Below are 72,089 nucleotides of genomic sequence, written 5' to 3'. Positions count from 1 at the left end.
TTGTTCTGTAAAAAGAAGGGTGCTTTTCTCCCAGGCTAGACTTAATAATACTATAAAATTTTTTTTAAAAAAATACTTTGCTCAAAAGAGAAAATGTGGATATGTCCAAAGCAATAAAAATATCCTTCCTAATGCGGCAAAACTGCATTAACTTAATGATTTGCTAAGAAGTCTGAAAATCTCTATTGTATCACTGAAAAGGACACAGCTTTCCATGAAAATGTCCCCAGTTCCAAGTGACATATCCTGTATGAGGTCTATCAGATAAAGCAAACCCTGGTCCACAGTTCAAATTCCTTTTAAATACGTTCAAAAGCATTGAGATATAAATGACAAGTCAAATCTGAATGACCCTGAAGGGAAATTACTATTATGCATTTGTTTTGACTGTATCCTGAGTCCAATGTTGACCTTTACTTATGGTTAGATGTTACAGATATTTGTTTAAAAGTAAATGATTACAAGGCGTACTGTAACAGTCTAAGCAACTGCATTGCTGCTGACATAGGTAAAGTTACTCAGGCACAAATGTTTGTAAGTTTAAAAAAGATTTTACATTTCCTCTTCTGCCTCTTTTTTGCCTCTCTTGCCTAAGCTGACTGTGCCAAGTCTGTGCAGGAGAGAGCAATAACCATGAAATCTAATTACGAATTCATAGGTCAAGATATCTGTCTACTGAAACATCAAGTTTGTCATTCCCTGAGTCAGCTGATAAAGGACAAGCGGAGACATGGCTTTCTTATAAACAATTTTTAGGAAGATCTAAGAGACAGGGTTTATCTTCTGAAATTTTGAAAGAGATTTTTAAAATAGCAGTCCCAAATGCTTTCAATAGATCATTCACTAATACCTGATAGAAGCAGATCCAACCATTCAGGATGCTTTATTCCTGCTTCTAAGGAGGTAATATGATTATCATTAAAAGTATGGAAAAAGAAGGCACAGAAAAGATCTTTTTATGTCACTTGCCTTTAGAACAGACAGATGCTGGAGTTCAGGATATCTAACAGCTTATACAGGAAGACTGCAAACCATTTTCTCGTATATTTTTTACAAATGGCAAAAAGCAGTATCTGAGTCACAGAAGAATACAAATTTATTTCCATTGATGTGACAACCTTACATAAATAAATAACAGAAGTGCACCAGCCACAAATAATCTCATTGTTGATGACCCTCTGAATGTTGCTAGCTAATTAGCAAGCAGTGTCCAAAGTTGTTTATAAAGAACAAGCTGTTAAAAACCTTAAGAAAATAGATTTCTTGGTGAAGTGCCCACATGGCATGTTAAGAGTACTGTAATAATACCACATAGAAACTGTTGGATTAATGGATCTTAAAACTCCTACAAGAGTTATGAAATACTCTTGTACATAACAATACTCTTGTACAATAGTTACAATATATAAAAAGCTGCTATTGCACCATTCTTTACATTAAAGGTGTATATATATTAGGAGAGCTAACAAGTTGGAGATGACATAAAGCAGTTTCAGCTCCACAGGTATATCAGAAAATATATATACTTTCCTATATATAAAAAAAGAAAAAGCCCAGTCTATCTGAAAAAATAAGGAAGCCAAATGGTTTTGTTTGCTGAAAAAAAATCTGAATGTCCAAAGACGGATCACTTCTCTCAAGCACAAATGTTGTTAGAAGTGTCAGCAGAAGTCCATGAGTGAAGTGACAGAGGTCACAGATGCAGCAAACACTGCAAGTTTGTTTTATTTTCCTCCCTCCCTAGTCATCTCCCAGACAAAAAGGGCATCGTCAGAATGCCACAGCCAGCGGTAGCAGCAGCTCCTTTTTTATTGGTCAGATATAAAGCAATCGTAAAAAGCCAAATGGTCAGGCTTTTAACCCACACGCACCTTCCAGCCTTAAAATCTCTCCATGTGTTTCACATTAAGTTTAACCAAATGACACTTGCTACAAACTAGACTAATGTTCTGAGGACTTGTTTAACAGCAAAGCACCTAAATCTAGTTCTATGGGACATGATAAGTTGGGTAGTATTACTCTGCTTATACAGCATTTCAATCTTATGCATACTGCTATTAGCACTTACACATCTCTAATGTTCTTATGACAACACTTGTAAAACACTGAATACACCAGTCACATATAGTTTCCTCACTGAAGATCCTTTGAGCAATGCTGATGACAACACTTTGGGATATCTATTAGTTAAATAGCTGTTTTGCACTGAGTGGGTCCCACTGTATGCCCTCATGATAATAATATTAAGTAAATAACAACAACAACAATAATAATAATAATAGAAATATTAAATAATAGCAGCTCTGGCTTAAGTGCAAATGACCAAAACTTGTTACCAAATTAAGATAATTTGAGTAGTTTATCCAGAAGCCCAGACTGTGCCAGAATAAATTATTGTAAAACTTGAGGACATCAAGGCGTTCTGGGTTCTGCAGTACAAGGGAGACATGGACATACCAGAGAGTCCAGTGAAAGGCCACTAAAATGATTAAGGGACTGGAGCATCTCTCCTATGAGGAAAGGGTGAGAGAGCTGGAACTGTTCAGCCTGGAGAAGAGAATGTTCAGGGGGGATGTCATCAATGTATACAAATATCTGAAGGGACGGTGTAAAGAAGATGGAGATAAGCTATTTCAAGTGGTGCCCAGTGACAGGACCAGAGGCAGTGGGCACAAACTGAAACACAGAAGGCTCCATCTGAACATCGGGAAACATTTTTTCATTGTGAAGGTGACTGAGCACTGGCACAGGTTGCCCAGTGAGCTTGTAGGGTCTCCATCCTTGGAGATGTTCAAAAGCCATCTGGACACGGTCCTGGGCAAGTGGCTGTAGGTGACCCTGCTTGAGCAGGCGAGTTGGACTAGATCACCTCCAGAGGTCCCTTCCAACCTCAACCATTCTGTGATTCTATGATGCTATGATCAAAATGACTTAGTTCTTGATATGCCTATCTCTGGGGCTAAACTTGATGTTGCATATGGTCATTTGAGGAATGACAGGACTGACACCTCTTCCCTCCACGGTCAAATGACTATTCACAGATTGCAAAGGCAAAAGGGATCATTGCAATTCTCTCAGAACTGTCACACAGAGAAATGCAGAGGAAAGCCCAGCACATCAGTCTGATACCAGCAACGACTCCATGAAAACAAAACTCCTCTGGGGGCCTATTCTAGGGGAAGAAGATATAGGAAGTGTCTCAAAAGATGCTGAGAAATTCTATCCTTCATTTATTTAGCATCACTCCTTGTTTGTGACATACTCATTTTCTCTTCTGCTTTTGTTATTTCAATCAAGTATACCCTCCACTGAGTCTGAGGGTAACAGGAAGCCAAAACCAAGAGGTTTCTGCATGAGAATAACTGGGGTTTGGAGGTCCGGAGGGGAGAGAGATGGGAATCCAATTATTTCTCCTGGCCATTTTTAATCAATCCTAACAAGTCATGAGGAAAACTTCTAATCCACCCACCCTCTCACTAAAGTCTCATTGATCCCTGCTGTCGCTCAGCGTAACACCAGCATTGGGTGGAACACATCTAGTGAGACAGGGATACTGGTTTCTGAGTTAGTCACCCCAACTCCTCTTATAATCACTGGAGTGGAACAAGCACTTTTGGATTCAATTTCATCCTGAAGAAGATGTCTAAAATAAGTCAGATGAATCTTAGCCTAAAAGTACCTATTTCTTTCAACAATGAGAGCTGATGGCAACTGATGTAGACAGACATCCACATGAAGATGAATGTCAGACTGTGATACTGATTTTTGTACAGAGACACAGTCATGATCTGACCTGATGCAAGGGTTGCAGATGAAGTAGATTTTCACTGCCATTTGGAATTCTACTTTTATTGACAGGCCTCTATGTCAATATCCCTGAGAATTAGGCACCTCAGGAGGAGCATACCTTTATCCTTTAGCTCCCAAGTGGCCATCCAGAGGGGGCAGAATGGGAAAAGTAATGGTGACAGCTGTCCCTGCCTTGCTTAGTCTGCTACAGGACATCTTTTTTCTGTTGGGGAGGGATACCACTAGTGCTACCATTGCTGCACTTTTAGTTATGAGGAGCTGCTGCAATGCCAAACTCAGAAAATCCCTTGCTAAACCATTAACTGCATCTCTTGCAGGTACTATGATCAGTAGCCTATCATCTTCTTCCAACAGCTACCTCACATTTTCAGTAGATTTTCAGACCAAGAACTGGTGGGACAATAGTGGGTACTAGTGCTCCTGCTATCCTGTAGGACCACAAACCACAGTGGGAGAAAAGTATTGCTGAAAGTCACGTGGATAAACGTTCAGGACCTGGGCATTCATCATGCCACACTAATTTACAGAGTTGCTTTAAAACTGGTAATAAAACAGCTCCTGTTGTTGTGTGGCAAGCTAATTCTGCCCCAAAACTGTTAATTTTCTTCTTGACTATGATCTTCATGGGGACAAGGGTCATAAGACACATGTGAGTTTGAGTACCACTGTGAAATACATGGATTTGAGGACGCTTCCTTCCTCCCTTTACTTGGCTTGTAAGCCTTTCTGGGCACTGATATTCTTGGAAAAGACAGAGCATTGGCTCAGAAGAGTTATTTCAGTGCCCTCCAGTATAATAAAACAAATACAAATGCCTTCACCGCATCCCAGAGGTGCTCAGCCCTGCCAAGCACAGAGCGGAGCAATCTGAATTTTCACTGAAAGGCAGTCTGCCGGTTCTGGCTGACTCGAAGGCAGGTTGGTCACCAAAATCAAACCACCCTTCTGGGGATTGCAGTGAAAAGAGAGAGATGGCAAAGCAGAACAAGTGGAAATAGCCCTTTCGGGTCTCCTGACATCATCTTACAGGCCCTGCTAAGTAAATTCATCTTGAAAACAGAAATCTTTTTGACAGTCCAAGTACATCACTGCATATTTAACATAAACATATTTTGAGATCTCTTTAATTTTTTTCTCCTGTATTCAGAGCTACACTAAGGGAGTAATGTCTGCAGTGTTCCAAAAGTCACAGATTTGTCTAATTATCTTCAATTCATATATGTTTGTCAGAGGCTCACAAAAACCTGTGCCATTCAAAGACATTACGGAAAGACACCATTTCAATTATTTGAAGGATCATAGGAACTGTATCATAGCCATTTCAAAGGAACAGAGCACAAAATAATAGTGTTGGGATGTGGGGGTGGATAGCTTTTTATTCACCCTTTCTCTTTACATGACAATAACCAAGATAAGATCAAAAATACAAAATCCTTCCCTCCTCAACACATCGATAAACATGTCACATGAATCATTTTTGCAATGTATGCCAGTCGTGTTCAGGTCTTTAACCACTTCCATTTTATTTTACTTTTTCAAAGCAGTAAATACCTGCTTGTTTCACATGTTGAAGTTTATGCATTAAGTCCCCAGGAAAATGAAAATCTAAGCCCTACCAAAGTAAACAGAAAAAACTCCACTGAATTCTGTGAAAGCCAGGACTTCACACCAAATCTTTGGGTTTCAGATAAATCTCCAAGGTTGCAAACCTTCCCTGGTCTTGTGAAGACCCAAAGCCTCCCTCATCCTTATCCGTTATCTTTTAAATTATTTATGTTAAAAATGCTCTCAGCTGCCTCAATTCAGTGTTTAAGTATTCTTTGTGCAGGTAAATGCAACATGAATCTGGATTCAAAGCAGAATCTGTGCTCAGTGATAGTTACTGCTTTTCATCGTTTTATCAAGCACTGAAAAGCATATATACTCTCTCTCCAAAGTAAAAAATATCAGATAATGGCAGGCAGAAAAAGACCACTTCTATGCATGAGACTTTCTTTGGTGCTAGGTGGTGTAGTAACAACATTATCTCCCTGTTGTTTGAGTCTGAAAGTCTGATGTACTGGTTCACCTTCTACCTTTGCTTGACCTATCCCCACTTGTTCACCACTTGGTTCCCCACTTTCCTTCCTCAGATAGTACTCTCATGTATATGTGTGAAAACAACCCATTCCTACTAATACAAAATGCGCTGGTTTATGTGTTATGAGAGCAAGCCTGTGTGGCTTCATTTTCCCTCCAAATATGAGCAAGGCACCTCTTTTTCTGTGCACTCCTTTTATAAAAGTAAGCATTCTGAAAAATAAAACATACAGTATTGCTTTGAATTAAACATGTCACAGTAAGTTTTAAAAGATCATCTAAATTGCAAAGTGCTTTCCCCGTGGCACGTAGTAGGAAAATGTTTGTTTTGATTTAATTAAGAAATCATTTACGCATTTGCCCTTATTTTATATGTTGCTTTTAGTGCGTAACAATTTCTTTCCCCATGAGAGTTCTTAATACTCCCAAATGGTCAGGAAATAAAACTGAATGTTCAAAGATTTTGCCATCTGGTGTGTACAGATATCACACTTGTGATGCTGAAGTTTGGTTGCCAGCCCCAAATGTGTAGCAAGTGATTGAAAGTCTTTACTTTGGTCATGCAGGAGGTGAGGAAAAAAGGCTCAGTGTGCAATGTGACAGATGTGAGTTCTTGGAAACATGTGAACTTCAAAGCTTATTATGCAGGGAGATATGGCAAGCACTGTGGACACCCAGAATATCCAGAAAGCCTTTTGGATCAATACTATAAACATTATGTGCATGTGTGTTCCTGCTTCCCTGATGCAAAACCACAGGAATACCAAACAAGGCTAGAGAAAGCCTCACTCTCCAGAGAAAATTTGTTTATACCAGCTTACGCTGGTACTAACCAAGAAGGCAAAGGATGAAGGAAACATCTCTGCTCAAAGCACGTATACAAAGCCAAAAATTGGAAATCTGACAAACTTGCGCTGGTGCTTCCCAGGGTTCCACACAACCGATAGGTAATGTCTGATTAACCCAGAAAGTAGGACGACTGTTTGCAAGGCTTTTCCTTTTTAACATTTGATCTGTAATGCTTTGAGCTAGAGGATGAATATGCTGCTTACTGAAACCTAGTTTGAAAGTCCCTAGTTCACTCCTTTCTTGCCCCAAGAGGAAATACTGTACATGCAGAACTAAAGCCAATGCTGTATTTGGAGGTGTCCCATTTTCCTTGATTAGGCTACTAGCATTCCTCCGTCTATCATAGCTCTCTGATCCTCAGGGAGTCTTTGTGTTCTCCATGATTATCCTTTAATCACATAACCTAAAATTCCCAAACTCCGATGTGTGTGTCACAGCAATATGATTAATCTTGGCATAAAGCTCATAGGACCATTACCAATGGAACCCATCCTTTTTTCAGAAAGAGAAATGTCAGCTTCCCCATTAGCTTTCTTACGAAAAGTTACACAAACATCTTTTTTCACTTGCTTGTTCATATGAAAGAGCAGAATAATGGAAGATATTTAAGTGACATTTACACCAGTGGTGGATGTGGTGGGCTTCATCATTTCACATTGTAGTCGCTGTCTGCATAAATATTGCTCTTGTGTCCTTATCATATCTGGTAAACTAAACTATATATATATTAAAGCTGAGTAAGTCACAACAGATAACTTACTTGGCAAATCCCACCTCTTGTTTCACGTGAGGCAGGTTTATATTTTCCTTTAATTTTATACTCACATTTAGTTGAGGAGGTTTTTCTTTGGGTTTTTTCCCCCAAAATCTGTGGACTGAATATGAAGAGTTCAATGTCAATATTCTATATATATGCAATACTGGATTCAAAATTCAAGCTGTGTTACTTACACTTCAATCAGTCAGTTACTATGATTTCTGTTCCTTGAATACAGATCCATATTTAAAGTAACTAAAACACATGAAGTGTTTATCTGATGCATTAGAGATTTACAGGCTAGCTAGAAAATTAACGTTCAGATTTAAATTGCCCCAACATTTACATAAGAATATAAGAAACAGCAGCATTCTGAGAGGTACTAGTTCACACAGAGTACATGACTGATGGTACATAGTGAACATTGCTTTATCCTGTGTCCATTGATGTGCATTTCCTCAAGGCCTTAACATTACTGCACATCTGCAAAATGCAGACTACAGTGAAAAGGAAAACATCCCACTGAATTCCTCAGAGACATTTAGTAAGCTGAAGACACTACTTACTCCTGTTAGAGTAGGAAAATCATAGGTACTTGGCACTTAGGAACTGAAAGCAAGTACAGTGACAAAAAAGCAAACTGTGGCAAACGGATCCAGGAAGAGGGCTGTGTATCCAATTGTTTCAAGTCTTGTTCTGATCTGAGATCTGTTGCTCTCAGTAGCAGCTCCTATGCTGCATATGCACGAACACGGCATTTTCTAATAGAAAAGATAAGCCAAACATTAGTTAGGGAGTAACTTTAAACTATGCTACAGGCAGCTTCTGACTCCACCGGGCTCACTGATTTTGGTCTCCTGTAAGACTGTGTCTCAGACAGCCATGATCCTGCACTAGTGGGAAATTCCAGGTTAATATTGCTCTCAGATTTGAAGTCCTATCAGCCATCTCGCTTTTAACTGTTACACCAAGTATACACAGGGACTGGGTAGCGGAGACGCCAGATCTGTTCTGCCCAATTGCATAGAGGTGTCCAAGGAGCTTGCATGGCTCCCTAAAATGAGATGCTTGGAGATTGTACCAGTTTTCCTCTGTTTTGGGATACTTGCTATCAACAAGGGTCCTAAGAGCTTTCAACAGTGATGTAAATATACCTTTGCTGGCAGTTAGATATTGTTGGGCATGGTTCACACATCTGCTTCCAGGGGTAATTCAGGCATGATGAGTTCATCTTCTTCCTTTAATGCATAAGGAGAGTTTCTGCACTGCTGAATGCACACAGGCTTTGAGCTCGAAGAACTCAGCTCATATTCCTTTATCTTTCTACAGTCCCTCCTGGCTAGGTTTGACATCTGTCATTTTTATTGAAAAACACAATTAAACTTACTTTATTAAACATATTTATCCAAAAATCCCCTTTTTCTGTTCTACTCTCCTGTCCTAATTTCCTCTGTTGGTCCAATTTTGCAGCACTATTCCTTTGGCTGAAGCGCTTTTTATCATAGTTATATAGACACTGTAATTTGAAAGACCAGCAAATTCCCCTCCTTCACTGTATAACGTTTGCTGTCATGGAATTATGCATTATTAATATAATAAGAATAGGCAAACATGACACTGCAGGAAAATTGGCACACCTTCAGGTAAAATACACAATGAAAAGGTTGTCCTTTACAGAAGAGTATTTAGGCTAGTAAAGGACACTTGCGGAGTTGAGCTGCCAGCCAAGTGCTCAAGGACTTGTCTGCTTTCAGTCCAGCACATTCAGGAACTGAATCCCACTCCCCCATACCACCAGTCTCCTCAGAAGATGCTGTGACTGCTCAGTGGTTGTCACTCTCTCTCTCTGTCTTTTAGCCACTCCCGGAAATAATGTTTTCACTACAAGTGATGAGCAAAACATTTTTCCAGCCAATAGAAAACCTTCCCTCCTCATCATTTCCATCAGAGTTTAAGTGCTCCTTTTTCTGCTACTGCTGTTTTTCCTGGAGTCTTCCCACTAGTGTCTTCCCATCAAAGAAACCTAGCAGGGAGATGAGTGTATATCAGTACCTCAGTGAATTAAGGTTATTCCACTCTGTTCTAACTAAAAATAAAAGAAAATATTTGCATCAGGAGAAATTCAGAAAATTCTATGAAATTCACAGTCTTCACATGACCACAAGGGTGGATCACAGAAAAAGAGGAAATTAGACTGGAAAGATTTTGTCTGATTTCTATGCCAAAGTAAGCAATTCCCTCAGGATACCCTGAAGATATTTTATACACTTGATAAATCCCTGCCTGTCAATGTTTGTGTGTGTTGCAATTAAGTTTAGTAGAACTATAGCATCACTCTTCCACAGAAAATAAATTACATGCAAACTCTGATGCCAAATAAATGACGGATGGTTAATCTACATATTATAAATATGAAATGTGCAAATAATTGTTCTTTACAAGAACTAGCTTGTTGCACGAATCCCTCCCTTTTCTTTATTTTACCCATCTTCAACATCTTGTTACAGAGGTGTTTGGGCGTGCCTAACTTCAATGGCCTGAGAAGTTCTCTTGAGAGTAAGTTTATATTTCTTTAAATTATGTGTCTGTGCTGACCTGAGGATCTTGGCAGAGGCCTGAATGACAAGGGAAGTTGATTTTTGTGGGAGAAATTCCTTTCAAATGGTTTTTGTCTTGTTTTTACAGCATCCTTTAAGCCATGATATCGTAATGCAACATCATATAAGTTGTGGAAGCAAAGATTTCATGTTATAGTAAGCCTGCACACTGCCTGTTGTGATGGGATTTCAACTCAGATAGTTTGTCTAGAAACAACTGGATGATGACAAAAATTATAATACTGCTAATGGCAAAGACGACAGTGATGATATGATAATTTCCATTGACCTTTACAGATAATGTATAATTACAAAAGGGCATTGTAAATGTTATGCCTTCAACACCTTTACCTACGGCTGAAGCAATATAACTTTTTTTTTTAATTATGTAAATACCAAAGTCTTTCTATCAACACATAGATAGTAAGTTGATTTCATTAGCCCGTGATGAGGCCAGTTGGGTAATTTGGGGCTAACAAAGAAGGGAAATTTCTTCTATCAACACATACTTTAATTGCAGACTGGCTACTTACAAAGCCATCGTTTGCAAAAATGCAAAACAGGTGTCTTAGAAAAGGTCCCTCAGTTTTGCAGTTCATTTTTGCACAGTCCTTTACTAGGCTTCTAGTACTGCAGAGACCTATCTCACTTCCCTCAGTAGTCTGTAAAGAGAAGGTTTCTGTAACTCTTTTCCACTTTCTTTGGTCACATACCTTGACAGAGGTGGGCAATGAATAAAACAGGCAGTGATAGTAACAAAATTTGTTTTCCTTCCCAGTTTTTTTCTGTATCACAATACATTTTTTGAGGATTGCATCTCGTTCTCCCTAAGGGTTCATCTATCCTATTTTGTGACAAAAAATTTGCATGAAATGCATTATAATAAGTTAGCTGGTTGGATGAAATTTTCTTGTTGAATTCTAACACATAGTAATAAGTTTAAGGATTTTTCCCCAATTTTCCCCAAAATAAAACTATTTTACTCTATTTTTATGGGGTTCTTCCAGATGTCTAATTAGAAAATTATTTATTGACACTGAAGACCCTTAAAACTATAACCATAGTTGCTCTTAAACCAAATATAGACAAGTATGTTTTCAAGGAGAGGGCAGGGAAAGAGAAGAATTGCATAAAACTAGGACGGGTTATTCATATTTGAAGGGAGTAAATTTTGTGGTGAAAAACAAAATGTGAGACAAGATGACTTTGCAGGAAGATCTATTACTATAGACAGAGTGGACGTGGAATTCATCCATCATTTCTTCCCTGAAGAAAGTAATTCAGCTGGAAGCATCACGTCCCCTACAGTCATGCCTATTAGATGGACCACTTTAAAAATTAAGAGGACAGATAAAAAAAGGAATGGCATCTAAACCAACTGCATAAAGAAATCCTTTTGACAAGAAAATACGAAAACAACAGGGTTTCTTCAGTGAACTGAGATAAAGGTGGACTTACTTGATATTGTTGGTTATTTTTAATAAGCCACCCCAAAAGTTCTGCAAAACAAGATGGTTTGACTGAAATTTCTGTTACTATATCTAATTCTGCAATGAGCAGATTGTGTAGTAGTTTAAGAGATGGTATGAATCTGAAAGGCCACTATTACTTTTGGGCATGAAATACAGATGAGCGAACATTTCCTCATGCATACCATTGTTACAAGCTCACATGCTACTTCTGTGAATGTATACTTCATTCAGGAATTTGACGTACCCACGTTGTTTGGAAAACCACAAGGTCAGAACCTGTGTGATCTACTAAATTTCAATTTATTAATAAAAGCCCGTACTATGTATACTTGAAAGCAGTTAAGATGTTTTACAACTAGTTAAACAAAGTGAATGTTTATTTTATTGAAGAGCAAATGCTTGCTATGTAATAGTTTCTGTTGATATAGTATTGCCCTGATTTTTCATTATATGACTTTCTATCAAAGCTAAATATTTGAGATGTTTTCAAAACAGTTTCCTGCTCCTGAAGGAATATATTATCCCATTATAAATAAATGCTTTAATCAGGAATAGAGCTAAGAACCTGCTACTCATACTGACAGGGCCAAAATATCTACCACCCTGAATTACCATATTATTTATTTTACAAGAGAAATCAATGTATCTTACCTGGTTCGAGATTAAAAGATTCCAGGGAAGTATGTCATCAGCACAGACGAATCTGCTGGATATAACTTTAAAGGGTAGGAGAAGAACTGAAGGTACTCTAAAGAGATATTAAATAAATTAGACAGAAACACAGGAAAACCTCTTTCAGAAGACAAATTTCAAAGAAGTTCAAAGAGTCATTTGCTTAAGGTGCTACAAAGGTCATATGATATTCATACAATTTTTAGTTTTAAAACTAGGGAGGTGTTATTGTTGGCTAAATTCTGCTTAATCTAATGTATAAACCAATATAATATTCTTAGTGACGAAAATAATACCAACACTAACAATAGGGATAACAAAAACTATTGTCCTTACTCATGACAACCCAGGCTTTTTATTTCTTTGAAATGACTGCTGAGAGCTATTTAAAGTCCTCCAGATTCCTTTTTTTTTTTCTTTTTTAGTGAGATTTGGAGTACATTTCAGACTGTTCCCAAGTACAAGATTTTGAAGTTTGCTCTGTAAAAGCATCTGCACCTGATGTATTTTTGATTCTTTTCCCTTCCTAATCTCTCTGAGCCCATTTATCAGGATTTTGAGCCTGGAGAGGCACCAGACCACCTACCTCTATCCTGTCTCCAAACTTGAACACCGGATTCAGAGTAACTTCTACTAAACCAGCATCACACCCATGCCTCACTAGATACAAGCTGGGAGACTGGCCCTAGGTGAGCAAACTCTTCTGCTAAGTCAAGTTAAACAGCTGGCTAGAAGCTATCCCACTATGCAATAATCTGCTACTATTTGGAGGGTAGTACAGTAATAATGTTGCCAGCAGCAAGAAAATTATATTAATCATTACATGTTTCCCTGGGTTTAGATTTCAGTGAAAAAAATCCACAGAAGCAGAAATCTCTTGGAGGGGTTATATGATAGATAATGATACCACTACCACATTAATGTCATTTTAAGCAATTTCTTAACACACTTTGTGAACTATAAACGGAGTTTTCTTTCTGATTTCAGTGACTCTACCAAGCTTCTTTATAGCCTACAGGACTGGTGGTTTATTTCGTTTTCAGGCTTTGTCCGTTTAACTTCATTAATCTTCCATCCAGGGCAAAAATATGGATTCATGATTCTCAGTTCCAAAAGCAAAACTATTGATTGACTTTCTCTAGATGGCATGGATTAGATCATCTTAAACCCTTAAGGTTTAATATAAAAAACAGTAATGCTCTTATTTTACTGAAATAGACAAAGGCTTGAGTTAAGAAGTCAAGATTTTGATAAAGTTTCAAAAAATTACCTTCTAATATTTTAATAATATTTTCACAAATTATACTCACTTGTAAAAGTACAAAGCAAAAAAATATTTTTTCACAGCAGGAAGTATTTGTCATATTAAGGAAAATTTTTGAATTCAGGAATAAATAACAGGTATTTATTTTGCTGCTATGATGGTGTCATTAAGCATTGTTGTAAGTAGTGGTGGTGATGTTGGAAGAACATTTATAGAAAAAAAAGCAACTAGACCAGGCTCTTTGGATCCTTAGTACTTACAAATGGAGGTAACTTCATTCATTTCCTCAGGAGTTGAGGATCTCTTGAAACATAAACTCACTCGGAACAAAGAGAAATTGCACTTATTAAACAATCTAAGATACGTTTTACTAAAAAATTAGTGCGTATGAAGACCTTGAATCAGAAAAAGTGCTTTCAAATCTGAATGAAAGTTTCTTTGAAGATAGTTGAATTGAGTTAATGAAAGTCTGCAAGACTTACGCTGTCCCCTACACACACTGAATTTTTTTAACCCCAACTATTTTCTCTATTTCTTCTTCTTGTCCCATTATTTTCTTCATGCCTCTGTTTCTGAATACTGTCTGCCACCAATTTTCACATTATATTTTGATAATTAACAACAGTGGGACATCCTGTGCTATCCAGATGGCTTACATTGGGTAGTCTCACATATCTCAAAACATATTGCAGATAGAAGTATGTGTTTAGATACAAAATCTGGGGTCCACAGAGATTTGCAAGTGTTGTCTAAGATCTCACAAGAAGCCATGGCTGAGTTGGGTGTAAAACCTTTGCCCCTTCATTCTCAGCCTCCTGTTGATGTAGCAGGTCTCTGTTGCTTCAGTTCTTGCATGAAATCCTATAGCCTGATCCAAAAGTAGCTGGTGGGTTTCCTTTTTTAATTATTATGGCTGTAGCAAAAGGAACACAGAAATAGTTCCTGAGGCTTACATTACAGCCTGGTATAATGGGTATTCAACTGTGCAGTCCCCCACTGATATTAATACAACTGGTGTGGCTGAAAATCTGCATTTGACTTTCCATTGGATCTCATTTTTCAGCTTTTATTCAGCTGGTAGACAGGCCACTACCGACAGCAAATGGTGCAGTAACAAAAGAAGAAAAGCTGACAAACTCACTCCCTTCTTAATGACTTTTGATTGATGATCTGGAATTGACAGTGTACAATGTCATCCTACTGAAAAGCAGTTTATTTGCAGCCTGTGCATTTAGCACCATATTGCTCCAGAGCATTAGGCTAATCAGATCGTATTAATCATTAGCCAGACCCTGATCCTTTTGAAACCAAAGGTAGCTTTGGTTTTGAGTTTAATGGGACCATCAGGGTGGGTTAATGGAAAAGGTGAACATAGCAGAGACACAGAAAAGTAGAAAAAGAAGCGTCTCACAAAAAGCTCTTCTGCATGTGTCAGTGACTGAATGCTGCAGGAGCTCAGCAACAGACTACATTATACACGGATCTGAAAACAGCCTACAGAAAACAGCTTAAATTCCTAGCCTCTGAACACAGAAGAAGGGCTACAGAGAGACACAGGAAAGTATGTTAAAAATAATGCTTGAGGAAATTACGGATTTTTCTGTTTATTGGGGAACTAAAAAAAAAATGAACTGAGCCAAAAATGGAGATTTTTGAAACTGCAGGTGAGCTGGCAAGTAAATACATATTATTTATGTGATAAAAATTGAATCTTTCATTTCAAGAGGATCTTTCTTTCCAATTTCAGCCATTTAAAATGTTTCTGAGTGTTTTAAAACCTGAATTCACTTTCCAAATGAAAATTCATGTTTAATAAAAAAAATTATAACATTCACTGCAAATTGAGGAAATAAAATGGGGGGGGTTGTTGTTTGTTTGTTTGGGTTTTTTTAAGAGATCATTTTAGTGGGCAAATATAGTATTTCTTGATATATCATCATATATATTTGGAAAAGTTGAGCACTTGTTGGCACCAAACCCCTCTATCAGGCTTCAGATCATTTGGGGAAAGGGGTCAGATTTTTACTGATGTGAAAGAATTGTTAAAAACAAAAGAATTTCAAACATATTCCAATGCCGCAAAACCTACCTTTCTTTTGTCAAAGTGGAGGAAATTTCTCACCATTCTGTATTCAATGGCACATTTTTTATTTCTCGTCCCCAAAATGCTCATGAAAAAAAGGCAGTTCTTGCACAAACTGATCCTTTATTTACAAACTCATGCCAGATGTCTTAGGAGGCCATTTTGTGGCATATATAATACCTATTCCCACAAAGAGCATACTTCTGAGCTGGAGCTCAGAAGACGATAGAAAACCTACAGTGAAAATGATGGAGAGCATCTTCTACCACATACGTGCAGTCCCTAGCACTCTGGCCAAGTCCCGGAGTCTCATTAGCAGTATCAGACAGAAGGAAACACCTTCAAGATTGTCCTCCTTCCAGATGTTAATCTAATTTCCACCTGCTAGCAAGGGATGATAAGAATTCACTGAACTGGAAAAGTGAGTGATTGCAAGGGGAAAAGATAAAAGTCATAGCCTCTGTTTCATCTCAACTATATTTCTTTTTATGCATTTCATTGCTCATTTTAAACCACATTTATCTGGACTAATATAACAAATATTCTTGAATTTCCACATGTGATATAAAGTACGCTGAATTAACAATACATATAATCTTTTCCTCACCCCAGTGTAGTTTCTGAATGATTTCACGCTATGAGGAATTTCTCGAATGTTAATTTCTGAGCAATTACCTCAGCATAGGTTGGGATAGGGATCTTTTTGCATTTATTTATTCTGTACTACATAGAATGCTGTTGGACTACATAAATGCCTGCCAGGTTGTAGCCTTACATCTTGCCTACAATGGACCCAATTTAAATTTCTTTTACATTGATTTAACTGCACTGGAATCAATAGAATTCCTCTTCATTTTCATTAGTGTACTGTAAGAGACAGGGATCAGGCTCAGTATCTTGAATACAGAAACTTTTGTTGTTGTTTAAAAGGACTGCAAGTAAAGTCCAATGAAAAGAATATAATTAGTGTCATTCCAGGCTGACATTCTCTTTTGTTGTGTTCTCCATTTTTTTGTTTCAGATCAGCCTATAGTTGAAGGCTATGGATGAGATTTTTCTGTAGTGCTAAACAGCCAAAGAGAGGAAAGCAAGCAAAATTAACTCTGTAAAAATTCCTGCAACTCCACTGAAATTAACTGAGCTGCATAGGGGTGTGAGGGAGGTTAGAATTTACTTTCAGGAGGCTGGAAAAATACAGTGACATTAAGTTTCAACTTCATGAAGGCAAAAAAATGGAATTCCAACTTGTTGTGGAGAGGCAATCCAAATGTTTTAGATTCCTTCCTATCTCTGATTAAGGTTTATATCTCTCCTACTAAAATCAAATTTGACCAATACCCATGAAGGATCATCTGAATTGTGGCCTCAGAGCTCAGGCTGGAAATAGTCTACAGGTGAAGATTAAAGACATCAGCTTATTAAGAAAAGCTATACCTTGCCTAAGGCAGAAGGAATAAATGAATAAGGGTCAACGGTACCTATTAATGATGCTTGTTGAATAGACAAACTGGTCTCTAAACCCTTGGAAGTTTGTAAGGGCAGAGTGTTCTAATTAGGCTGCAGAAAAAACTACAGATACATCCAGGACATATCTTCCAATTCCTACAATTTCTTCCTCATTGTTGTTTGGCATCCCTTTGAGGCTTGCATTGATTAGGAATTGAAACCATTGCATTTCAGTGTATTTGCTGGTCTGTGCTCAATGCATGATGACTAGTCTTTTTTGCTTCTGCAAAACTGGTAGAGGTTTTTTGAAAATATCTCCAAGACTCTTGGCCAGCTGCAATCTCCCTTAGAATACACCTTGTGTTAACCAGGGTGAAATCCCAGCTCAGCACTATCCCAATGCTGCTCTTCTTGGCTTTGTATCTTCAAACTCCCCAGCTACCTTCATGCAACACCCAAAGGCATGCAGCATAATTTCAGGTTACTGCTATAAAAACCACTGAAAGGCTGCTACATAATCCCCATGCTATTTCAAACACTTTAAACTGAAAGGAAGCACAAACAAAATAACAATTTTGCCTTACAGCCGCATGGGGCCCAGCAGAGGCACAAGGTCAAGTGCCTTGGAGTTTGGACGTAGTTTGTGTCATTTGGCCTGACAGCCAAAAAATGGTCCCTGGCCTAATGTTACTTAGCAGCACTGGGGCCAGGATTTTATTCCAATTAATGGTAATCAGGGATAGAAACAGAAAGAAAAGCCTTCCTGAGACCCTCCAAAAACCTCACAAAAGATCTGCATTAGCTGCTATAGTAGGATAAGACAGAAACAGGGAAGACAGGAGGTGTATGGTAATATCTTAGATAGCATTTCTTGCCTAGTTTCAAAGAGAATAAATCCATATTTAAATAAACGTGCAACACATCTGCCTGGGAATGCAAAGCGTGTACATCAGAGACGTACAAAGCAGAGCTGTTCAGGAAATATTAGGATTTGTTCTGTTTGGTGGAGGGGGGTCCAAAGGGGTCCAAGCTTTTCTTGCCTGGAATTTTTGCAATCCTTTTCCAAAACACTACCCAAAACAAAAACATAGAAGAGAAACATGGCGATTTTGAAAAAATTGGCAGGGGGGAAATTCTGGTACTTTATGGACTGAAAAGGAATGTTTTTTTAAATAGAAAACCCCTTTCACAAGAGTCAGCTACATCTGAAACTTTGGCTGCAGTAAATCTAATGTGAATCTTCAGTAAGAAAGGCATAAGGAACAATTGCCATCTATACACTAACTAGTAGAAAACCAGCAAAGCTAAAACTTATCATTATGAATTTTTTACCTTTGTGGTGCAATGCGGTGCTGTGAGAAGCTGTGGACCAGTTCCTTTACATCGTGAGCCTGGGAGACACACAGAAATATCTGTGTAGAGGAAAGCTGCTTTTCACTGTGCACTGCAAAGATGGAAAAGCCCTTAGTGACCTCTTCCAGGCACTTGGGGTCAGAATAAACTTTGGAGGCAAGACAAATCTTCTGAGCAAGCAGTTTACTGGTATCTCAAGGACTGTCACCTCAATTGAGCCTACAAAGTATTATTTTGAGTTGCAAAGCTATTTCACCTCAGGGAGAGCTCCAGGAGTCATTCTGTCTTCACTATGCCATAGGCTCTGCAAATGTCAGTTAGGTCCTGGGGAAAAAAAAAAGCTTGAAGCTCATTCAGGGCTCACTTTTGTAAAGATTTTGACACTGTCAACACTTATTCACCAAAAGGGAGGTGAGAATCCTCTGAAAGTAGACTGCAGGAACATAATAGGATGAAGGAAGCAATCTTTCTTTTGAAATCTGTTTCAAAACTCTTAATGTGTACAAATGAAAAACTTTAATTTGAAGCTTATCTTCAACAAAATCAATACTTGGAAGGCTCGGTGAATTGTACTGTGTTTAGACAAGAAAGAAATTTTTCCCACTGCTCATTACAAGGTAGGAAAGGACTTAATAAACTCTGTGAGTTTTAAAAGGACTGTAAGAACTAAGATTTGAAGATAGACCATTAGACTACTAGTACTTCTGAAGCAAGTGCAGATGCTGTATTGAGTCTTTTAGTAAACAATAATTCTTACGAAATAGCACCATATCCAGCTTGTTGATCATTGAAAATGCTTGCAATTTCCTGAAAAGTCAACATTTTTCAAAGAAAGTGGCTGAATCAAGTAAAGGTAATCTTCTTCAGTTAAGGCAAAATCATGAGGTCAAGTCACTGAAGCTGATGTATACCACTGAGAAACCTATTTCCACCTTTTCTGCTTTGCCATGGTATCTTTTTAGATAGATAAGAATTAACTTTAATGGATTTTTCATCAATTTTTTATTGTAACTGACTCTTCAATGAATGCATTATGTAATAAATTTCAGGTCATACAAAATCAGACTATTCTAATTTTAAGTCTGTACCACAAAGCAGACTGTGGAAGAAATATAAGTAGTCTTCAGACACTGAAAGTGACTTTCCATCATCCCTATCTTTATCATCTTTGAAGAACTTAAAAATTGCCACCAGGCAGTTCTCATGCAATGTATAAATGTCACCAATCATGGGAAAACCAAAGCTGTAACTTTTTTCCCCACTACACTAGCCAATATAGTTTTGACAATGTATGAAGCTTCTGAACTAGTAGGATGTATTATTTTACTTAATGGTGAATTTTGGAACAAAATACTGTTCAATTTGATGATAAAATCAAGTGATCTATTTCACTGACTACAGCGATAAAATCAAGTTATCTATTTCAGTGAGTACCTTTACTGCACTGTTGCTGCTCCTGCGACAGTCACCTTGTCATTTTCTGTATTTGTGCATTTGTTATTGACTAAAAAGTTTCAAGAGTTTTGTTCTTAGAAGCTGAGCTAGAATTAATTTTACACATTGTCTTCCACCTGACAGTCCAACATAAGCAATTGGGAAACTTCTGCATAAATTACTGTAAACCCTATGGCAACTGCTGCTATCTTTACTGGTCCATGTAAAATCATTTCTCCTCTCATGACAGAAAGTGCAAAGCTTTTTCTTCTCTTGAGGGCATGTACCTAACTTGTTGATAGAATGTAACCATCACAGTCACTCTTATGCTCATAGTCCCTGCAGGGATGTAATCTGAGACACTAAAAAAACATTACTAGTTAGATTCAACTTGAGACCATGATAACTCTGTTTCACAGGCCCTGCTACTGGCCAATAAATTCTAGTTATCACACATAATGCAGTCAATGTGTAGCCAACTATAAATTCATGGGGTATTATCATCATTAAATACACAGATCATTGACTATATATAGCAATCCTGGCTGCATTTCTTTTAGATAAAGAAAAGCTTCACTGAAAATACATTTTAGATATGGTTTGTGTTTTTTTAAGTGGTAGTTAAAAGTCACTCTATATGCAGTTTGCAAATAAATGTAGGGTCCTTTGCTTTAGAAGGCACTGCACAAGTATAACACACTTATTTGCATACACAGCACTCAATCTTACACAGGAAGGTGACGAAAAATGAAACATTTCTGTAAAAATATTTCCAGCTTCATTACTTAGAAGTCTCTCCTGGGAAGATGAGCACACACAAGACTGTCCACAGGATCCAACTTTTAGCTGGTTTCTTTGTCTGCATGCACTGGTGTAGGGATTTTTCTGAGGAAGGCAGATGAAATCTTCACCTCTCATGTCCTTGTTTTTAGATATCTTTCCACCTCATTACTTCTCTGAAACCCTCACCCAGCCCTTGTCATAACCTGACTGGAAACCTGTCTTATTCGTTCTAGGTCCATCACACACCTCTAAGCTTCCCTCATATAATTTGCTCAGCAGTTCAGAGCTCACAGTATACCAAAGCTTCCTCACCACCAACATGCCCCACTATTTATAGATTGCTGAGCCTGGATGAAATTTCCAGAGAGTGTGTTAAGTCATTTCAGAACAAACTTCTCAGTCCAACCAGAAGGAGCTGGCTTCCTACCATACTTTAAACCATACCATGAACACAGTACTCACTCAGCCTTTGCAATAAAACAAAGTAGTGTCTATATACTGGAAGCATTTTTAAACTTAAAGAATGTAGGTTTAGACTGGACGTAACGAAGAAATTTTTTACAACAAGGGTGGTGAGACACTGGAACAAGTTGCCTAGACAAGTTGTGGATGCCCCATTATTTGAAGTGTTCAAGGTCAGGTTGGTTTGGGCTTTGAGCAACGTGATCTAGTGCGAGATGTCCCTGCCCATGGCAGGGGCGGTGGACTAGACGATCTTTAAAAGTCCCTTCCAACCCAAACTATTCTGTGATTCCATGATTGCTGTTTAAATCAGAGACTTTCCAAAAGCTTCCTCGAATGCCATTTCCTCACCTGTGTTAAAAGTGCAAACACTAGAAATGTGGTATAACAACACATTTTAATAAGCGTAGACATAAGCTTGCAGGCACAGCCACAACTTCTACTTCATGTGTGATGTGTAGTGCAGTAGGTTAACTTTTCTTTCCTCATCTTTGCAGTTAGCCTTTGTGGTTAAGCTTCTCCAGCTTGAATTCTGAAGCAAGTTTAATTAGCAGTAATATTGCTTTGTGTTGCTTTGCAAAGGTCTTGATTGAGCTTTCCACTTATTCATGTGAATGAAATAAAGGAAAACCCTTAAAATAAATGATGGCTTACAAATCAAAGATGTGAGGGACAATCCCCCAAAATAATGCACTTGGTATCCAGCCTGCTCAAAGCTCTTGTATGTACAGGCATTAAATGGAGGACAGCAGGCTTTCCTTAAAAACAAAAAAAGGGGGGGGAGGATGACAGCAGCAGCACATCTTTTCCCTCCATCTTCTCCTCATGCACACATAGATGCACTTCTGCATTACAACATACAAACCTATCATAACTCCTGGCAGGGAGATGAGAGACATCTCTGAGGGGGCTGACCATATCCCCATCTCTTCTCCTTTACCCTGCCTCTAAAAAGGACTCTAACCAGCATCTCAGCAGGTGTAAGAGGAAGGATGAAGCGGAAAAAGGGAAGAGGGAAGAGGATGGTTGTTCTCAGCCCTTCTTGTTGTTGACAGGTCATTGTGCATTCAAGGAGTGCAGAAATCATGGAGTGAGGGGGACAGCAATTACAGGGGATGGAGCTGGGGTTTCAGACCCCATTCCCTGAGATGCGCGTGCATTTGACATGAGACCATTACTGGGTTGAAAATAAAGACAGGAATGAGAACCTTGGGTCACCTTCCTCCCAGAAAAACACGCTAACCATTAAGCTATAGTCAGTTTGCCTCACTTCATCCTCCCCATGCCTGTATCTGGCGGTGCTACCCCAGGCACCAGCACAGACCCAGCACACTGCTGTCTCTGTGTCTGGAGCCTGCATTTCCCTGAGGGACCCAGAGAGGTTCCCTGGCACAGGGCAGTCTTCCAGGCAGACTTTGGTCCCCCCTTTCTCTCCACGGCAGCAGCACAGTCCACAGCAAAGGAAATAGGAGGAGGGGTGGCACATTGCCTTCCATCTATTCCTCTCTTGCAGACATCCAGCACACCCTGCAATGTCTGGTAAGAAACCTGTAAGAAGCACCTTTTGGTGCCTCGTGAACATTTTGTTCCAGTTTCAAGGAAACCAGCGGATGTGACCTGACAAAGGACTATACAATTTTCAAGTTATGTACACAATAAAAAGAGAAAGGTCTAAAATCCAAGGACAATGAAGGTCTGTGGAAAAATATCAGAGTAGCCAACAGAGGCAGTGAGATTCCAGGAAAGGCTAATTATTGCCTTGTCCATACGTGTCATTTACTTTACATCTGAAAACACCACTATTTTGAGCTGGAAGCATTTACTCCCTCCTACGTGTGTGTCACGGTTTAACCCCAGCTGGCAACTAAGCCCCACACAGCCTCTCACTCACTCCCCACCGCTGGGATGGAGGAGAGAATCAGAAGAGTAAAAGTGAGAAAACTCATGTGTTGAGACAAAGATAGTTCAAGAGGTAAAGCAAAAGCCGCGCACGCAAGCAAAGCAAAACAAGGAATTCATTCACTACTCCCCATCGGCAGGCAGGTGTTCAGCCATCTCCAGGAAAGCAGGGCTCCATCACGCCTAACGGTACTTGGGAAGACAAACACCATCACTCTGAATGTCCCCCCACTTCCTTCTTCTTCCCCCAGCTTTATACGCTGAGCATGATGTCATATGGTATGGAATATCCCTTTGGTCAGTTGGGTCAGCTGTCCTGCTTTATGCTCCCTCCCAGCTTCTTGTGCACCTGGCAGAGCATGGGAAGCTGAAAAGTCCTTGACTACTATGAACACTACTTAGCAACAACTAAAACATCAGTGTGTTATCAACACCATTCTCATCCTAAATCTAAAACACAGCACTACACCAGCTACTAGGAAGAAAATTAACTCTATCCCAGCTGAAACCAGGACAGTGTGACAGCCACTGTCATGGCCAGACTCAAGCTTGTATCACACTCCTGGAGGGGGGAAGGAGACAAACGTCTATGCTTATGGGTGGTCATGACCACATGCTGTAAAGCACAGGGCATGGGCTGGTCCATAAGTCATCTCTGCAAAACGCAAGGAATTGGAGAATGGATCCTGGTTGTACATAAAATTAATGAGAGTCCTGGGAAGAGCAGAATTTTAGTCACTCTGCTGTAAAATCTAAAAAAGCAGGAGAAATACAGCCAAGACACACTGGGGGAGCCAGTCTGGATTTACTGAGTGGTTTTCCAAATTAAACAATCTTCTCTCTTAAAATTTAAGAGAACACTTGTAAGCTAGGTTGGTTTTCAGAAGTTATTGAAGCTTTAATGATAATAAGAGATTGACAAAAAAAAGATGCTTTATACTTTTTGTCTTTGAAAGTCAACAGCTATTAATAAATATACTGTACTGTCCTGATTAGAAAGATTTGAAGAAACAAAGTTTTCAGCTTTCAGTTTATTCTGCAAAAAGGCCCTTGTTGACAGTGCTTTGCTGTGAGCACTGGTGGAAGACAGGAACAAAGTGAGGTTGCCTAAAAATTTGAAAGTTTTGCCTGATGATTGATTGATCATGGTTGATTGATAATACCTCAAGGTGATTCTGCAAACCAGAAAATCCTTTGCTAGTCCCACACTGACGGATTACTCAGGTGTATGAGGTAGACAAATTGCTCGCCTGTATTTACAGACTAATAGTAGAAACCCACCCTTCAAATAAAAATGTCGAAGAGGGGAAAAACAAACATATGCCCTTGGTAAAGTATATTGTTAAGGTGTGTATTTCAGCAATCAAAATTTATGTTTTTGTGTAAGACTAAGTATTAAATTGAGCACAAAATGTTAAAAATATATTTATGATCTTTAATATGTTTTAGGAAAAAGTTATTACCAGTTTATTTTCTGTTTTTATTGGTGGAGGTGGTGTTACTGCTGTTTTGTGTTTATTGCTATTGCTATATTGGAACTTCTTTTCTCCATGGGTCAAAAGAACTTTATATTTGGGTCATTGGCTCAGTTATTAGATTCTATAATATTCATTCATTTGCTCTAGTCAAATATGATATATACTTATTTAATAAAATATGAAGGGATATATTCACTCTTCTGAGGAGAGACCTTAGAAAAGGGCTTTTTGTTTCTGGTTATCTTATAGCACAAAGCCCCTAGGAAACCTTTTTAAAAAAAAATAACAGACTTTGGATGAAGATTAAGAGTCAATAACAAGGACAGTGCAGCTCCAATGGCTCCGAGAGCTTGTTAGAGCAGTAGTTTTTGCAGTAGGTTAACATGTTGTGGTGCTCCAGGGACTGCTGTGTGCACACTGAGCTCTGTGCAGAGGGCAGCTGGCTCGAAATGTGCATTGACTAGCACGGAAAAGCCTGCACTGAACGCTGGCAGCACACTGAGGTCAGCACAAAACTTTGAGGCAAGCCCAGCCTACTGGATGCAGAGTGACCTTTGCCTCACCATTAACCAAATGACCATGGGCTCAATTCCTCCTGCTGAGGACTCAGCTTTGGAGCTGCAGGGCTCTGTTACCCCTGGGAAGCAGAGAGTAATTTTGTTTGATGACTTGATGTACATAGAAAATTTGACTTAGGTGAATTCTAGGGATGCCTTGAAACTCAGTAAAGGCTCAGCTTTCAAGGCTTCTGAGCACCTGGAGCACCTCACAACATGAGAGGCAATAACATCATAAGCTTAATAAAGCAAGATCAAAAGTACCTTTCACAGCATGAATAGATTCTTGTTAGAAAAATCAATTCTATTCTGCTGTCTTTATAAGATTATTTAGTAAATGTGACGAAGCAGCACATCTGGCTAACTGTTACAGCAAAAATCAGATTCAAAAATCAGATTTAATGAAGACAGATTTAGTCTCACTGTCCATTTAAATGTCAGACAGAAAGGTATGATTCCAAACATGGGTCTCAAACACCAACATGAAAGATCTTCTGGTTGCCTCAAAAGAAACAGTTAAAGATGTGGGAAGTTCAGTGAGTGGTTTCAGCCAACAGGGAGATGGTTTCAGGTTCAAGAAATAACGTCCCAGGAGTTGCTCTCTTTATTCCAGTTTCCCTACTGGGAAACTTAAAATTTGGATAGACATTCTCTTGGAAAGAACCCCATGAATTACAACAAGCACATTGCCTCACTTTATAGCATCGCCAGTGAGTTCTGTAAGCACACATTGTCATTATTTGAAGGCAACATAAGGATAGGTGGGGTTTCCTGAACTGAAAACTAACCCAGCCTAATAACAAAATGGCAACAATAAGCTCTAGTTGTTGTACAGTTACAATTTGATGCCTTTTTTTTGTCTCAGCATCAATCTTTAAAAGCCTGTATGAGGATTAGATGAGAATTCAGTTACTGGAGCCTGATTTCTTGGTCCACTGGACTGTCACTTGATAATTAAGCCTGCCAGATACCAAATACTCTGGAGTGCATATCATACAACAGTATCCAATCCTGGGCATTTTGTTGACACTTTGAAATGGCATATTCCATCACTGTGTTTTCAAATAGCTGTTTGTTTCCTTTTTCCTTTCTTTCTTCCTCCCTCTCATGTCATAAAATGGAGAAGAAAGGTGAATTTAGATAATAATAAAACATTTTATGTATCTCTTGGAATAAAAACAAACCATCTGTTTGGAAAGAAGCTTTATTATTGCTTTCCTGATTGTCACAGTGGCTTTATTTACCTGCTTTCATTACTCTGTAGTTTCTTATCATATAATGAAGAATATAGCTTATCGTCTTTCTTCTTATGCACTTGTTTCTTTTGCTCCCTGAAAAGTATTTTTCATACATAATAAATTCCTCTGCCAGATGCATCCCTTTTGCAACTGTGAACAGACAATTTTTCAGGTTCAAAATCCATTTTGAAGGTCAGAAAAAGCAGCCTGCTCAGCCCTAAAAGTAACCAGGTTCTTAAGGGTTCATAGAACCAGCAGGATGAAGAAATGAAAGCAGAAACCTGGAGTGCATGTGGCATTAGTAATGAAATATGGTGCTTTTCACCTCTGCATTGCTGATTCAGAACGAAAGTTGCTACCCTGTGATCATTATTCAGTGACCCATATGAAATGTGTGGATGACTTCCATCTAGTTCCTAGTAGATATTTGTCTGTCTCATAAAAGTAAACACAAAGGTTAGTGCCCCAGTTAGGAGTTTCAAGAGAGAGACTGATAAGTGCTCTGCCACTGCTGTTGTAATTTTTTGGTCTGTGTAGTTTCACTTTCTGGCTTTGTTAGTCTGGAATTTTGTGGGAGAGGAGACTGATTTTAAAAACAACAAAATGATGTAAAGCCACATGCTAAGGAATGGCACAAGGAAATCTGCTCAGCACAAATGACTGTGGAAGCAAAGCTTCTGTGATACGATTTTTTCTTGCCTTAGTCTGATGTTCTTATCCCTCACAACACCTGTTTCAGTAACTTTGAAAGACTTTAGAAGCCTCTCATTACACAGTCAGCAGCTCACCTGGGATTAGCACTTCAGTTCCTTTGATATAATCAGTAAATTGCAGAATGCAGACCATGATAGAACTACCAACATTTGTGAAAATTGGAGGAACAAACCCCTGAGACCTCATGAATTTTCTGCATTTGGCTGGATAAAGAACCTAAAATCACATCCAAGATTCTCCGATATTAGAGCCCGAAGGAAATTTCTGCCAGAATGTCTTTAGGGGATGGATATTCATGAGCACCTACGTATATCCATTACACTCAAAATTGTGTGGAAAAATGAGTTCAAAATACGACTGAAGTCTTCAGAAAGCCTCCCATTAGATTCAATGGACTTTGAGGCAGGGTGAGAGATACAGCACAGAATTGCTGTAATTTCCTTTTAGATGAATGCTCTACACAGCCCCAGACCGATGACAATTGTAATGGCACAGGAGAGAGCTAGTCTGTTGGGTAAGCCACTTACACATGGCATGACAGATTAATTATTTTTGTTCCTGTAATGCTAGGACAATTCTTTGTTTTCCTCTTGGAAAACAGTAGAGTAAACCTCCACAAAAATGTGTGTGGTTATGAAAGGGTGATTGGTTTTTTCTGAATGCAAAATGAAAAAGATCAGTGATGACACTACAGGTCTGATCAATCATTATATTAATTTTTTCCCAACAAAAACAGGATCATCCCACTACAGGAGTATTCATATCGGTCCACTGCTGCTAACAGTCTTGGACACACCACATTAACTCAAGATTGGACCAGCGCTTCTTTCCTTGACATTAATCTCGACTATAATCACAGGCAATTTTCATCCGCAGTCAAATGCAAATCCTTAAACCAGCACTCAGACCTCTCCCATTTAGTCTCAGGCCCCTGGTAGCCAGAAACTAGAGAGTAGGTTATAGTGACAGCAAAAGGAAAAAATCAAGCTGCCACAAAAGTGAAACATTAACAGGATTTTAGAGAGTACAGAAGTAGCTGAGAAACTGTGAAGAACAACAGGTGATAAAGAAACACAGTTTAGAAACAAAGTATTCTCCAAACAAATTTCATAAATAATTAAAGTTCATGCACTGGTGACATGAGTTAAAAATTACTTTCCTTTTATGATAAGAGATGATTTCTCACATCTCACCAGGATTCTAGTGCTTTTACCCTGTTATTTGAGGAATAAATCTTCACTCTTTTTCATACCTGAACTTATTTAAAATTAGTGAGACCCAGTAAATCCACTTTAAAGCTGATCTATTACTTCAGGCTTTCAAGCCTAGCAAACTCAAACTACTATTAAAAAAACAAAAAAAAAGCCCTCCAACAAGATTGCTTTGCATACATTCAGCTTTACCTTGGCTCACCCATCTCTAAGAGCTTTCTACAGACTTGGGTTTTTTCCTTGGTCTAGGATCGGGATCTTGTTTTGGTAAAGAAGTTATATCTGCCACATGGCCACTGTATTGAAGACATAACACCTGTGTTTTTCCCAATGTTGCCTCCAGGCAAGGGAGATGGTTGGAAAAGTCACTTTTGCAAGCAGAACAATTTTTTTTTTTTTAATTTATGCTTATTTTCTTCTCCTTTTCTTTGATGACAATACTGAGTACCAGGTCTAATGCTTTGTATTAATTTTTGACAAGGAAATAATTAATTGTGTGTTGGACTATGCCCATATTTTTTTCAAGCTGTTCATAGATTATTCCCAGAGTCATGCTTTTTGCATGCTTCCAGTGTAACTGGCTTGTTGTGGATATAAAGATCGTACATGGACTCCAGAGGCGAATAAATTAATGAGAGGAAAAAATCCACTGGTTTTGAACTAAAAACAACTATGAGAATTTCCTAGCTAGCAAGTTGTAAGGGGACAAGCTCCGCTGCAGCCCATGCTGAAGCCATTCTTGTTTTTATGCCCTATGTCAATAACCATACAGAGATAGAGAGAGGATAAAACAGAAAAATAAGCACGAGAAAGAGCAAATTACCTTAGTGAATTCAGCTCCAGTTTTGACTCCACTGAATACTTCCAAATATTCAGCATGACCCAAACTGAAATTTTTGTTCGTGGGTGCTTTAACCATTAATTTTGATTGCCTGTGGGCATATTCTCTGGCCCAATTAATATTTAATTAGAATGATTTCAGCAAAAGGGAAGGTGAATTTCCTCCTCCTCCTCTCAAAAAAAAGACATCATCAGGCAGAGGGTGCAACAGAAATTAGGTTTGCTGCAGGCTGAGCATTACAGTTAGAGAGCACCTGTCTGCTGCTATTACCACCTTCTCCTACAGGCATGTTTTGAAAGACAAAGTCTGCAAGGAGAAGAATTTAAAACACTGTACATTTTTGGCAAGTCATCTCCAAAAATTATTGGTGAAGCTCAATAGGAAGGTGGCCATAGGGTCAGTGACATTAAAAAAATTGGTCTATATTTTATGCGGTGTGCCTATCCTACTGAGCAGAGGACCCAAATGCTTCCAGGGATGTGGTGGTACTATTGTGTAAAAAAAAAAAAAATTCTATTTCCTCATTTCTCACACAACTGAACATGAATGTCTTGTCAGGACTGCAGACATGTGTCACTGTTTACAGGAATAGGTTATAATTTTTATTTTGAAGCTGGCTGAAGAAATACATATCTGTGAAGGAAAGCTAAAGGAGATATCTACTATGGCTGCAGAGCAAAATAATAAACGTAATCCTGGCAAGCTGTTCAATTTATATATTATCATGATTAACAGACATTACATTTGCAGTTATTTGTTCTTTTCCCAGGAAAGGTAATCCAAGCCTGGAAAAGAGAGATAATACACTTCCTTGAACTACAAATTCATTTCAGCATAATCATGGTAATTGATATATTCCAAAATGTTATCTTGAAAATAGGACTGAGCACATTTCTTTATAAAAAATTAAGCAGGACAGTCTGAGTAGAAAAGAGCAGATAGAAAATTATATTGTAAACACTGATATCCTAATTGTATCTACAAGACTTTTCCTTCTTTCCTCAAAGTTTCATCAAACCTTTGTGCTCTAGCCTGAAGGGAAAGTACTTTTGGGTCATAAAAGGCCCATCATGATATCTGGTCAACAAAAATTCAAAAGCAGCGTTTGCTTTACATGTTGCCTTCAATGTGACAGCAAAGTACCATTACCATAATTCAGCTATCCATAACATGGAAAGATGCTTCAAGGACAGGATGGACATCCTTGGAGAATAAAATAAGTGAGTGACTTGGCAAGACGTAGTCCAGTTAATAATTCCTTAACTAAGTTCCTGTGACCAAAAATGACAACACTGCTGACTCTCGAGCTGTAAGATTGAGATGGCAGGATTTCAGAGGTATGGTGGGATGTTAAAAACAACACAGAAATGGCCTATTTATTTACTTATTTGAAAGAAAAAAGACTTTTTTAACCACTGACATCAGAGAAAGAATTCCAGAAAACAATTTTTTCAATAGAGCTCGAAATCATGGAGTGCTCATTCACCTATCTAGTGGATAATTAAAAAATCATTTTTGAATCAGGCAAGCTCCCTTTGGCTTTAATGTAGGAACTGAGTAAAGACCCAAGCCTAACCACGTCCATTTTTCTCCAATGTCCATGCTCTTCTGTCTAAGCTATTGATAACGTTGAAGATATGCACAAACACTACTGAAGAATGGAGTTACTTTTGATCGGTGTCACTTTTTGAAACAAATGCTCACAAACTTTTCATATCAGCTGTTTATATATATATTGGTTGAATAGTACACAATATTTTCAACTCTCTCTTTTTTCTGTTTGAATATTTTCTAAAATAATTCACCATTAAGGTAGTTATGCAATAATTTTCCAGCTCTTCTTTTACATAGCTATCAAATCTACTTTTCCCAGAGTGTTAAGCAACTCTTTCGGCTCCCATGAATTTTAAAAATATAATTCCTGAAATTTCAGACCTCTTCTCATTATTTTCATATTCTCCATGTATATTGTATGAATCTGCATGTTTATCATTTTTTTTGTAACATTCTCATCAAACATCACTTTGTTTACCCTTTGCTCTTTCTCATCTAATTCTTGTTGCTAGTTATTTTTTTGCTTCCAGCAGAACTCTTCTGATTTCATTTCTATGCCCTCATAAGACTTTTATATTGAAAATGAACACATACAGCTGATTAAAACTTCTTCCACCATTTGGAATCTTCATTTGCTTTCTCCTTATCACTTTTCTTTCTCATTTCAGTGTGCCCGGATTTTTGCTTTAAGTTTTATTTTTAATGCAAGCATCTACAGAACATATGTATCACCTTTTCCTTTTCTTTTTTCCTCTGTCTTAAATACTTGATAGTTTAAATTTTCATCTCAGATCTTTTCTAAATGCACAATTGCAGAAGATTCAGCTTCTTCTATTAAGCCTTCTTTAAACTGTGTGATTTTTAAGCGTTGTCCTGGTAATTTTAATTTGCAACATTTCCTTCTACGTCTTCCAAGATTTCTCACATGGTTCAAGCCTGAGAAATCCTGTTTGAAAAATAATGTAGGTATTTCTAAAATATTCTTCCTTTCATATAATACCCTTCATATAATACCACCCAGGGCTTTGTGGTTTGCAACATTCATACTCCAAAATTAAAGTTGAACTTCATTTGGTTCAAGTTGGTGAAAAATAAAGGAACTCAATCTGTCTATACCTTGTAATAGCCTCAGTATAAGCCACCTTTTGCCTCTGGAGCCAAGAATTTTTCAATCTGTTTCCTGGAAATAAAATTATGCACTTTTTTTTCCCCTGCAGAGTAAAAGTGATTCATTACAAAGACCCCCAGTCCAGAGAAAACTAGACCACAAACTTTTCCCCTGCCACAAATGCATCTTGGGACTTTTTGGAGAAAAAAAAAATCTGAAAGCTTTGGGGTCCAAATATTTAACCATAAGAAGAGCGTGGTCAAAATGACTGAAATGCATTCATGACCCATTGATCCAGAACTTTCTGTTACACACAAAATCTATGTAGATAAATACCTTAATTCGCTAAATGCTATGTTTCTGCATATTCCAAAGAATAATAGAAACTTAGGAACTCACAAAAACACAGAATGATAATGGACTCATTCTTATTTCATTCAACCCCTGTACTGAGGGAAATTTCAGCATTTTCCAGATGATGTTTATCAAACCTGTCCATACTACTTGTAATAGTGGAAATTCCATAGTTCAGCTGCCTAGTGGTATGACATAGAGAAGACAGAGCCAGACTCTTCTTGGAGATGTGAAATAATAGAACAAGGGTGTCATGGTTTAACCCCAGCTGGCAACTAAGCACCACACAGCCGCTCACTGACTCCCCATCATGGGGGAGAGAATCAGAAGAGTAAAAGTGAGAAAACTCGTGGGTTGAGACAAAGATAGTTTAAGAAGTAAAGCAAAAGCTGTGCACGCAAGCAAAGCAAAGCAGATATTTCTCCTAATGACAGTGTACTCTATAAAGCTAGCTATGTACCTTGCAATCCTCCAAAAAGTGGCCATAAGCACATTCAGGATATAATGCAGTCAGGATGGCATCCTCTGTTCCAAACTATGATTTCTCAATGAGTCGAGTGCTGCTGTACTTGCCACAAGATTCATGCATAATTAATTCCAATTCATTTTGCCAATTAACTGGCTTCCTAATGTTTGCACAGAGTTACTGGAAACAGTCTTGTTTGCTTCCATCATGAATTCCTTCTTAGATGCTTGTTTTAGCCTCATTGCTTACCACGTCATTCTGTATTAGATCAATATACTATGTTTACTCTAGGTTATAAGGCATTATAGCATTACAACCTCACTGTATTATTAATGTGCACAAAACTGCAATGTAATGCTGTATTGAACAGAAATGAAAAAGCAGTCAACATGTATATTTGAGGAAAAGGGGGGCCTTTATTAATATTTTCAAGGTGGTGAAAGTATTTTAAGTCACTGGAGTTCTGAATATATGCTTTTTTCTATTGATAATATAGGTGTTTGGACACCGATTCAAATTTTTTTATATACTCAACTCTTTCTTTGGCCATCCAGTTATTTGGGGATAAATCTTGGTAATTTCTCTATTATTTATAAGTGCTTGGGGCTTAACATAGCAACGTATACATTGAACTTCAGGAATAACAGTGGTCCCATCACCATTTCTTATTTTAGGACACTGTTAAGTTCTTTGCTGGGCTGGGATATGCGCTGTTGCCTTCGCGGTTTTCACCGCGGTTTCGTCGCTTCAGGAAGGGTCCCCCGGCGCGATCCTCCGCTCCGGAGCCCTTCGCCTCGGTGGCTTCGAATGAGATGAAGATGTTACAAGTTCCTTATCAAGGATTGATCAGCAGTAGAGATTGCTATTCTGGGTTTCATTTTGGGGGAGAAATGTCTCTGTTTAACACAAAATTAAAGTGGTTGGGTGTGGTTTTGTGATAGAAAATAAAGCTAGTGGAAACTAAAAAAATTTTCAGCACAAGACTTTAATTTCTGTTTCTTTCTAATAAATTACTTTAAACTCTGAGTTGCAACGAGACTTTAATGTGTCCATGCCGTAAGGAGGAAAAAAAACCCAGGAACTTCTATACAGAATGCTAATTGCTGAGAATACTGTGTGCTTCATCCATTGATACTTCATTTAATAAACTGGCATGCTAGACACATGTATTTTAAAGTTCAGGTTTAATTAAAAGATAAGACTAAGCAGCAGCTTGGCAAGAAGATAAGGGAAAGTGTTGGATTCTTTGTTTATGATGGCAAAGCAGCTGCTTTCATTTTTTAACTAATCTCAATTTAATGTCAAATCAAGAGACTACTTTCATACTTTTAGTGCATTTAAAGAATTACTCAGGTTTGCACTCATGCAATTATCCTTCCTCATCTGATACTTTTATATAGTGAAACATTTGCAGGTCCCAGTCTGCCTGGATTTTAAAAAAGGTGTTTTCCCCATATACACCATAGTAGAAAAACCTTATCTTCCAAACTAAAACTATCTTAATCAGTCATGAAGAGGAGGTTAAAAGCAAAAGTGTGGGAAGCTGAACAAGTGATTAGGTTAGAGGGTAACACTTGGAAACATTATCTTTCTACAGCAAGGATTCTAGTCTGCAAGGATTAGAATGCAGGAAAATGCTTTCAAATGTATTAGTTCAGAGGGCAAAAACATTTATGGCATGCCATGAGATTGTAAAACTGGGCGTAACTCTACTGGTGGCAATAAAGCTCTGCCTGTTTACATTAGAAGAACAGCTGGCCCTGGTTACTTCTTGTGTATCCCTTTGTAAAACAAGTGTCAAGGGCAAAGAGAACAGATTCTCTTTATTACTTGAATGCAGTAGCACGCAGAAACCCTTCATGAAAGATGAAAATCCCATTGTTATTGGCACTGAAAAGGTGACTGAGAAAAAAGATATACTTGTTGAAAGGAGCTGAAACAACTAAATATGAATTTACACTTAACACATAAATGAAGAAATAGAAACATGAGTCTACACTGGTGAACACAGGAATGAACACACACATCAAAGCTGCTGTCTTGCTATGTTGGTCACTATGTGGAAAAAATCAGAGCAGTCATTCAGGTGTCAGGGAGAAGTTATGAAGCCTGCCAACCTAGTTTTCATACAGCATAAGCTGATATAAGTACCTTTCCAGCTTTACTAATCTCTAATGAATGTCATGGCTAGCCAGAGCTGGTCAGAAAGCAAGAAAGGCATTCCACTGAAAATGGCAAGAGCAGAAGCAGACAGAGAAGTCAAGCAGTTGCAGGGTGTATGTCTTGATCAGCATGAAATGCAAAAATGCATTTTCTTTTGAAAAAAGTATGAGCTTTTACAGCAAAAGTAAGAGACCTCCCTACTAGGTGAAAGAGACATGGGCAACATCCCTACTTCACATCAATAACAGCACTGACTTGAACTTAGACTATCTGCATCTCAAGTAGTGACTCAAGACACAAAGTAATTTTAAGCTGTCCTGTTCACGTGTGATCAGAAATCTCTCTTGGACCTGAGAGCACCTCATAACAAAAACATCCTCAAAAATTATGTTGTTGTATAAAAAATAAGTGATTTGCAGTTTTTCCAACTAGCTCAAAGTAAGACTTGCTGCATAGACTAAATTCTTTGAGGTCAGAACCACTGATACCCATAAGCCCCAGAAAGATGACCATATGCAGTTGGTTTTGTGATTGTTTCCTATACTGTTGCATCAGAATAGAAGAATCAAATATACTTTAAAGTTTGATCCTTCTCTTCCTTTCCTCTTTACAGAATCTTGTCTTTACATCAAGCTTATGATGTAGCTCTGTGTGAGCGATATCATGTGTATCAGTTTCATCTATGGAGATCGGACTCAGCTCCCCTTCTCTAATTCATTACGGTTGAAAACTAACTCCTAGTATCTGCACAAAACTGTGATTTTGGTAAGAGCGACTTTGCCTTAGATGTCTCTATTCAGTTGTGATATGCAGAGCCAGAGTGGGGAAAGGTTAACAATTGCAGTAGGAGTAGATCTTTTAAAAACATTAGAATGGTGAGACTGAATTTGCCTTTCTCCAAGAGTGATGATAAATAGATGCCTTGGAAAGAGTAAGAACAGGGGAAATTTGCACTATATTACTTTCCCTGAATACATTTCTGGGTTCCGACTATTTTCACCTCAGGGACTTCCTGGTCTAGAACTTACCGAATAACTTCAGTGGAACCTCTTCAATATCTGATCTTCACTGTATGTTCACCTTTTGCTAATAAGTGCTCGTAATTAGGAGGAAGTAGATGTTAAAGCTACACCCAGTTCCTGAAGTTGGCCAAAATATTAAAGTATCTTCATCTTTGTACTGCTCAAGCTGTAATTCACAACTCAGTAGTGTGTTTGCTAAAACTGCTTGGCAAACAGTAGTGTTTACTAATGTGTAGATGCTCAACATGGGCCATTCCACTGAGGCTAAAACTAATTATATTATATAAATAGCTTCAGTCTTCCAGGTCTTTCCTGGAAGTCTTGAGGACTAAAAGAATCCTTGTTGCTTTACTATCAACCTTAATGAACAAAATGTCACAAACTATGTCCAGATTGGAGGTATCTAAAAAGATCACAGACCTTAGACACAGTAAACCAGCTGATTTCTTTCAAAGTCAGTCAAGCGGCACTAATATGCCCCCTTGAGTATCTGGCCTAAAATGCCATATGTGACAAGCTACCTTTTTATGGACTCTTGTCCCTTCTCTTTGGTGTTCTGCAATTGCTGAAGAAGTACCAGCTGCTGTACAAGAGGGACAGCTGTCAGACTACATTCCCCTCCCCCTTCTCAACTGATATCGCTCTGGCAGAAGAAACACATTCATGGGGAAACCATTAACTAGAAGTAGTTAACGGATAGTATCCCTGGTAGTAAGGCACTTAGCAAAAAAAGAAAGAGTGCAATAATCAGAACACATATCCTATAACATTTATCAAGTAAGTAACTTAGTAGCCCTAGGCCATATTGTGCCAATCCTTGTTCAACAGGTGACTGACTTCAAAATGGAGCTGTTTTGAAAAACTGAGAGCAAGACAGATCTCCTGATACACTTGTGCTGTTTTAACATTGAAACTTTTTTAAAAAGTTGAAGGAAACCTCCTATCACACTGCAGCATGTTAAAGAATTCACTCTGAAGGGAAGAATGATAAATATAGCAGCAAGTTTTTAAATAGCAGAATAAAGCTATACTAAAAAAAAAATAGGGCTTTTTTTAAAACCTTTTTTAAAAGCTAGTTTTACCACTATTTTGCCTCCTACTTTCGAGTTTGCTCAACAGCTTGGTGTGGGAAATTTTTATGGAGGAACATACTGGGAGGGGAAACTTGTCCCCCACAGACCAAAACATTTTGTGGAACAAAACAACCCATCTTTGTCCCTCTGAAAAGTTTTGCTGATTAGCAAGCTGTCCAGTTTCATTGTGGAAGATAAGACTTCTCAGTGCTTATATATTACAAAAAAATATTTATTTTCATGGAGGCTTTGGCAATATGAAAGGAAACTCTGCAACTTCACTGATTTAATGACAGTTACTCACAAATTAATAGAGCATTCAAATGTTCTGTAAGTGTCACTGTCAAGAAGAAGAACAAGAAGGGCTTAAGCAAAGTAATCTTAACAACAACCACAGCACTTCTGCTTTTATGAAGGCATTACTTTTTCACAGTAACTATAAATATCCCCTTATCATGGTGGGCAAAGAGGTACAATTAGTTAATTATCTACTGCTAATCTTTCTTGCTGCCGTGACTTAGCTTATATTCAGTAGGACCTATAACTTCTTCCTCTTCTAACCCAGGGAGGTTGAACACAGACCCACAACCTGCCAGTGACATCCCTCACAAGGTGAAACGTAGGCCTGGATGTGGCTTCCTCCGCCTGTGTCCATACGATATGAAACTGTCCGTTTCCTTTCATGTAGATATTTCCCTAACATCTTCCTTCACTGCAAAAAGAAAGGCTCTGCCCTGTTCCTGAAGAGCCCTCTAAGACAACCCCTTGCCCTTTTATCCTTTGGGCTCCTGTCCCCCAGGGTGTTTAAGATCATTGCATTCATTACACTAGATTCGAAATGGAGCAACACTTAAACCTAAAATGCCTCAGGCTGCCATCAAAAGTGCCGGGCAGACGCGTCGGGGCTTCCCCAGCCATTTCAGAGCAATGGGCAGCCGAACCCAGCAGCGTCCTCTGTGCCAAGGGGCCTCGGCCCTGATCCTGGGGTCCAAGGGACTGATACTCCCCACTACCCACAGGTCCCTCCGCTGCACTCGGCACCTCTGCGGTGCCCAGGCTCGTGTCAGCTGGGAACAGAACATCTCCTTTGATTTCAGGCATTTACAAATGGCATCACGAAATAATGGGGAAAAAACCCAACTTTGCTCATCCACATTTCTTTTGTTTTCTGAGACCATGCAAATCACACCCAGGTTTTTTTGCTGGGGCAGTAGAGGGGTTTTGGATAAAAACTTTGCCTATCTTTCCTGACGTGCCTGTTACAATGTTTCTACCACACATACAATCCCTCCTCGCCCCGCAAGTTTCCAAGGTCATGAGAAGGAAGCAGAACCCATGACAAAAACATCCACACTGCCTTTACAGTCCTCACCACCTCCTCCTCCCTGCTGACCTGTGCGAGAGCTGCCACTGCTGCAGCTCCTGTGAACTCCTTCACCAGCTGGGCTCTGCCTGGCCTGCTCTCTCCTCTCCCCTCGGGGACGGGCACTGCTCTTCTTCAGCACAAACTTGTGTCCCGCCAGCCCTTCTGCCAGCCGACATCCAGCCTACGGACAGGAACCAGCATTGAGCTGCTCCATGGATGCAGACAAATTATAAATTATGAAAAAGTACATTAACAAAAACAAACCAACAACAGCAACCCCCCCCACGTAAAGTAAATACTTCATTCCTTAGTCATCTCATCCTGCAAGCGAGATTACATTTATTTGAATCTTACATATTCATGATTTTTTGTACCTAGCTGGAGTAGTCTAGAGCTGTTAGACTTCATCTTTCTAAGCAGCTGGAGTTCCTCCGTTGCCTTCAATTGTGCAGAAGAGATGCATCGAGTGAACAGGAGCTACGTGAAGCGCCAGCAAAGATCAGGCCGACAAGAGGAAGCTTGCCATGATCCTAGACAGGATGAGTGCAGGCGCCATGTTGATGGTGTCAACAGGGCCACTGAAGCAAGAAGCACAACATTTTTCTTTGACGACAAGCACCATTAAAATTTTTCCTCGCAGGCCTCCCCTGGCTCTGACACATAAGGGGCTGTGACAGCTCGATCAATCAGCACCACCAGATCCCGAGGAAACCAGCCATCCACGGGGACCGTGATACCCACCTCAGGGGCTGTGTCGGACAGTTAATATTCCATTCCTCGATGCATAAGGCCCAACATAGGATGTTTTTTTCAGATTCCTCCTCCCAGATGCCAAAATTGCCAAGCAAAATCTCTGATGCTGTTTTTACCCTCTCTGCTGTTTCCAAGGCAAATTATTAATCTTCTGCCAAGCTTAATTCCTGACCCTAAGTTTAATTCTACCTCAGCAGCTGGTCCCTCGATCAGCCCTGCTGCACTCCAGTTGTGCTGCTCTTTTAGCTGTGCCCTGCCCGTGGACCAACAGAGAAAGTTTGGAGCCACATCTGCTCAGTTTTGACTTCAAACAGTGTTCGTCGTGATTAGATGCTCCAAAACAAAAGACGCGGAGCAGCTCACCTGACACAGTGAGACGTGACAACACGTGCCCTGGGTCTGACGGTACCGGCCAGCAGGAAAGTCAAAGCTCTCCTGGTTCTGGGTAACACTTTTAGACAAATGCAAGGGAACATGAGAGAGAATAGTTGTCTTTTGCCTTCAAAAATAAAATGCAGTTGGCCTTTACTCAAGAAACCAGAGAGCCACTAATCTTTTTTGACCTAAAGTAGCTACTCTCCTGTGTAGAATGATCCTGTAATATCATCGAAATACGGTATAAATGAATTTATCAAGGCAAAGGAATTTGTCGTAATGATTGATACAACAGCTGCTGTGCAAGGCTCAGAGACTTATATATATACACATTATACTGAGATTAAGTCGAAACTTATTAATATGCTCTCATTTGTCTGGGAAAGTACAAATATACGGAGTGCAATTTTTTGCTTTTGTCAACACTTCACAGTTGTCATTTTTAGCTCTACTGTCTGTGTATAAATAATGAATATACTCTCACAGTTGGTGCCACAGGAACAAAACTCGTTATCTTTATAGGTAAATCCAATAACATTTTTTAAATCTCTAAAGCATTGCTCACGGAAACAAGAAAATCTACTAAAAGGACATAATTTTTTACATGCTACAATACTAATCTAGGAAAAGTATTGCTACAACACATCATTATGTCAGCAAGTCTAAGAGAGCTATATAAAGCATCCAACATGCATAATAAAATTACTATCTCCAGCTTTACTTAGAAAAAATATAGACATTTTTGTCCTACAGACAAGTGACAGCCATTGTCATGGCTCAGATCAGAAGCACTAGCCAGAAGCAGAAGGCTAGGGGTGAAATTATTGGGGTTTAATTTGTTTTCTTCAAGGTTTAGTGAAATTATTCATCCAAATAACTTATTCATAAAGCACGTACCTTACCTGATCTCACCTGATCAATTGATGTGAATAGATACTCACAAATTCAAGTGCAACTGGGTGAAATTTCCAGTTGGAAAAAAAATGCATTTTTAAAAAATATTAAAGTATTTTATTCTCATATTTTCAAAATGCCTCTTTCTTTGAAAGTGATAAAAACCACTAATTTTTCTTGAATTTGATCTGATTTTGGAGAGAAACCTCAAAAAAAAATCCTATTTTTTTACATTTGTCAGGCAATCAAAAATCAGTTACTTAAGTACAGTTAGCTTTTATGCTATTTCACTTTGAAGTATTGATACTGATCAGGGTAGTATTACACCAGAGTAATAATGTGGCAATTCCCATGGTTCTCCAGGAATAAGGATACTTGAGCAAGTTTTATTTGCTAAATGTATATGTCATCCCAATCATAACTATTGCAGGCAAGATACATAAATGAGTGCAATCATGTCCTCACATTTACGTTTCATTACATTGTAACTTCAAAGAGGATGGGACATGCAACAGTTTGCCACTGGATTTGTGCACAAATACAATCATATATGTACATATATGCAAACAAAAATTTTTTGTCCTGCTTTGTTTTGTCAGAGGTCCTAACAAGTCTAATATACTCAGTGCACGTTACAGAGGAGCACTACTCCGAATATGAGCAGAGCAGAGCTGCTGAGCACTAGGAAGTCCTGACGTAGCACCAGCGTTTCTGTTATCTATGGCTCCCAGAGAGCTCTGTAATTCACCCATCTTCCTCCACTCCACTGTCTAAGCACACTGAGAGCCTGTGTTTTGGGGGGGGAGGGGTATCTGTGTTTCTTCAGCGGTCGTGTGCTTGCAAAGTCATAGGCAATGGTATCTCCAATGGTTGTGTTGCCTATTACACTTGATTTGTAGACTGAGGAATAACATAAACAGGTAACTCAGCATCCTTAACAGATTGGTACTTAAAAGTACTCACCAACCAGCTTTCCTTTGACAGCAAAGAGAATTTGATGACTTTGTGCTTCTGAGGTTCCAGGCTTTCATTGTTTTCAAGTGTTTGATTTCCACACAAAATAAGTACCAGTTCTCCACTAACAAGAGCCTAGTGGTTTTAGTCCTACCTTTTTAGGGATACACCTTAACACATGAATTTCATTAAAGTGAGCGTAGAAATATCTTGTCCTGCTTGGATTTTCAGTAACGCTTGAGAAGGGATAGGGAATTTCCTTCCTACTGCCATTTCTAACACGTATTCAAACACACACCCCTCAAATGCAAATATTTTGTATAGCCATCCAAAGGTTACCATCGTGATTCCCACACTCTCTGTAAACAGAGATCCAGAGGAAAAAGTGCTCCAGCAATAAGAAGGAATAAGCGGGAAATTATTTTTTTCTTTCTCATTACTCATTCTGCAACAAATTTCCAGGTGTTGGTGGGTTGCAGTGGAGATAGCAACCTTCTGCAGCCTGGCAGACAGAGGAGAATCGTGCTTCACAACATTGAAAAGCATTTCCTGCACACTGGTGCAGTTCTGTCTGACAAAGCGTGTGGCTTTATAACCAGAGTCTAGTCCTAGGGCAGTGGAATACATGCCCTAGTTTGATCCAATCACAAAAATCTACTAATGCAAAAAGCTTGCAAAGAACTCAGTTCCTCAAGATGAACCAGGCAGCCTAGGAGTTTACAACTAGCTTTTAAAATATCAGTCCTAAGAGGAAATTCAACATTAAAATAGTAATAAGAAGTACATATAGAACACAAATTAATTTCTGCAACTAATGTCCCCACGAGTGACCACTTAATGAGGGCAAGGGGATGCAGTTCTTGCACTAAAACAACGGGACAGGCTTATAGCATTATACAGAGCCATGGCACAGGCAGAGGCACACATTTCCCTCTTCTCCAGATCGCAGTAAATCCTGGGTGCCTTCAGCCAAGTAATTCCATTTCTCTGCTGTCCCTTTCTCTGGACCATTGCCCATGATTTCTTTAGCCTGGCAAATCTCTGGGACAAGGGTTGTCTATTATGACATGTTTGGATGGTAGCGATTCCAAGCGGGGCTGAATGAGATCTCTACACACTAACAAGTACAAATGAATAACAACAGAACAAGAACATTCTCTTTTCTTAAAGCATCTTAAATCCCTTGTTCTATTCCTAGGCACTTTGGAGTGCTTAATGAGCATATGAGAAAAAGGCACAAAAGGACATCGTTTTGAAAGCAAATGCTTGCTTGCAAATTTGTATGGGTAAGTGAACCATTTTTTCATGCGCAAGTTCAGTAAGTAAAGACTTGGCTACTTCATATTTGAAAGCAAATCTTTCTGAACATGCACAAAGCCTGTCAGCCTGAAAAATTGCAGCAAACTGGCTGGCACAAAACAAAAAGCCCACAGACAATTGTTGAAGGAGACTAGCAGAGGACAGATGCAAAAGGCTTTCACAGAAGTGTTGGGATCAACGACTGGGGGATACAGATAAGTTCAGATAGGTGATTAAGAATCTGCATGGCAAAAACAGCATTCTCGTGAAACATTGTGCCAACTGACAAAATGGGATTTCTTTCTTTGTAGGCTATGATATCACTTTGGCTTCTCTGGCACTGCAGTTCTGTAAGTGGACCCCCTGGGAGTAAAAGCAGAGCTGAGTGTTTTGCCTCTTGTGCTGATTTGCTGTTGCAATGCTCATGAGAAGCCAATATCAAAACCATCACACAGGAGGGAGAAAACCACAGTCAAAATGCCCAGTGCCTGTATCACCTGGTGGTTTAAATCTAACATGCCAAAGAAGCAGAAAGACAGTTCGTTGAAGAAAGGTGATGGATAGATGGTTATGTGACCATGGGACACACTTCACTAGATCTGATGCTCATCTTGAGGCCCTCTTTCTCTGTGTAAATCAACCTTAACGACAGCCCTTGATTCCTTTTTATTAAGATATAAACAATGCAAACAAAAAACAATTTTTTCAGCTCATATAGAGGCAAACAGAAACCGATGTTAACAGAGGAAAGCAAACGTTTCTAGAGTGCCTATCTGCCTGGCTTTAATTTCCAACACCAATTCCCAACAAACTGTAGATTTGCATCAGTTCTGTCCTCAGGAACATGATGCTGAAATACAAGAAGGTAATTTAATGTACCACTTCCTCTTAGCCAAGACTAAACATCCTATAGGATCCCCCATCCTGCACTCTCCTCCTAATCAGACAGTCCACAGCCTGTCTTTATACATGGCACGTGCAATTCCTCCTGAAGCCAGCTGAAGAAAAGTACCTATGAGTGATCCTCATCCTTTAAGCAGAACTTCATTTGTGTCATTCTGACTTTTACACACCACTGCCACAATTCAAAAATCAGGAGCCCAAAAAGTAGTTTGGACTTTTTTATTGCCATACATAATGCTATCTACATTCTCACACACACTGACTCTCGGTGGGAGTTACAGAGCTAGCTGCTCTTTGCTCCTTTGAATATTTCCCCAGAGCTGACAGTCAAAAGCTTCATTTTGAACATCTGGAACAGTAATAGCAAAACCAGCAGCAGCAGCACCAAATTCTGTGTATCAGCAATGAATGCTGTTTCCTTTTTTTCCCTCAGCAGCATTTTCTGCCGTGCAGCACTAAATCCTTCAACTGAGACTTATAGTCATGTGAGCGTGTCAACGTGCCCTCTGTGAGAGTCCCAAAAGTACCGTGTACCACAGGTTATACTTGAAGCAGAAAGTACCTCAATCTAAGCTTTGCACCCACCTACCCAATCAAACTAGAAATACCAGATCATTGGGAAGAAAGCTTTTGTCAATGTTCTATTTCTTCTAATTAGCTATCATTATTATAACTACCAACCATACTTCAGAAGGAAGATATTAACAATTAGATTGATATCCTTATCATCTAAGGACCTTATCATCTAAATTTGAGAAAGCACATAAGCAGATGGCAGGCACGCAAAGAAGTGGAAAATGGGAAAAGACTGTGAATAGAGATGCTTCTGTCACATGCACATTACGTGAGATTTTGTTGTTTCTCTTTTGTCTCTGCAACAGTAAGTATAAAATGACCATAAATGCAATGTCATCATTTTTAATCACATTCAGATATAAAGTAAATTGGATCTTCATCTAGCACAAAACTGGCACAATGCTGCTGCACTCAATAGAGTTGCACTGACATTCACCCTTTTTGACTCTTGTGTGTTTCCAAATTGCATTTCCAACCTGATCGTGCCCCCAGCGAAGTTAAGAGGGATGATTCAGCTGGATTTTTTTCAAATGGAAGAAGGAATTGGGTCCAAAGAAGAAAATTTTTTATTACTTTTTTGCTTTGCAATCTTATTAACATTACCTAATTATTGCAGAGATTGAGACTGAATTTAATTCTTTTTCTTTTTTTGTCTAATTCCAATTTCAGCAGGTTGAGTGTTCATTGGTAAGCAAAGGCCAGAAAAAAGTCCAGTTTAATTTATTGGTAGAAACCACAAAAACACTAAACATGGATCTCAGAAATCCTATCCCTTCTAGGGATGAGAATCAATTTTTAGAAACAAAAACTAGAATCAATTTCCTCAGTTTTTAGAGGAGAAAGGACCTGCGGTGCAGAGGGAGCAGGCTTGCACAGCCGGGGAGGTGCATTGAGAGCCGACTCTCAATGCAGCTTTGTGGGGGGATCCCTTTATGCTGAAGTCACAGACCTCTTTTAAACACAGAGCACCCACATGGTAAAGCTCTCTCAATTAAAAATACATACTTTGTGTGGAAAAATACTAGTAAGGATTTTTTTTCTTTTCCTTTTCCAGACAGTGTTGTCAGTAATCTGAGAAGACTGGTCACCTTCTCCCCAGGAATCTGTGATTCCAAAAACCGCTGTTTTCCCTGCAGCTAAGGGTGCTGGCCCAAGAGACTCTGAAAGCACTGCCTAGCATGGAAATGTAATAAAATTATAAAATCTGGAAATTTGCTAAATCTTCCTTTCTTTACCACTTTCATGTGGTTTCACTGCACACGCTTTCTTTATTGGTGCTGCTTTAAGACTTGCTTTATATATTAGTTATTAAACAGCTGCTTTTGACTTTGACTTATCTACCACCTTATCTCCAGATACAGCCATTTCTATTTAACTTAACCATGTAAATAATCTATTTTTTTAATTTTTTTTTTCCTTCAGTGTGCACTTTTCTTCCTCTGGCTGCACTGTCTGTCCCTATCACAGATGCCTGCGTTCACCCGGGACAAAATAAAGAACTTGCTCCTCTCTCCAATTTGTGTATTTGAAATCTTTCCCACAGTGATCACCTACTTTGTCAGTTCTTTTAAACAGTGTGTTCAGACCATCCAAAAAGGAAAGTAGGATCTGCACCCACCACCCCTCACTGTCCCTCTGCGCCAAAGACCTAGAGTTCAAGAAGTCAGAAATGGCACTACCTCCTAGCACCACGTCCCATCCAGCTTACCTACATATTCTCACCAGTCGGCCTTGCAGGCACGTGAACTGGTGACCATCTCACAACATCTCCCACAGGAGACACTGTGTAAACTCTGGGCCTCCTGCTTTACAGAGGACACAGGTAGCACCTATCTCCTGCTGAGACTTTTGGGGAGGAAAAGAAGCCTCGTGCATGACAGCACTAGCTGTTTACAATGTGTTTGGCATTCAAAGGAGTTCACTTCAAATATGGCAGTTAGCATGTCTTCCTGCACCTGTGTTTTCAAGCCAGCCACTAGAAAGGTTTATGAAATGAGGTGAATTTTAAAGCAAACAAATCCACCCAAGGAGATGCTCAAAGATGAAGCTGGGACTGCCCCACCACCCCTCCATGGGAGGAGTGCTGTGTCCTAAAGGTGACAACCACAGCAGGGGGCTTACAGCAAAACCCAACACCACTCACAGTTTCGGTTTTGCTTTGTATCACAGAGAAGGGCAGCCCTTGAGCCTCCACTCAGACCGACAGAGACGAATCAGTCGCACACCCTGCGACTGAGCCAGGATTTGATCCCTTCATGCAGGCACAACTACATCCCACCCCAGCAGGGATGCCGGTGATAGCAACGGGCTCACAGGTGATGTAAACTGCTTTCAGGAGTGTGCTGGGGGACACCCTCAATCCGGTCTGTCAGCACAACAACTGAAAGAAGGGAAAAAAGATCTGGGGGAACAAAACAGTAAGCGAAACCCATTGAAGGAACTGGAACTAAAATGTAGCAGGAGCTAAGGTCTGAGCAGCCGCCAGGGATATGCCTTCTCAGACGAAAAACAGAGCCAGGCATGAACATTCCTGTTCACCTTCCAGGAGGGACAGACAAGAGCCAGCTCAGACCTGGAAACTCTGCCAAAGAGGCAGCAGATAAATGCTTGGGCACAGTATCTCACTAATGCAGCTCTACAACTTCCAGAGCAGAACTGGCTTGGCTTTTGGCTGGCTTGCAGAGTGGACAGAGAAGCTCACAGTTGTCTGCGCCCATCTGTGTAGACATGCCTTAAGAGCCCTACTGAAACTTTGCCCATCAACACCAGCTGAGAAGCCTGTCCTAAATTTAGGGTATTAAAACAATTTGGCAGAATAAATAAAACTATGAGGCACCAACACAAATTCTGTATCAAAATTGTGGAAGCACCTCCAGTTTTTGACATGTTAAATTATAGGCTAACTTGTCAAATTAGTTTTAAAGTCTCAGGAGAACAAATTTTGACAAGAAAATAAACAAACAGAAAAAGAGATTGCCAGAACTAAAGAAACTTTTAGCACCAAGCATTCAACAGCCATGGGAAAGCAGTGTTACTATAACTACTGACAGCCAAGTAATAATACCTCATCCTCAAAAACATAGCAAACAGCATCTGTGTTTCTGCCTAGACTATTCAAGAGTAGGGGGACAACACCTGAACTTTCTCAGGTTCCTGTGCTTCCATTGCTCCAAGACATGAGCTGCAATAGGAGAACAAAATGTAATCTGTGTCAAAAATATTATCCTACATGAAATGCTCATTGAAGACAAGCGTCTACTCATTCTTTGATTTTTTCCTTTTTTTTTTTTTTCCTCTCTCCCACTCTATGAGTAACCAGAACAAGTAACCAGAATGTCTTTAATAGAGGTGATTTTATATCTCCCCTCTCAGTCCTGCTACTGAGCTGCATTCGCAGAGAAGGTCTGGAAGGAGCAATGAGAACCGCATGTTGCGCTGCGCGGGAGCTTGTGTCATGCAATGCTGAGCAGTTAGAGGAGAAGCCAGGCTACCTGCCACTCGCTGGATGCTAAACAGCATGGCTCTAGGCACCCACACACATGGCCGGCCAAGATCCAGACCTTAGTATAGACTTGGCAAATTTTGTGACAGCTAAGTGACAGCTGAAGTAAGACTTCAGATTGTCTGATAACAGCACAGTCAACCATATGGAGGGCTTGACATGTAAATATTATTCATGTGCAGGCTCCTCTGAAGTCAGCAGAACTAATTTGCAGGAGTAAACATGCTGTGGTGACTTCAGTCTCAAACCTAAACTATGGCGTTTCAGGATCCTGCATTTCTTCCTGTGAGTCTCAGCATTCCTCCTTCACTATCCCTGCCTAGAAATTAAGGGCTGCTTCTTTATCTCAAAGGATATTCATGAAAATCCACAGTAAATGGAATTATCCATACCTACAGATGTTCCACACCCTCTATATTTTGGCACCATGTAGATGTTGCAAGTATAGCAGGATTAAATCGGTTAAATCAGTATTTCAATAGCTTGAACAAGCAATCAATAGGGAAAAGAAAACAACAGAAGAAAACAAATCTCGCTCCAACCCTAAAAGTGTTCTATGGATCAGCAGTTATGATGTTAGCTAAAATTCCTCCCACGCTCCCTTTAACCTTGTCTGAACTTCCACCAAGCTTTTAATGTTGAATGCCCAGGTTTGCACCTCCCTGGTTCCTTGGGGAAGAAATAGAAAGAAATCAGTTTTATTGTTGTTTCATTGAGACAATTTATATATTTAGCACTACTCTCTTTTTATTTCCAAAGTGAATTGTAAACAGTTTAAAACTAAGCTTGCCCAGCAATCAACAGAAGTAAGAATTGTAGAGCCCAAGCACCCTGAGGTACTTGGGTACCTCAGGGCAAGGTAGGCAAGGGAGGGCACACCTTTTGTGGGGTGATGTTCCTGTGCTCTGGGATGGATGGCCTGGTGCCACATGAGGTGGTGAGGTTCAGTCGATGGCTACCTGTTGGCTGGATTATTCCCACTCCACAGTACCACAGCAGACCACAAACAACACTTCTAGAAACACCCAGCAATGTCTGTCTCTCTCCAGTGATCACAAAGAGACCCCACGAGTGGGTCCCTAATCACTTCAATTAAGTGAATATGCAAATAAAGTTAGTTAGGCAATATGAATATAGGCCCAGAACTGCTTTTAGAATTACATATTTCTGAGCAAAAGCAAGAGACTCAGGCACTCTTCTATATTGTTACTTGCAAAGGATGAACTACCTGTATATTTAGTAGCTGAAGGAGGACTTGAGTGCCAAAGAGCTTGTGGGTTTTTCCCAGAGAAAGCGTTTCTCCCTGAGTTATAAGGAGGAAAAATTAGAAGCATGTGGAATTAAAACAGGGTAGTCAGGCTCTATCTTCTGTTCTGGAGTCCAGCTAAAATCTGGGTTCCCAAATGGCAGGGTCTGACTCGCCACGTGCTTGCGCCACTGCCATTTAAATTCATCTCAATAGAGTGTGTAGGAAAGAAGTAACTCAGGATAATTGTGCCTAAATGGAAATATATGTGGAAAGGCATAGGTGTGTCTGCCCTGCGTGAGGATCTGCCAGTAGAGCTTTCAGAGACTACAATGGTAATTCAGGCAAACTGACAGTTAGAAATATAAGCAGAAGATGATGCAGTAACTGAGAATCTTGAAGTGAAATAAAGACTGTGATCTTGTTTATGCAGTCTACTTGCATTTATTAAGTTTTTTTTCTATCCAAAAACGAAGTTAATATTTTCAACCTTTTGCTTTGCTGGGTCTGTGTTTTGCCTATTAACATGAGTAATTTTGACAATAGCCTTCAGTTCAGCATCAGCAACAGAATTATTTTTTCTATATATGTCCTTAATGATTTGAATCCTTCCTGCAGAAAAAATCCCATTAAACTCAGAGAAGTTCTATGAATGGAAGAATTTCAGATGCAGAACCGAAACTTATTATCACATAACTACGAAAGAATTTGAAGTCTTGCAAAATGTACTTAATAGCAGTCAGGGTCTGAAAAAAATCACATTCTTTAGAATTAAAAAGTAAACATTTTCTGAAGCTAATGTCAACACACTGTGCACACAGTTCACTACCATTCTAAATCAGGTAGTGGACTGTGTGCAAATACCAGTAAAAATGTTAATAAATGTGTAATAACATAACTGATGGCTACAGTGTACTGTTACAAGGATTCTTGTTTAATAAATTATTTTTTAACTGAAAAAATGGAGATTTATTAAAAACTAAAATGTTTGTGAAAAGGGGAATGTGGGAGAAGTGGGGGAAGTGGAAGAAGTGGCAACAGGAAGACAACAAAACGAGAAATTTTCAAATCATTTGTCTACCATTTATCAAATCAATTGTCTAGTATTTCAGTTTATTTGCAATTATTTGATTTAGAAATGCTATTAAATTCAGACAAACGCATGATTAAAAAATAAATAGCCTCAACATAAAACTCAAGCATTTTGAAATAATTTTAAAAATCAAAGCTGTCGTGATGAAATATTCATTTCTTGGTCATCCATCATAGTACTTGCTTTAGCAAAGTGCAATGTGAGATCCAGTAGGAAATCTGTGCTGCGAGTTTCAAAGGTATATGAAACAAATGAGTTTTGACTCCCCTAGGTTTGCAGTGCTGTGTATTTAAACTGTAATATTTCTCTCCCTGGTTAAAAACTATACAGTCGTCTGTTTGGGAATTTTGAGAATTTGTGTCATCTGGAGATTTTTAAACCCAAATTTCCCAAATGATGATATTTTTCATAAAAAGAAATTAATTGTTCAAACCCCTATTTTTCCATTCAGAACAGGTTAAATGAAAATCTGCTGAGCAGGGAAAGTGTGGATTTCACTGGTAAGGTGCTTTCTTTATGTACACAGGCTAACATACATGCTAAAAATACTTTCACGTAAGATATGTGGATGATGCCGTCATGCATTTTTGCTCTCTTGAATAATTGATAGATGATGTTCTGTGAAATGCAACAAATAAAACCGATCTAAAGCACTAGTTTAGGAAAACAGATAATTCTTTGGGTTAAAATTTCTGGCTCATTATTTGCATAAACACTTATTTATTCTGTTCATTCACATCAAAATACACCAATTGCTAGTACTACACGTTACCTATTATGTCTTCTTTTTTGCAGTTAGGAACCAGTCATCTCCTACTCAGAACTATATTTCTTTCTGGCATAAAAATATGACTAAAATATTGCATATCTAATCAAAAGTAAAAATAGTTAATATCCTCTTTAATATCTCAGTTTTTACTCCTTCAGATTCTTTAATAATGTCCAACACGCACAAATTTAATACCTAGATACGTCTCTACCAAGCTTTTTAAACACACGACACTCACAATGCATTTTGAATACTTCTATTTAAAGGACACTTTGCCCCACAGGAAGCATAAGTGTACACTACTGTAATATTCACAGCACGTATAAAGGTAACAGCTGAATCTCAGTACTTTGACAGCACATTGTTTCAAGCAAGAAATCTAGACTTTCCATACAAAATTTCCCACTGAGCAAATAAAACACTTCCCCAGGGGACCCAGGTTATTATATTTTTTTCACTGATATGAAAATCTCTGTGACTCTCTTTACATTCAGAGCTTATAAATCAAAGATTCTTCAGTTTGCGAAAAATTCAGTGATGGTTTAAAAACATTTCATCTGACACTGTAACAGTAATGGGGACTACAAGAACAGTACCAAATTCCTCATGATATTTATATAGGCGGGTTCCTTACAAATGAAAATATTATTATATCATTTGCCTTTATAACTTCTTTTTTGCTTGACTTGATTAAAGAAAGCACTGCAAGTACATCTGTGATTCTTAAGGAGACTAAATCAGAAGGAAAATACTTTAAATACGGCCTTTGTGAACAGCTTAACTCTTGTTGATGTAGTGGGCTTGCTGTACCATAAATGCTAAACTGGATGTGACTCCCAGTGTTTTGCTGCCAGGGTAGTGTCTTAGCTCAGGGACAAAAGAAAACAATTAAACTTAGACAGTTTCCATTCAAGTAGAAGCAGATTGTGACAACAGATTTCCCTGAAGCCATCAGAAACCAGATCAGACATGTTTTTCTGTAAGGGCTGAGGGCTGAAGGATGCTGGCTTCCTTCTCCTGTCCACGTGCTCCACGTTTTCCCCTTCACCATGGTGGAGAGCAGCCCAGCACATCTGCACCCCAGTTAGCCAAGTACTTATGTACAACTTGTTGCCCAGAGAATACCCTTCCTTCAGAGATCTCTGCCTGCAGCAAAGAAAGGAATATTTCTTTGAGATGGTGCTAAAGATGGCTTTTGCCAATAGCAGCAGTTAAAATGTCTGTTATACACAGCAAGCCTTTATATCACAAAATATCCTATAATTTGGAATGATTGGTGGCATCTGCTCTCAAGAGACTTGAGCATGAAGCACCAGCTGATGAAGGTCAGAGTGAGAGCTGGGTGAGGGAAGGAAATGCCAGAACTTTTTCCTGTACTGTTTTTGGATCTAACCACTACAGTACCTCAGCCACCTACACAAGCACTAACCCCGACACCATACTCCTTCCCTCTACCACTACCAGAATCAACCCATTACTTGACAGCTCAGCAGTATGAGGAAGAATTAACTCACCCTGTTTCACCCCTGAACACCTACTCACCCTTCTTGTTTAATTTTACAATGTCTTTTTTTTTTTTTTCTCACAGCTGTGGTAAAACCAACAGAAGGAAAAACAGAGTCTTTATGCATAACACATTGGAGACTTTCAAACATAAGATTTTATCCTTACATAAATATAGGGGTTAATACATCTAGTTATATGAAGATTAATCCCCCTAACTGATGCCAGATGTATGGTGTTCTTAGTACTACTTATGTTCCAGCTGTGTTATTTAAAGCTCTCATCCACAGCTTTAATATCTGCATTAAAATTTCTGAAAATGTTTAGGTTCTTTCTTCACGACTCATTGCTCTCTGCTTACTCTTGCCTGAAGTATCTTGCTTCTCTGAGTCACCACCTTTCTTATCAGCTTCCAGCCTCCTTCCTCTTTTATTAGAATTTAGCACCGTATTGATGTTTACAGGTTTTTCTGTAAATTTACCAATTTACTTGTACAGTCATAGGTGAATAACATAGGCTTTTACAGTCGTAGGTGAATAACTGCTTTATCAACTGGAATATAAAACAGTTTAATATGCAATTATATGTTGCAATAAACAACATCATTGAAATATTTCAGGGGTTTTCTGATGTTTAACGAGATACACTGTCAAGCATAGTAGGAACACAGGGTTGGTGACATTGTTAGTACAGACTTTGCTTTAGATTATTGGTCAAAAGTTTATAGAATTATTTAGGGAGGCTTCTGATTCGTTATCCTCTTCTGAACACCCAGACAGTCAGTTCTGAGTGTCTAGGGGCTATCTGAGGATACGTAATAAAGATAAAGAAAATAGGGAGAACATGCATCAGGGATTTTAAGCTTGAACATGTTATGGTTTTTAACTTAAAGGAGTTCTGGGCCATGCCCAGAGAGAGCACTGTTCTTGCTTTTTTCTTCCCTGTGAGCATCGGGACCAGAGTAAGCATGCTTGAGAGGCATGGGGAAAAGTGTGGAAGGGGGGGTGAAAGAGCAACCATTGAAAGAAAAATAATCAGTTGAGACTTAAGGGTAGAGACTGTGATAAATTTAGAGTTTGAAATATCTAGATAACCAGCCAAGAAACTACACTCATGTGGTTCTAGAAAAAGACTCCCAGACTGAATTCTAGAAACAACAAAACGATCTCTGTCAGCAGAAATAGCAGTAAGGCTGTGGGGTAGACAACAAACAAAATAATACACACCTGAGCCACAGCAACTGTGTGTACAGCAGAGGATGAGAATGAATGTTTCTATAGCTAGCTCTGTATGCCTGCTCTTCCCAGGTAGTCAAACCTGGTTCTCAAGAGTTTCCAGGCTGAGAAAATGTTGAGAAAGATTCAAGAGGCTTTCTTCTGTGAATATGTGATTGTACAAATCCTGGAAAAATGATAGTTAGACATTCTGCACCCATCTTCAGTAAGACATGATCAAAACACTTGTCTCAGAATTTATAGGTTCCTTTTATTTTTGATGGATATCTATTCTCTTTGAATAGATGTTTCTACTTGAAGACTTCAAATTACTTTCCATGCATTCATTTAATAACAACCACACAAAAAAAAAACCACCAGCGTTTTTTAAAATTATGTTCCTTACAGGCTCTAAATTTGGTCTGTACTGCAGGAAAAAAAAAGCCTTTGTTTATAGCTTGAGAATTTACTAACATATGTTTTGACAGGTATTGATGTGTTTCAAATCCAGTTTTCTGCATCCCATGTCCTACTGCATCATTCACTGTCAGGATGAGCTTTCTGATTTTGCTATTGCTCCTTAAACCAAGAGGCAAAATCAGTCCTAACAAGAGTATTTTTTGAAAGCTTTCCAAACACATGGACAGGTTAGCTGTTCACCTAAAACGTACACATGCACACACATACACAGGGGAGAGAGGGAAAAAAAAAAGAGAGAGAAGGAAAGGGGAGGGAGGGAAGAATATTGCTTTTTAGGAACTCTCTAGAAACATTCCTCTGAGGCACTTAAAAGCACTAAAAGAGTAAAGATTCCCATGCAAATACCATATACTACTGAAATAAAGCCTTGACCCATCCCACTGAGTATACTGCTTCTGAACATGAGCCGGCAGTGTGCCCAGGTGGCCAAGGCGGCCAATGGCATCCTGGCCTGTATCAGAAATAGTGTGGCCAGCAGGAGCAGGGAGGTGATCATGCCCCTGTACTCGGCACTGGTGAGGCCGCACCTCGAATCCTGTGTTCAGTTCTGGGCCCCTCACTACAAGAAGGACATGGAGGTGCTGGAGCGTGTCCAGAGAAGGGCAACGAAGCTGGTGAAGGGCCTGGAGCACAAGTCTTATGAGGAGCGGCTGAGGAAACTGGAGAAGAGGAGGTTGAGGGGGGACCTCATCGCGCTCTACAGCTACCTGAAAGGAGGTTGTAGCGAGGTGGGTGTTGGTCTCTTCTCCCAAGTAACTAGCGATAGGACGAGAGGAAATGGCCTCAAGTTGCACCAAGGGAGGTTTAGGTTGGACATTAGGAGAAATTTCTTTACTGAAAGAGTGGTCAGGCCTTGGAACAGGCTGCCCAGGGAAGTGGTGGAGTCACCATCCCTGGAAGTATTTAAAAGACGTGTAGATGAGGCGCTTAGGGACACGGTGTAGTGGGCATGGTGGTGTTGGGTTGACGGTTGGCCTCGATGATCTTCAAGGTCTTTTCCAACCTTAATGATTCTATGATTCTATGATTAACCAAGTCAGTTAGTAAAAAAGGAGATTAAAAGGCCATAACAGAGTGTCCCAGTAATGATGTTCTTAGCAGCTTTTGAGGGATGCTAAGAGACTAAGAGCTTTCAAAAAATACTCTTGTTAGGACTGATTTTGCCTCTTGCAAATGTTCATAATAGCATAGACAGTAATGGATTAATTTGGGTTTTTTTGTATTAGGAAGAAATTATAGTCTATGCTTTCTTAGACACATCTTATGAGACTAAACATTAACAGAGCTAATTAGAGCTAAACATTAAAAAAATCATATTCAATTATTCATTGTTCAAAGTCCACCAGATACACTCAGGACAACTGACCTCTGGAGACTTACTGGGCTATGTAAAATGCTCAGATGGCTAAAAACACAAGTGCTGCACTTAATGCAGTAGCTACATAAAGTTACCATCCAGAATAGTATACTTTTTGTTTGAAAACTAAGTCACTTAGACAGGAAACTTGTGCCCTCCTTGACAAGCTCTTGATGTTTCACTGTGTAATGCCACAATCAGGTCATCGAGGCTGTTACCCACCTCATATCATCTACATGGTTTTACATCAAGTTAAAATCCTGCTCTTTCTATGGAGTGCAAAATAGCAAGGAGAAATGAAGGCCAAGAAATAGTAGACACTTCTAGAAATTGCTATACCCCGTAGTCACAGCACAGTGTCCAGTACAAGTGAGCGCTCTCAGACTCTGTGGCCTCAGTGTAAATACCATGCTAACGGCTGTGGTTTGTTGCCATGAACCTGGTTTGCCACTTTGGGCCACCTCACAGTAGGTTCAGTGCAACACTTCACACTCCCTCATCGAACACTGCCACGTCCTTCTCTTGTAGAAACCTCCAAGTGCTGTGGCAGCATCTGACAGGAAAGTGGCTCCCTGGCAATGCCTCCCCACCCTGGGAGCCATAGAGCAAGTTGTTATATATCACAGAGCTGCTGCACAAACATGCTACTGGAGCATCAGGGAACAGCTACACTCTAATCTTCTGTGTCTCTTGAACCCCTGGTCATTTGTATTTAATCTTCAAAAAACATATTAAAATTAAGAAAGATGTAGGCACAATCATTTAATTGAATAAACATCATTCTGGATGAAAGCAAATTGGAACTGATATTTGCAACAACTCTTTGTGATGACTGAGGTCCGCGAGGGACAGGAACAGTATCAAATCGAATTGCGGCAACGCGCAGCAGGTATGGGATGTGCCTCCAATAGTCTCTATTACGAAAGCAAGACAGAACTCATTGGGTAGGTTATGTTTAGGTGATGCAAGGTTTTTCTTCATGTCTCATCATCTCATATCAAGTGCTTATCAAGTGTGTATTACCTTCTATAACCTCTGTGAAATGAGCAACCTCAGACAAGCTCTTGAGGGATAGCTCTCCATTTCGTAGCAACCACTAACACAAGTGGCCCCTGTGTTGGTACGGTGACAAACGTCAGGAAGAATGAACTACTCTGATCTGCTGTGTGATCGGACCACGCAGAGGCAGAAAGAGATCAAGAGGGTGGGGTGAAGGACTTTTAGCAGCTGATGACAACCCTGTTCTGCATTGTACTGCAGAGTGCCAGTGACAGACTGCATGCCGGAGCAGCTGTCTGCCACACCGCTCACACTGCTTTTTTGCTGCCATGAACTGCATGTGTAGAGTTAAACAGGCCAGAAAATTCTGATGCTACCAGAGACAGAGAGCGAGTCTGCAATGCAAATCTGAGGTGATTTGATTAAGGCCTTCCCAAGACACAGCCCAGACGCAAACAATCTGCTTATCCATTTCTCAGTGTCTTAGAGCACATTTTTGCATGTAACACTTGTGCTTAGTGCCTGGTTTCATTTATGTCACTCACAGGAACACCAAAAATATTGGGTTTGTTCCTCTCCAAGAGCCGCTGAAAATTCTGATATGCATTTATGTTGCCTTTAAATCCTATTAGAGCTCTGTTTTTTCCCTACAACGGAGTTAACTTAATGGACAGAAAAGTAGTGACAAAAATAACCATATTCTTGGTCTCCTGGATTATTTGATTCCTTCTCAGCTAAATAATTAATGATGCAAAAGCCAGACACTTACCAGCCATGAGGTGTCTTCAGACTGACTGATTGGCTTTCATGGAATGTTTATCTTCATTAGTATATTTATTATGTTAGTAGGTCCTGGGCTTATATCACCCCCTTCTTTATTGTATTCATTTCATAGCTATTAATGCTAGATACATTAGCATCAGCATGAACATCTAAACGAAGTTCTTGAACTTTACCTTGAATAACGTCTGTCTGTCTTAATATGCAGACCTAGCAATTGATAACATTATTCTCACCAGAACTGAAAATGTGCTCAGACTACATGTAGTCAGAAGCATCTTCAGTATATGACAGCAGTTATGGCCAAGACTAATCCCATTTCCCATCTCAAAACTGAGTGAATACAGAAGACCCATTATTTTTAGCATTTCTGTGACACTATAAAAGAACATTTCTAACTCAAGTCTGTACACTAAATATGACTTGTATTTGCAATTAAACCCTGGCATGCTTCATAAATAGAAGCACCTTTCTCAGTTGCTATGAAACTGTCGAAGTCAAGGAAAGGGAATAAATCTTCAAAAGCTGCATGTCTTGGGAACACTATCCATACAGAGCCCATTATTTAGGTTTTAGAAGATACATTAAAATCACTTGTCTCATAACAGAAGACTGGTTTTGCATTGTTATGCACACAACAGCTACACAAAAATGATGTGCACTCCTCCTGCTCTGTCTCTGCAGCAGGATTTACTCCTGGTTTATACAGCTAGACAATATATCAGCTGTTGACATGCATGTCTGCATGTCTTGGTGTGCTTGTCGCACACAGATCCACATTTTGACTCAGACTTGAAGAAAAAAGGCCTTGAGTATCCAAAAGCTTGTCTGGGTTTGTTTGTTTGTTTGCTTGTTTTCCCAGACATGGCACTTGAGCCACTTAAATCCACAGTAGCAGCAAGCTCCCATAGAAATTAAGGGAAAATGGAGACTTGTCAAAATCCTGTGTAGCTTGAGCACTTCAGAAATGTGATATCCTAGTCATCTGAGCAATCCTAGCCATTCAGAGCAATCCGAAATTTGCAGGAGGCAGGTGCTTAAAGCCTTTCAATAACTGCGACAGCAGTGCCTTTGTAGACATGATGGCCAAAGGCTATGAACAAAGCAGGGGGTTTATGCAGGTAATACTTTCTATTATTCCAAAACAGAGGGAGGTCATTCAAACAGTGTCTTTTTATCTTCTAGCTAGGTTGACCATGGTCTAGGAAAATGGCCTTATCTAAATACATTAAGTCCTTACTTCGGTAACAAGGTGGAACAGTGACTTCAGTGTAATGTAGAGATTCTCTCACCCATTCAACCAACAGCAGCCAAAACTGCACACTTCCAGCAGATCAGTTCTTGCATCTTATCTGATGCATGTTATTATGCATCGGGAAATTAGCCAAATAACAATGACATAGAGCTTAAATGAAATTTTAATGACAGTGTATTATCATTTTTGTGTTGCCTCCTCCCCATGTTCAAATAAGAATGATAGTTTTAAAAATTTATGGAGCTTTAAGTAACGTGCTACAAAAGACTTTGGTGACTGTAAGCTTGAACCAGTGAAAATAGGAACTTGCTAAAGGCGCTTATGTCGGTTCTTTAAAAGTCTGCCAAGAATAACACACTGTCTAAGGACACAGAATAACGTATATACCAAATAAAAAACATCTTAAAACCTTCCTCAAATTCACCAAATTAAAAAAAAAAAAAAAGAAATATATCAAATATATCTAATTTTGCATGTTGTGGAGCAAAGGTAAGCCAAACAAGTAATGTGACCTCAGAGGAAAGAATTAAAAGGAAAAAAAAAGATAAACTATTATTCCAGTTGCTCAATAGTGGATGGCAATTGCTTTCACATCATAGCTACATACAGAAATACCTGGGTTTGAATTGAAGCCATAAAGCCACAAAAGACCAGATATATTAAACCTCCCATAATTGCTCTGAAATCTTATTTTCTCCAACCTGAAGGTAGTCATTTTGTGCCCACTGTTTTAATTCCTAAATGTGATTTATAAACATTTTATATTATCCTAATCTATCTCTGCTGTGTTGCAGCAATGGCAAGCATAGACAGAAATCTTAATGAAGCACTCACTACAAACTGTAAACACACAGGATGCAAAGGAGTCATGTACAGTACTGATAGAGGTTAATACCTTCCACAGTCATTAGGTTTGGATTTGGGGATGTTTGCACAGTAGTCAATTCAGATAAAATTCAATTGTATGCTAGCAGCCCATAAAAAGCTTATGCATCATTGGATCTCTCAGGTATACCAGGGCCTTAATGGGATAAAATTCATCTCTCTGTACAGCATCCTTAAATCACGTGTTGGTCCCACTGCCTTCATTTGCTTGGAGGCGTAGGATGGTGTATATGCCCATACACAATCTCTGCAGAGGGAATTATCATCTCCCTTAAGACATGTTAAGAACGTGTAATTTGAAGTGCTGAAGCAGAAGAAAGCTGAGGGCATATCTGTGCTTCAGCGACACATAATGACTTTTGTGTAAGCAGAGGCTGGGACAGGGAGATGCTGCAGACACATGATGGTCTCAGCAGCAAAGCACACCAGTGACGCACACGCTGATACACGCACACACACAGAGACCTGCAAGAACCACACCAGAACCCGGCAAGCCGGCCAAAACGCCACAGCTCAACTACAAGCACCCAAGCCAGCAAAGTTAACACTCAGACTTGCTCAGATGTGTGCAACTTGCTGTTGTGTGACATACCTAAAATACTGCATTGCTACAAAAAATATTACTACTAGAAAATTATAACATAAGAAAGAGAAAAATGTATCTTTTTTTTTTTTCCCTCACCAAAATATAGTTTCGTTGCTTAACTTTCTAGAGTAGAAAATGGAAAACAGACAAATCAGAAAAATTACTGTGGTATTTCTACTCAATATTTTAGAAGAAAATGCTAAATCAACATCTCAAAAACATTCCAAATTTTTCTACTCCTCTGTGGAGTTTCCAACTCTTCTCTGTGGTGGAACAGCACCTGTTCTGCTCTGGCAACAGCTTTCCAGTTACAACAAAGAGATAGCAGGGTTTTGCTACAGTGTACATGGTCCTAAACAGTTACACATTCCTTTAAGACCCCTCAGTATAGCAGCATGTGTTCTCAGTCACCCAGACCTACTCCATACTACATCCAAGACCTGTCCTTGGACTGATCTAACCATTCAGCCCACTCACGTTTGTCTGCACACAAACCTAAAGGCCAATTTGGAAGACTTTTTTTTTTTTTTTTGCTGCACTGAAAGCTACAAAGAATTTAACAGGATTTAAAATAAGTAAATGTACATGTTAATGTATTAAGGTTTGCATTTAACAAGAAAAGATGTTCATAAACAAGCTGAACTTCTTATGGGGATTTTAACTTTGCATTTCTTTTTCATTTTAACTACAAAATAAAATTATACCTTTTTAAAAGAAAATTGATATGCTACATATTTTAAAAGAAAAAAAAATGTAGAATCAGTGAGAAGTTTTCAGGTCACTCTCCAGGTCACAATGATTAAAAATGCAAAAGTACCAGAATGAGGACTTTCTGGTAGCAGCATTGAATTCCCACGCAGTAGTATCCTTCATTATTACTAAAGGAGCTAGATATTACAAGTTCACTGTGACTAAGTTAATGTGAGGTTTAGATGCTTAAATATATTTCCTTTTTTTGTGTCATCTAGCATACCAACTCAGTTTATATTCCCATATATGTTGTATATGGCGTATGTTCCTCTCTTAGGAAATGGTACACTAGTCAGAATTTACAGTCTTTATTTAGAATTGTACCACCAGGTAGAATTACAAAAATAATATTCACTACTCTGAAGAATTGTGCTCAAAATAAGAACACCTGCACTTTTTAGTTTTACTTTTCTCATTTTTAATAATATTTTGAAAATAATAGCTGTCCGTTTTTCAGGCTATTTCCACAGCTCCTGCCTGCAAAATTGTCAATTGTTTCAAGAAGGACAGATTATAGCCTGTCAAAAAGCCTGAAATTGAGCCAGTGACAGCCTGAAAGCTATTCCAGACTCTGAAAACATATTGCAATGCCTATACATTTTTCTTTGGCAGCTGGTTACTGGAAACGTAGCTGCAGCACAGGTATGGAAATGTTATAGAGGTTGAATTAGAAAGTTATTTAGAGGAAGTATTAATTTCACAGGACTGGATGCCTGACTGAGGAAGAAGGCTCTTGTTTTATCCTTAGGACAGTGTTGGTTTCATATACAGACAGCCGAGTTTTATAATCACATATATCACTCCATTCCACTCCTCTCCTTTCCCCTTGTCACCTGCAGGTAGCAATCATGCATCTTTGATAGTTAAAGTAAATGGCTAAAAAGGTTGAATGAGTTTCTGTAAGCCAACTGCATACTGAAACCAGCTGAGCCCTTACAAAATATAAAATCAGATCAATCCTGAAAATGGCAATAATGTGCACAAAGGATACAATTTAGTAAGGTATTAACTGTATATATTACTTGACCCAGAGACTCCCCCAAAGTGACCCAATGAGCATGAAAGACCTTAAGAAATAAGTGCTTAGGATATTTTCCAAGGATACTTGCAGGAGATTGCAGCTTGAATTCAAACACCTTTTGCTCTTGCTCTGCACTCTACCTCAGTCTCACCATCTCAACACCCAGGGCCTAATTTAACACAAACACATGCCTCACATAGCCTTCACACTTGTGCAGCAAGTTAGCTCCCACCCTGAGCTGAGAGACCTTTGTGTCTATCTTGTTCAGATGTGAGTGACTACAGAAGGTACAAAGTAGTGACTTAACGGACCCCAAATATCAAAAAATACCACTGCCATTCCACACTTCCCCAAATCTGCAGTCTATCCCAGTATGACTACATCTCTTTCTCCTTCTCCCTCTACAAGCTCCTGTTTATAGCACAATCACCTGCTCCATTTGAGTGCAGTACAAGTCCTTGGTTTAGTGTCTAGAAAATCATGATGAGAGATTCTTTTATACACCTTTACACGCTATCACCTTTATCTGTCTGACCTCAGACAATCAGTCACAGTGCCAGAATTTCAAACAAGTTAACAGGGTGGCTTCTAAAATTTTATGACTGCTCACTTCATTTGCAGCAGTTTCCAATAGGTACAGGTCATCCTTCCCAAAGTTAACAGGTGGCACTGGTTTCTTCTGTTTTTCTGATCACAAGGCAAGAGGTGAACCTGTTATAGCAGGTTAAAGGGTGGAAAGGATTGGATTTTTTTTTAGATAGGCTTATAGAGGGGACTGATCAAGTTAATTTAAACAGTTGGCAAAAAGCCCACTGCAGCTTTAGTCATGATGAATTCTCAGATTATTATAGGACCAGATGGACTTTGTCCGGTAAGTAATTGTGTATTCTCTGGAGTGGACAGGGGGCCATTGAACCATCTGTTTTGTTGTTGCTCCAAAGAGTGTCTTATTGCTGTCTCTGCCTGCCGTTTCAGTACTTGATTCCCCCAGGCCTACTTTACATCAACTTGCTCAGACACAAGATGCCCTCTTGTTTTAAGTAAGAAAGAGAATTGTATTTGCCACCCCCGCCTGCCATGCTATGCCTCTAGTTTTCCTGTCTTCACAGTCTGCTGATTTTCTTTGCTTGTTTTAGCCCCTGAAAATGTATTGGAATGGACAACAGATTTACAGGTCTTTTAGCATTCTGGTGGTACCACTCAATGCTGCCAGGAGCTAAATTTGTAAACAATAATGCCTTGCTCTTGCATGGCATTTTTCAACAGGAAAATACAAAGCTTTTCACACAGAGGTCAGCATCACTAGCCCTATCCTACAAATGGTGAAATTCGGGTACACATGAACACTGTCAAGAACCATAGCCTAAAACCAGGAAATTCAGAGATACTAGGAATAGAGTCAAAAGAGACAGAAGGAAAAAGGTACACATGAATCTATATAGTCATTCTGTACAAGCCTATATATGAATGCAAGAAATACAGGAAATAAACAGGACTTAATACTCCTTACATGTGGCCAAAACCAGGATTTAGTTGCTGTACAAGAGATTCATATGGCTGAACTGTAATTACTTTTTATTAATGTAAAAAGATATACAGCTTGGTCAGGAAGGACAGACTGCAAAACAAGGGACAAGGATGTTAACCATGCCCTGTATGTGGGACGAGACCTGCTAAACTCTCTGGGTTATGTTTAAAGGCCCAACGTCTTCGTAAGAGTTGAAGTCTATCACTGAAGTCAGTACTGTGTCATCCAATGGCAATTCTTTCAGTGTCCTGTGAACATTATACTTCACAGGGTCCCCTCATATCCTTTATGGATTTCCATAAATACATACAAATAATTGCAAACAGGACCTATTCCAGGAGAAAAACTGTAACCATGACTTTATACATGACCTCGTATCTGCCAAAGAATTCCTCAGAAGTATAGGACCATTTGGAAAGGATCAAATAACAAATCAGCCACTCTATTCACCGGTGAGGCACTCAAATTGGGTGAAAGCTTTAGTCAGTATGATCCAGCGGGATTTGCTTTATCTTTAACATATACTGTTATCCCTGAAGAGGTGTACAAACTTTTCTGGAGCTAATTGTTCTTCCTTCTGGAAGAACAATTTTGGACCTTTTGCACCTTCTCAGCTAATCAAAAATGAAAAGCTTTTTCATTATTAAGTGAATGACATCCTTCATTGCTGTTATCATGGTTGAGATACACTAGCGCAGATCTCTATATTATTATGAATAAGCTACGTATTCCTGAAAGACTCACAAATGCGGAGTCAATTTTTCTTTATTAAAATCTGTGAAATTAACTAATTTAAATTCCATATGGGCCAGTGATTCAGATAACATGAATAGGGTTTTTTTAATATTAAAACACCTTTGTTGAGCATCAGCTCAATTAATAACAAGACCTATACTAAAAGTCTTTTTCTAAAGGATATGGGTTTTGAATTTTCATGCCTTTTGAAACTAACTTGAGATTTGTGAGTAGTTTTCTCATTTTTATCATTAAATCCCTTAGCAGCAATCTTAAGGAAATATAGTGCTATTTCTCAGCCTTTTCTTGTGCCTTGGTGTCATTAGATCATTATGTATATAAATATTCTTGCTTATGTTAGCCTACAATCTATTCATTTGCCTCAGAGAAAATAAAATCAAGCGGCCAGTTGGCTCATACGACTCACCACAATGGCCCCGGAACAGCAGAGGCACATCCGTGACAGCAGATGAGGATCTAAGCTGAGTCTCAGAGTTGTACATAAGTCCCAGGTCATAATTGACATGAGCCTTCTGTTCACTATGATTTCATCCATAATCATTTGGCATTTAATTTACAATTCTGTTCATTACTCAATGTATGGGGAGCAGGGGTCATTAGTACATATCTCAAAGGTTCAAATTCTAAATTAAATCTCAGCATCTTTCAGGGAAGTGGCTTTTAATTTTGTGACTGCAAAATCTTGTAATTCTTTTTTCCTACCCTCCAGAGGCTTTTCTCACTCACTGACAGTAATCAACTTGCCAGAACTTAGAAACTTCACTGGTATCTTATGAAGTTCTAAATTGCTTTAAGGTCATCTTTTCATTTTGTTAACCTTATGAAAAGTTGCATCTCTTCTCTTTCCTCGTGTATCAGGTACATTCATATTGCTGGTGGTCTACACTTTATTCAGGTATAGTGTTCTTCAGCTTTTCAAATATTACTGAATAGTTTGATAAACTGAAAGCAGGAGGGAAAAAGTTAAATACAAAAAAACCAAAATTCACACTTTTATCTTGATAGTACAACTCAGAAATATTCTCTATTTTTTCCAGCTGCACTAGACATATGTTAGTGTAAATACACTGCAGAAAATTATTCAAACCACCTTTTTCTTAAAATTATACTTTTAAAGGTGTATTAAGATTGCTAGGTTTTTCATGGTATTGATCTGCTGTTGACCTCTCTACAGATATTCTTAGGACAGCAGAATTCACCTTAGGATTGACACCTTCATTGATATATGCAACAGACGGTAGATTGTCATGGACTCAAAAACTGATTTTACACAAGCACAAAAAATAATAGGTCCGAGTCCCACTGGGAGTCTTGGTGCATGGCAAAACCCCAGCAAATTCTTCAAAAAGGTGCGATTGCTATGAGAGGTGAGAAGAAAAAAGTCTTCAGCTAGCGCATGACAGTCAAGCAAATCTTAATAACCTAGTGGATAACCCTTCCTTTTTGGCAGGTGGGCCAACATAATAGGAAAGGAAGACCTAACAGCACAGTTCTCAACAGCCTGGTGCACCCCTTAATATTGACCAGAACACACCACAACAGGAACAAACATGCACCCTCAATGGATGGCAGTCATCCAGCCACTGACCAGTGAGGCACAAGGCCTGAGATGATTCAAATTCCCCAAGGCTGTGGTCACAGGTCTGGAAGTAAAGGTAAGGTCTGGGTGTCCTTAATTGTGGACTAAGCAGGTTGTGGTACCAGCAGTATGGCCCACATGCAGGCCGCTAGAACCCGTATTAACATACACAGTTTTACCTTATGTAATATTCTCAGGAAAAGGAGAACCATGGGGAAATTGCACATGCATTTCTTAGCCATAGTACAAGGATGTCTCCCAAGAAAGGACATGAAAACAGACCTAGTCCAGAAGCAGTGGCACATCTTGTTTACATCTAAGGCAGGGCACGCTGACATAGCAGGTGGCACTGCTTCATATTATCTGCTGTAGCCAGTCAGTCTGAAGACAGCACCAGACTCAAACCAACAGCATCCCAGCAAATGGGAAAGGTGTTACACCATTTTGGTTTTGGAGGTTGAACACTCTGGTACTGGTGTCTGGCAGTAATGCTTCATACATTCTTTAAGCCTGATGCTGTAAGGTGTTGAATGCAAGTGAATCTAAGCAGGGGAACAGAAGTGTTTACAACAAATCCTGTTACATATCCCTATAGGTTAAGGTGGGTATATAAGGAGGCGACTGAAACATTGAGGGGTCCCTCCATCATCGCAGATACAGGATGTGATCTCCTGGGGAAACGAGTACTCTATTGCTTGCATCTCCAGCATAGCACATTCTATGATTGACAAAAAAGCGAAAAATTCAGAGTTCTCAGTGTATGCATCTACACAACATGAATGCACATATAGATTGTTTTCTTAAAAAGGTGACTAAACCTTTACTAAGGTTTTGCAGAGGTATCACAGAATCTAGCTGTCAAGTTATGAACAGGAAAAAAATACTTACATCCTGAAAACTGAACACACTTTTCACTGTATTTCCCATACATGAAGAGCAATCATAGATTTTTTTGCCTAGATAACTATTATTTATGGGAAATAAAAATAATATATGTGTTTCTGGGTATGCATACATAGAGGTAGAAAAGAAAAAGGGAAGAAAAGAAAGCATGCTGACAATGATGGTGACAAATTGTATACAGAAGGCATTAAAAAATGGTAGATCCTGAAATGACTGTAACATGTGCATAGTTAATAAATTTCCTAAAAGCTTTCCAAGTGTAAGAACTGTTTTGACACCCATCAGCTTTCATTTCCTATCCACGTGATGCCAGATAACAATACACATTTTGTTTTCCTCTCATCACAACTTACAATGCCCATTAATTTATTGCCCACTCCAATTGATGCTGACATCAGTAGACATTTTAGCACAGTCTTAAGATACTGAACTACTGGTCAATCTAGAGAGAGCTTTTAATAACCTGCTTGTCACACTCTTAACTCACACAGAACTTTCTTTGTTAATAACTATTTGATGCCACTGAACATAATGCCAATATGTATCACTTCATCAGTTAAACAACCATTCAAAAATTATGTTCTAGGGAAACAGAAACTTCTCAAAAATCAATGGCAAAAAGGCTAACCAGGATTTTAAAACTAACTTGAATAGCTCAAGGGCTACATAATATAATACACAAACATTCAAAACATAAACAAACAAGAATACTGTGGTTCAGAAAAGGGTTATTCGTTTACTTCAAAATCTGTTTCATACAATAATATAACGCATACTAGAGAATAGGGAACAAAAATATTTTGGGGTCATTTTAATTTTCTGATGAAAATAGCTTCTCTGAATATACAAGTCAGTTAATAGGATATTGTGACTGAATTCTGGTTTTGTGCATGTTTGTTTCTGTTCTGGGTTTTTGATTTAATTAAAACTAGTGGCAGATGGAATATCTTCTCTGAATCTCTCTGCCAATTTTTTGTAGTTCTGTAATAACAATTTCCTAATTTAAAAAAATGTTTTCCCCTTTCTGGTTCAAAACATCCACATGAACAACACAGAGAATTCACTATAGGGAAGAAATAAAAAATCCAAGATAAACTAAAGGCTGGCAAAGAAAGAAATAAGCACATTTAAATACACAAAAGAAAAATCTCCCCCCAATTGTTCTTACTCAGTTCTTTTAGGAATTAGCTGTAGTAAAAATAATTAGCAGTGCTAGATAAAAGCGTGATTTTTAAGTCTCTTTAAGAAAAAATTCAATTACTTAAGATCTGTTTTAGAGCTGGAGTCCTGTATTAGAGTTTACTGAGTACTTTATTAGTAATAAGGGTTAAATAACTCAGAGAACAAGCTACTGAGGATATTGGTATATTTTCCATTTCTTGCCAAATTAAAGCTTGTTGCTGGAAGACACTCTCTAGTTACAGCTAGGGCTTAACACACAATCAACTACACGAAATCCCATGACCTGTCTTATGCGGAGTCCAGTTACGCTACTTAGTTGTCTCTTCTTGCCTTAAACCTAACTCCATGAAGCATTCCTGTCACCTCCATCACCTCCCTGCACACCTGAATTTTGACAGTGACCTGAAAGTCAATAAACTAACTTGGAATTGGGTGTTATTCACAAAAGGGGCATACACAGGTTTATAAAGCATGGCAGCCACCAGAGCATTCCTTGCATGTGCAGCTGCTTTCGGAAACATCTGAAGCAGACTTTCTTCTGGAGCTCTCAAGGCATCTAACTCCTAAATATGAATGCTGCAAAGTCAAGAAACTTTTAATGAATGGTTGCAGCACTAAACATAATTCGTCATCTTTTTAATCGATGAAAAGGTTTTTATCTGCATATTACTCATAGAATTCACATCCATTGTAGTCTGCCACGTCACCTCTAGCTGTCTTGATTTACATTAGCTTTCTTTACTTTCCAACATACATCTCAGTCCTCATCCATTCAAAATTTTGAAGAGATCAGAATTTCCACTAATATCTTGCAGTTCATAAACTGAAACAGTTTGACAATAAAACATAAGTGCTAAAAAGCTTTGAATTTGAAAAGTGCCTCAGAAATACTATTTGCCTGAAACGATGATCTCTCCTGACTTTTGGTTTTCAAAAGGCTAGATAACTATGGCAAAATCTGTCACTCTTACTGTGCAGTCAATGGAGAGAATGAGGTATCTCCACAGGACAATCAGCATGCCAAGACTTCAGCCCCCTCATTGCTGATGACAAACCTCTCTCAGCTGTCTCGGGTGCAACCTCTGGCCACTGCTCTTACTTGCACATATTGTAACTTCCAGGCACCTCAGCTGCGGCAGACAAACCCGCTCCAAATATATGATCATTAGAAGAAAACTGTATAATTTGGAAAGACTGGTAGCTAAAAGGTTGCTGGGTTACTTAGCAAGAGATTTCATCTCTCGTCCTTGACTTCCAAGATGTCTTCCTGCTGTTGCTGCAACAGTTGTTATTAACCCAATTAACAGAATTCATTTCAGAACCTTTATTCCCAGATCTGTCACTTACTTGCCGCACAGCCTTGGATAAAGCCATCTCTACACAGTGATTCAGATTCACCAGCCTTAATCCAGGGATTAGAATAATAATCCCACTTTGAAGAGCATGGGACGCATAGATGAAAAGTGTTTTTGTAGGAGCAAATTGTTATGTTGTCACTAGTAAAATTAATATTATTCTCTCCAGAATACAAGTGAAATATCCATCAGGTTCCTTGTTCTTGTTTATCTTTTAACAAAAATGTCATTTACTAAAGGAATATTTCAAGATATATGTAGGAGAAAGAAACGATTAGACTATGTCTAAGAAAAATGAGTAATCTATTACACAAAGTTTTGTGTAGCCTGCGAACGATATGGACTAGACAATGTGCTGACTTCAGCTCTAGTGAAACCCATGATGAATTCAAATCTCACAAGACAAATTGCAATAAACCATACAAACCCCATTTCCTTTGTTCCTCTCTTACTTCAATAATCTTTAACAATTTTCAGTTGCTATTTTATGGCCTTTATCTCTATACTTTTTGAATCTTCTTTAAGTATCAATTAAGTTCATTTTTAAACCATAGATAACAAAATGCTATTGCTATTTTGCAGGTGACTTAAACTATGATTACAGTGTTATTTAGACCAATCTGTGATTTTCTTGAACAATACTGAACAGTGTCAGCTGCCTTTCTCTGTCTCTCTGGCTCCATACTAGGCTTCTTCGTCTTTCAAGTGTGGCACAATGATGTCACCAAAGTTTCCTGGTATTTTTCCTGGAATTGCTCACAGCAACTTGCCCACCACTTGAAAAAGATGCCCCAGCTGGACCTGGGCTGCATGTCTTTGGGCAGATGGGTAGGGGGTGCTAACCTCCTTTTCTTCCTATGAATTTTAGGCTATATATTCAAATAACTCCATGTTTCTCTCAAGATTACAGACTTAAATTTTTTCCTCATTCTTCATTTGGAAAGCAAGTGTGGCTGTGGAGCACATTACTACCCCTGTATAGTTCAAAGTCTGTCTGAAAGATTGCCTCAATTCCAAAATCCTAACATGTCATCTCTTTAAGCACCTGGGAGTAAGATGGTTTACACAGAGGTGAGCAGCAAATGGTAGTTATTGTGCTAGGCAGAAGCAGTCCCCACAGAAATCCTAGTGCTCCCCCAAGGGTGTCATGGGAATGTCTTTGTCTCTGTGTTCCTACCCAGCACCCCTAAGCCCTTCCCATCTCTTGCAATCAGTAATGCTGCAATTTGACTTCTTTTGTTGGGGTGACAAACATAAACATTACACAATGACTGTGATGCAGCTTTTACACAAACAAAATGCCTTGTCAACCATGATGATCTGAGGAATTTTCAGCAAACCAGCATTTTTTCCCAGGAAAAAAAATGCTGATTTGTTTAAGTTTGAAAATATCAACCAGGCTGACAAATTCCAACTAATAATCTGATTAATTATCTTAAGTAGTCTATCATCCTGACATTAAAAAGAAAGTTTCTCAGTGATTTGGAGCAACGTCACAGTATCCCTGTCTCTGCAGTAAAACTGCACAGAGTCCAACTTGAAAGAACTGTCAAAAAATCAATACCTTAGTTTGGGACTTTTTTTTACTGGAGATCAAAGATATTTTTAAATGCTTTTTGGTTTGTCATAATAGATGAATTACTTGTGCTTGCCTTCTCTGCTAATCTGTACTTTTTAAAATATTTATCTGATCAATATTCATCAAGACATATCTCTTTTAAGTTGCTTACCACTGCTGAAACACAAATCATTGAAATAACTCAAAGAAAAACTGTGTACATCCACAGGAGTAAAAATTACATAGATAATAATAAACAACCCACCAAGTCATTGAATTTGGAAGTGTTTGTTGGTGTAAAGTACTTTTAACTTTACATGGACATTAGATATATCCCATTTTCTGTTTACCTGTCTACTATATATCTCTTTGAGGTGGCTGTAACTGTATTTTATTGATCTTTAACACATGTAATTACTAGCGCAATTCCATAGCTGTAAGCTGGTCTGAAGGCTGTGGAGGATGTTTGCTCACATAGAGTAATCTGTCCATGACAGGCTCTTCCCATTGAACTGAAAACCTTGCATCCCGATTAATGACCATCCTCACTGCTGAAGAACATAAGCCGTGATCTGATAATTGGTTTCCAAATTGAACAACCCAACCCTGCAAAGCACTTCTGCCATTACTCACGTAAGCAGGCTTAGTCAAACGGGTAAGGATTTGCAGGATTGGTCTTCTGGCTCTGACCTGGGATAAGTCACTCTGAGGGAGGACTGTGGGAAGACTAACAAGAAATAAGACCTTCCACTTCCAATTTTAACTTTGGCATGATCCGACCACTGGGAGCTGAATCTCGAACCCCTGCCCTGAGCTGGGTGGGGGACTCTGGGAACCTCAGAGGGAAGCCGTGGGAGCCCACCCCAGCTTAGCGGCATCTAAGTAATCCAAAGGAGACAGGAAGGTGTGCCCCAAAGCTCTCTGTCTTACACACCTACTTCCAACTTGCAGCTCACAACCTGCCCTGTCTCCACACCAGGTGCCTAATTGTATAATGAAGAGAGCTGGAAATCTAATGTATTCAGCAGCAGAGGAGGAAATCTAAAGAAGGGAATCCATCAATTCATGTTTCATATTTCAAATAGTAAAAAGCATTAGACAGGGCTTATAGGGAAAGGTGATTCCAGATTTCTGTCAGAAAGAAAATGCAAATCAATAGTGACATACAGCAGAATAAACTAATTTAATTGGTACGGAACTCATAAAATACAGTTCTTCTTCAAGGCTTCTGACATGCTTGATTGCCCCATCTTTAATGTTTTGGCTCAATTATTTAATAAAAAAGGATGTTATTCATTAACAGAGGGGCACAGTTGACTCAAGTTTGCCATTCATCATGATTTTTATCATACTGCTCTATTATGGCTAGCACATGATTTCTGTTGCAGAATTATTGCAGAGATAAGTTTTAACAGTGTTGGCAGTGGGATTATATTCAGGCAAACGAACTTTCTAACTCAGTAAAAATTAAGGTTAGTTTTGACAGATTCCTATTCAAAACATTAACCAAATCCCTTAGACAAGTAATTACTGCAATATTATTCTGAAACATTTTATTGATACTTCTTTATCATTTACCTGCTACCATTGCCCGTTGCCTTATTTTTCTTCCTTGTCTTATATTTCTAGAATTACACATACTGTCTTTTCTTCCTATTGCTGTGTTTATTTCATTCTCAGTTTATTTCCACATCATAGCTCAGTCAATTAAATGTTGTATCTAGCTTTGCAAGATTGTTAGCCACCCCTATGTTTTCAATCCCCTTAGGAGAAAAAAAATTGCATGTCTTTTGACTCTTAGCTCTGACTTTATTCATTGTAGTAGCGAAAGATGTTTCAAAAAACAGATCTTTGTTTTAGCATTCCATAATGCAATTTGTTTATTCTTTCCATTCACTGTTAAATGCATCATAAGTTACAGTCTCCTTC

The sequence above is a fragment of the Calonectris borealis genome, chromosome 3 (genome assembly GCF_964195595.1).
Source record: "Calonectris borealis chromosome 3, bCalBor7.hap1.2, whole genome shotgun sequence".
NCBI classification, from domain to species: Eukaryota; Metazoa; Chordata; class Aves; order Procellariiformes; family Procellariidae; genus Calonectris; species Calonectris borealis.
This window is presented reverse-complemented; position numbering follows the sequence as displayed.